Raw genomic sequence first — 72,089 nt, forward strand, 5'->3', positions numbered from 1 at the left:
AGTGAGATGCACCGGTGTGTTCATTTTTTCCCTTTTATACTTTGACTTTTCTCATCACACTATGTATAACTTACTTTCTTTTGGTCCTTTTTTTATTAATTTTATTTTTGTACCTTTTGCTCAGATTAACCCTTGGCAATAGCATTTTTTATATTATGTAGATTTATTGATTTTTGCTATTTTATGTGTTTTTTGTGGGACCTGATGAAGGTCATTCTGACCAAAACATTGGCCTGTTTTCTTTTACAGACTCTTTGCTGCACTAAAGTTCGTGTGTGTTTCACGTGCAGGTTTTCAGTGTCGTGGCATTATATGATATAGATTGAAATAGGACCTGCCTGACAAAGTGAAGTAAACAAAAAGATCCTCAAAAGCTAAACATCATGCTGCGATCCAAAGAAATTCAGGAACAAATGAGAAACAAAATAATTGAGATCCATCAATCTGGAAAAGGTTATAAAGCCATTTCTAAAGCTTTGGGACTTCAGCGAACCACAGTGAGAGCCATTATCCACAAATGGCGAAAACATGGAACAGTGATTAACCTTCCCAGGAGTGGCCGGCCAACCAAAATTACCTCAAGAGTGCAGCAACTACTCCTCCATGAGATCACAAAAGATCCCATGGCAACATCCAAACAACTGCAGGCCTCACTTGCTTTAGTTAAGGTCAGTGTTCATGACTCCACCATACGAAAGAGTCTGGGCAAAAATCGCATGCATGGCAGAGTTCCAAGTAGGGCTGTGAAGTCAGTTGGCCAAACCTTCGACTCCGACTTCTCAATTTCCCTGACTTCTGACTCCGACTCTCCGACTCCACAGCACTGCCTCACTACTGAGCATGTGCATAAAGTGCGGCACAGATTACTCTCCATTAAAAGCCAAGATCCTTAGATCAGGACTAGAACAGACATTTCATAACTCAAATTCTTATGGAAAAGTTTACAGCACATCCTGCATTGAACTACTATACAAATTTATTATATATCTTAGGAGCCGGTCTATTTTATACTGACTCCACCAAAATGGACACCGACTCCACAGCTCTGGTTCAAAGACTAAAACAACTGCTGAGCAATAAAGAACATAAAGGCTCTTCTCAATTTTGCCAGAAAACATCATGATCTCCAAGACTTTAGGGAGAATACTCTGTTGACTGATGAGACAAAAGTTGAACTTTCTGGAAGGTGTATGTCCCATTACATCTGGCGTAGAAGTAACACAGCATTTCAGAAAAGGAACATCATACCAACAGTAAAATATGGTGTTGGTTTGGGGCTGATTTGCTGCTTCAGGACCTGGAAGACTTGCTGTGGTAAATGGAACCATGAATTATACTGTCTACTAAAAAATGCCCGGTCTCATGTTGCACATAACACATCTGCATCTCTGGCTGATATGGGCATAAAAGGGGACAAACTTATGGTGTGACCCCCCCCCATGCTCCCCTGACCTCTACCCCATTCAGAACCTCTGGAGCATCATCAAAAGGAGTGTCTATGATGGCGGGTGGCAGTTCACATCTAAGCAACAGCTCTGGGAGGGTATTCTGTCCTCGTGCAAAACAATTGAAGCAGAAACCATCCAAAACCTGACAAATTCAATGGACGAGAGAGTTCAGAAGCTCCTTTCGAACAAGGGGTCCTATGTGCAAATGTAACATCACCTAGAATAAAGTTTTGAGTTGAAAACTGTTTGATTTCAGTTTGTAATAACCTGCTAATGCTTATAATTTCAAAAATGACCATTTTTTTTGTTCTTTATTAAAATGAAAAGGTTGAAAACTCTGCTGTGCATAATAATTTGGAACATGCATTTTGAGTGTAGTTTGAGTTTTTTATTTTTTTTAAAAATATACTGTTATCATAGGCAGTTTGTACAAAAACCTTTCAATTGTACTCTAATAGTTATTTGACTGGAAAATTACAATGACTGCAATTCATATAGGTAATTTGGGAAAATCTGAGAAAATATTATTTGCATAATAATTTGGAACACAGTGTAGCGGCCTATGGGGAGTGCATTATACTGTATGGAGGCCTATGGGGAGTACATTATATTAACTGACCCCGCTTTACACCACTGCTCCCATAGAAGTGGGCAATGTGTGACCCCACTCTGTACATTATATTACTACTCCCATAGAAGTAGACAGAGCGGGGTCACATATTACACCACTGCTCCCTTAGAAATGTGTAACCTTGCTCTGTCCACTTCTATAGGAGCAGTGGTGTAATAAGATAAATAGAATAGATGTCCTGTAGCTATATGTCAAACGCCCTCTGCATATAATACACTTTGCACCCTTTTCATGTGGCACTTAAAGGTGTTTAGCCTTGTTTACCCTAATAAAAGAAAAAAAAAACCGATGTGGGGTCCTCTCTATTATTGATAATCAGTAGTGTTGAGTGAGTATGTTCTGTTCCGAGTACGCTCGGGCCAAGCTCCGAGTATTGACAGCGTGCTCTGTGATATGTTTAAATTGCTCCCGTGTGCATGATTTGCAACTGTTTGGCAGCTTTATTACATGTGAGGAATGTGTAAGAAATAGACATTCCTCCTATGTAATAAAACTGTCAAACAGTCGCAAATCATGCACACGGGAGTGATTCAAGCATATCACCGAGCAGCTATAAATACTCGGAGCTCGGCCCGAGCATACTCGGCGAAAGGGTTAACAGAACATACTCGCTCAACACTAATAATCAGCCAAGGTAATGCAGACAGCTGGGGGCTCGCACTGGTCAGATGGTCAGCCCCAGTGATGTCCAGCCTTAATGACATGTCGGGCGATAAGACCATTTGTAGCTCAACTAGGTACACTCCCTCACAGAAGTTATGTCGCTTATCCTTGTTATGTAAATAAAAGCTTATAACCTGACGTTAAATTCATCCATTGGTTTTATAAATTACTCTTTTGAAAGCTGAAACCCTCCAAAATTTGGTTTAGGTTAAGAAAATAAATTGGCATCAATGCTGAAATATTGATCATTTAATGAACACAGAATGGTCGGATATTGGCAAGACAAAAGTTTTGTCGCCTGGTCATATAATGCCCCCAATCCTAGTTTACATCCTCAACAGTGCTCAGTAAATGATCAGTTTATTAGTGGGTGTGTATAAAAAGAAACCCAGCACCCCAGACCTTCACTTGAACTGCAACTTGAGCTCTGACAACATGCCAAAAATCCACCATGCGACCAAAGCCTTTTTTATCAAGAGGCTGAAGACCAGTAATTCACACTCTGCTCTGCCCACCGGTTCTTTAGGAGGAACGTGAAGCAACTCGTCAGTCTTTTAGGCGACAGTTGCCGTCTCCTAGTCTGTAGTTAAGTCTCTCTGCACCCGCAGGTACTATTAGTGACTCCGGAGTCAGGTCATCTTGTCTGTACAGGAACCGGCAGGGTCAGTTGCATTTTTTATTGTACATATAACCCATTTCCCCAAGTGAGTTGCTACACAAGCATAGTTATACTAGGAGCTGTTGGGCACATTCAGGGTGAGTCGCCGTTGAGTGGGGGCGTCATTGTGTTATCTTAGGGGGCCAACCTCTGTGGTCAGGTAGTCACAGACCAGGGTCAGAGTAGGGATTTTACCATTCTGAGCAGGGATCTGTCAGGTTTAGGTATTTGTCTCCTTGGTTTGTACTCTACCCTTGTGTATGTGCTTGTGCAGTCATAACAATGTCACTTCATGTGCTGATGGAGTACTGTAGTTCTTAGTCTATACAAGCCTGGATGTCCATGACTTATTTTTATATTGCAAAGCCTGCAGTGTTTGAAAGATTTATGTAAGCCATTAAGTGTTATGGCATCAGTGTCAAATGTTAGTGGTCCTGTTTTTGGTAGCAACTCGCACATTTTTAGCTATGGTTTTGGTATTTTTCTCTCACAATACCACATCCGTTGCCAGTGCAACTTTTCTGTTTACCATATATTTTGGACATACACTTCCAAAACCTGGAAAAATATAGAATTAACAGAAATGCTATGTGTGGCGCATATGTGACTCCAATTGGCAAACTTAAAACAGGTACGCCAAACAGACCTGCACAGTTAAAGGGAATCTTTCAGAAGGATCAGTCCTCCTAAGCCATCTGTAAGGGCATACAGGTCATAGAAAGTTTAATCAAATTAAATAACTACGACCTGATGTCTCATTCCAGAGAAATCCTTGTTTTACTTATTATGTTACTGAGGTATTAATATCTAAGGACAGAACATAGATCTCCCCAAGAGCCTGCCTCTGGGAAAGTGAACCTCTGTCCCAAAAAAAAGCTGACAAAAAAGTGACAAAAAAGCTCTAACAAAAAAGCTACATTGCTAGGTAGGTACAAACCTGGAAGGGACTATGCAGCAGCAGCATGCAGCCTTGTAGTTTGGTGTACTGGTAAAACGTAAACTACTTTTCTTAAATAACATCACTCTTTCCCAAAAAAGGATATAACAAGAAAAGCTAGGTAGGTACAGGTCTCAAAAGCCGGCATCTACAACAGGCCACTTTTAGGCTATGTGCCCATGTTGCGGAAATGAAGCAGAAAATTTCTGCTTAATTTCTGCATGTCCTCTCCCGGAAAAACGCATGCGGAATTCCGCACGTGTTTATCGCGCGATTTCCACATGTGGAATTGCCTTGCGTTTTTATTGCATTGCAAAGGCAATTCCGCTTGCGGAAACGCAAAATTAATGGACATGCTGTGGATTTTTCCGTGCATCAAAAACGCTGCGGAAAAATCTGCACCATGGGCATTGAACTTGCGGAATCCCCCTGGGGACCATGGGGGGCAGATTAACTAGCGTTTCACAAGCATTTACGCTGCGGAAATTCCACAGCATATACGCTTGAAAAACGCTACGTGGGCACATACCCTTAGGCTACATTCATGCATCCTTGTGACTAGTGTTGAGCGAATTTGTTCGGCATTTCAAATTCTGGTTCTTGTTTGGGGTTCCAAAGGCTTGTTTGCGCCTAAAAATCGGCTCCGCCCACGAACATCGCTCAACACTACTTGTGACTAGTCCAAGTACTGTCTCATTGTTTTTTCAGACAGCACTCGGACTCTTTTGCTTCCATTTTGCATCCATATCTCATGGATCTGTTACTTAGTGAAAGAAAATGGAAGAGAAAAAAAACAGAAGCAACTCTGATCAACTAAGATGACACCCAAGAAAAAAAAATAGGTCCATTTCTTTTGGATGTGTAAATCCAGCCTTACAAAAAGAAATGGAAAAAAAATTGCCTATGGCTTGTCAGTCTTACAAATGAGAAAATACACTTTCTCAGACAAGCCTTGGTTTCAGTATTAGTACTGAGGAGACTTAAACTGCCCTTCTTGTTTGTAGTATATTAACCCCTTAACGACCATGGGTCTTTCTGTTTTTGTGTTTTAATTTTTTGCTCCCCTTCTTCCCAGAGCCAGAACTTTTTTATTTTTTGGTCAATATGGCCGTGTGAGGGCTTATTTTTTGCGGGACGAGTTGTACTTTTACACGCCATCACTGGTTTTACTATAACGTGTGCTGGAAAACGGGAAAAAAATTTCCAAATGCGGTGAAATTGCAAAAAAAGTGCAATTCCACAGTTGCTTTTTGGGAACTTTTTTTACGACGTTCACTGATTGCTAAAACTGACCTGCCATCATTATTCTCTAGGTCATTACGAGTTCGTAAACACCAAACATGTACAGGTTCTTTTTTATTTAAGTGGTGAAAAAAAAATCCAAAGTTTGCTAAAAAAAAAAAAAAAAAAAAAATGACGCCATTTTCCAAGACCCATAGTGTCTCCATTTTTCGGTATCTGGGGCCGGGTGAGGGCTTATTTTTTGCGAGCCAAGCAGACGTTTATTTATTTTGGGGTAGATCCGATGTTTTGATCGTCCGTTATTGCATTTTATTGCAATGTTGCAGCGACCAAAAAAAGTAAATCTTGCGTTTAGAATTTTTTTCTCGTTACGCCATTTACGGATCGGATTAAGTCTTCTTTTATATTGATAGATCGGGCGATTCTGAATGCGGCAATACCAAATCTGTGTATGTGTTTTGTTTTTTATTTTATTTTGAATGGGGCGAAAGGGGGGTGATTTAAACTTTTTATATTTTTTTAATATTTCTAAAAACATATTTTTTTTTAACACTTACTGCATGCTTCAATAGTCTCCATAGGAGACTAGAAGCAGCAGTTGTCTGATTGCTTCTACTGCATACAAGCGATGAGCAGATCGCTTGTATGCAGCAGAAATGCTCATGTGCTATGAGCGTCGACCACTAGCAATTGAGACATGACAACCACAGGCGTCTGCAGCAGACCCTGGGTTGTCATGCCCACGCATCGATGACCCACGATCACGTGACGGGGTCATCGATGGGCGGAGCTTAGGACGCGCTTCCTGGAAGCTCGAGTTAAATGCCGCTGTCAATCTCTGACATGTTAACAGCCGCGGGTGGATCGCGATTCCACCCGCGACTGTTGCGGGCACATGTCAGCTGTAATAATCAGCTGACATGTGCCCGGTTCAGTGCGGGCTCAGCGCCGGAGCCCCCGCTGAACCGGCCTTTCCGACCAGGCTCGTACTATTACTGACCTGGTCGGAAAGGGGTTAAGAATGAAAAAAGAAATGGAACTGTTAATGTGCTGTACTGAAGTATATTATGGATTAATCAATTCACTATCACATACAATCTGTAGGTTCTGCACCTCTCTATCACTTGAATCTGTGGATTATTATTCACAGGGCTTGCTCACACGAGCCATGATTCTCCCTTTCGAGAGAATCGGATAAATTATGCTAAAGATACTCAGGTCAATCTCTGATTAGTGTTTGAGCCGAGTGTTAGTGTACTGTGATCCGATTCTCTCGCATAAGAGAATTGTATCACAGGTGCGGAAAAGACAGAGAACTTAACTTCTCCATCTTCTCCATTGTATGTATTTGCCTAAATTGGACTACACTCGGATGACAACAAAGTTCAATCTGATGTTTTACATGCACCCATAGACTTGAAAGTGTGCACATGTTCTGATTTGTAGAGCCACTTGAAGCATGCTGCATTGTTTTGCTCATGCCGAAACTGCATGAAAGAAAAGCAACAGATCTGCACTGCCCCATATTATAACATTAGTCCGAGTGCTAGCCGATAAAACACCGGATAGCACTCAGCTAAGTTATAGTGGGTACGGAAAGTATTCAGACCCCTTTAATTTTTCACTCTTTGTTTCATTGCAGCCATTTGGTAAATTCTAAAAAGTTCATTTTTTTTTTTCTCATTAACCCCTTTACCCCCGAGGGTGGTTTGCACGTTAATGACCAGGCCAATTTTTACAATTCTGACCACTGTCACTTTATAAGGTAACTACCCTGGAACGCTTCAACGGATCCCCCTGATTCTGAGATTGTTTTTTTCGTGACATATTGTACTTCATGATTGTGTTAAAATTTCTTCGATATCACTTGTGTTTATTTGTGAAAAAAACGGAAATATGGCGAAAATTTTGAAAATCTCACAATTTTTAAAATTTGAATTTTCATGCCCTTAAATCAGAGAGATATGTCACACAAAATAGTTAATAAACAACATTTCCCACATGTCTACTTTACATCAGCACAATTTTGGAACCAAATTTTTTTTTTGTTAGGGAGCTATAAGGGTTAAAAGTTGACCAGCGATTTCTCATTTTCACAACGACATTTACAAAACCATTTTGTTTTAGGGACCACATCACACTTGAAGTCACTTCTATGACAGAAAATACCCAAAAGTGACACCATTCTAAAAACTACACCCCTCAAGGTGCTCAAAACCACATTCAAGAAGTTTATTAACCCTTCACGTGCTTCACACCAATTAATTGAACGTGAAAGGAAAAAATGAACATTTTAACTTTTTTTTCACTAAAATTTTATTTTAGACCCCAATTTTTTATTTTCACAAGGGTACCAGGAGAAATTGGATCCCAAAAGTTGTTGTGCAATTTCTCCTGAGTACGCTGATACCTCATATGTAGGAGAAATCCATTGTTTGGGCGCACGACAGGGCTCGGAAGGGAAGGAGCGCTATTTGACGTTTTCAATGCCAAACTCGCTGGAATTCACAGAGGACCCCATGTCGCGTTTGGAGAGCCCCTGATGTGCCTAAACAGTGGAAACCCCCAACAAGTGACCCCATTTTGGAAACTATACCCCTCAGGGAACTTATTTAGATGTGTGGTGAGCACTTTGAACCCCCAAGTGTTTTGCAAAGGTTTATGACGTAGAGCCGTGAAAAAAAAAATTATTTTTTATTTTTTTTACACAAAAGCGATCTTTTATCCGCAATATTTTTATTTTCATGAGGGTACTAGGAGAAATTGGACCCCAAAAGTTGTTGTGCAATTTCTCCTGAGTACCCTGAAACTTCATATGTGGGGGAAAGCCATTGTTTGGGCACACGGCAGGACTCGGAAGGGAAGGAGCGCCATTTGACGTTTTCAATGCAAAACTTGCTGGAATTCACAGTGGACCCCATGTCGCGTTTGGAGAGCTCCTGATGTGCCTAAACAGTGGAAACCCCCAACAAGTGACCCCATTTTGGAGACTAGACCCCTCAGGGAACTTATTTAGATGTGTGGTGAGCACTTTGAACCCCCAAGTGTTTTGCAAAGGTTTATGACTTAGAGCCGTGAAAAAAAACAAAACATTTTTTTCCCACAAAAACGATCTTTTAGCCGCAATATTTTTATTTTCACGAGGGTACTAGGACAAATTGGACCCCAAAAGTTGTTGTGCAATTTCTCCTGAGTACGCTGATACCCCATGTGTTGGAGAAAACTACTGTTTGGGCGCATGTCAGGGCTCGGAAGGGAAGGAGTGACGCTTTGGAATGCAGACTTTAATGGAATGGTCTGTGGGCGTCATGTCACGTTCTCAGAGCCCCTGATGTGCCAAAACAGCGGAAATGCCCAATAAGTGCCCACTTTTTGGAAACTAGACCCCCAATGAATTTATCTAGATTTGTGGTGAGCCCATTGAACCCCCAGGTGCTTCACAGAAAATTATAATGTTGACTTGTGAAAATAAAAACAAACATTTTTTCCACAAAAATGCTAAAATATATATTTTTACAAGGGTACCAGGAGAAATTGTACCCCATAAGTTGTGCAATTTCTCCTGAGTACGCTGATACCCCATATGTTGGAGAAAACTACTGTTTGGGCGCATGTCAGGGCTCGGAAGGGAAGGAGTGACACTTTGGAATGCAGACTTTGATGGAATGGTCCGCGGGTGTCATGTTACCTTCTCAGAGCCCCTGATGTGCCTAAACAGTGGAAATGCCCAACAAGTGCCCCCTTTTTGGAACTGATACCCGATTTGTGAACTTATAATGTAGAGTTATACGTCAGTTGTGTAGGACAACCTGACGAACACTACACAACTGACGTCAGACAACCTGACGAACACTATGTCAATTGTGTAGTGTTCATCAGGTTGTCTTACGTCAGAAATTAATTTAGTAGTTCCCCTTTTATAACACACTCGGCACTTCTTTTGTGACTTACCTTTTTTTCCACTGTGAGGGATCTGCCCCGGGAAATGCTGGCCCGGTACAATTCAAGGTCCTTCAGTTCCAGAAGTACTGGGGCCCGCTCCGTCACCGCTTCCAAATATCAGGGCCTTGATAGTGAAGATATGACGTAGAAGTCTGGCCTGCGCACTGTGACAGAAGGAATTGCATTGCCATCTGTACAATGTGCACGGCCAGCTTCTTATACCATAACTTGGCCTTTTTCAAAGCACTGTAAGGCTGGAGGACTTGATCAGTGAGATCAACTCCCCCCATGTACTTGTTGTACCCCACTACAAAGCCTGGTTTGGCGACCTGTGTAGTGGAACCTCGTACAGTGCTGAGGGTGCTGCCATCACCATGTATGGTGGTCAAAAGAAGGACATCCCGCTTGTTCTTGTTCTTGACCACCTACAGGTGGTTGCTACATTAGGCTCTGCTCTCACCCCTTCCGAGAAGCTGCCCAATTAGCGTCTTTGGGAGGCCTCTCTGATTTTTGCGGACAGTACCGCAGGCAGCGGTACGTCGCGCAGAGAAGGACTTGAAGAGAGGGACACTGGTATAAAAGTTATCTACGTACAAGTGATAACCTTTATCCAGCAGTGGGTGCATCAAGTCCCACACAATTTTTCCACTCACTCCCAGAACAGGGGGGCATTTAGGGGGTTCAATCCGGGAGTCCTTCCCTTCATAAACTCTAAACTTGTGAGTGTACCCTGAGGTACTCACAAAGTTTATACAGCTTGATCCCGTACCTGGCCCTCTTACTGGGCAGGTACTGCCGGAATCCAAGCCGCCCCTTAAAATGAACTAGGAACTCATCCACGCAGATGTCCCTTTGGGGCACATTCACTTCAGCAAATTTGTTGTTGAAGTGCTCGATGACCGGCCGAACTTTGAAAAGACGATCAAAGTTCAGGTCATCGCGTGCAGGACACCTTGCATTATCGTTGTAATGCAAGAACTTGTGGATGGCCTCAAAGCGTCTCTGGATCATGACCATTCGGAACACTGGAGTGTTATACAAAACGTCAACACTCCAGTATTGCCGAACATCTGGCTTCTTCAGGATCCCCATATGAAGGACCAGGCCCCAAAACGTCATCATTTCTTCTGCGTCTACAGGAGACAAGTTAAAAAATGATGAAGAGGGGTTTTGTTCCAAAAATTGATGAGCTTATAAATTAGTTTTGTCCACCATGAGGTTTATAAAATTCTCAGAGAAAAAGACTTTGAAAAAGTCTATTTTTGTGAGGCCGGTGGTGTCAAACTTGATTCCTGATTCCGCCACAAAATCAGGAATCAGTGGCTCATAATTTTTTTGGGGGGGGTGTCGAGGTCAATATGGGTTAAGTAGTGGGGGGCGCTGGATCATCTTCTCTCCTGCGACGACTGCGGGGCGGTCCAGCAGCACCTGAGGAGGAAGAGGAGGAGGAAGAAGAGGAGGATGACGAGGAGTCGGAAAAATAAAGGAATGTGGGATCCTCGCCCTCACTGTCAGTGTCGGAGGCAAGAAAAGCGTATGCCTCCTAAGCTGAATAACGAGTTTGGGATGAGCGGGACATTTTTTTTCTTATGTATGTGGTGCGTGTGTATCAGTACTTTATTTAGAGTGTGTGTGTGTCAGTGTGCTTGGTGTGAACTTTTTTTTTCTGAGAAAAAAAAAAGGAACTACTGTAGGTGGTGCAAACAGCGAGCACGAGTGCGGATCGGTGAACTATGTCACCAAACAACTCTCGGCAGCTACTGGGTGTGCACGCGGATGTGGTGCAAAGGTGGGGGGAATGTAAAACAGCGAGCACGAGTGTGGATCAGTGATCTGTGGTCACTAATCAGTGCTCAGCCGCTGCAGAAAGCACGGAAAAAAAAACGGATAAAAGTCGAGCGATCAAGTACTGATCAAGTAATGATCAGCAGTTGGTGGGAGAAACGGGGATGGGAAGGGGGGGAAAGAGGAGAGGGGGATTGGGGTGGATGAGGACGGATCAAAAAATCCTACTTACAGTTGTTGTCTTTCAGATGTCGTCTTTCAGATATCGTCTTTCAGATATCTTCTGTAAGATGTCTTCTGTACGATGTTTTCTATACGATGTCTTCTGGAGCAGGAGCTGCGATTGTGGTGTCACAGGCTTCTGTGGCACCGCAAGGCCCAGCACGGTGCACAATCGGACAACGTGACAGCCCTCTAGAAAAGAAAAAAGGTTAGTTGAAAGAAAAGGGTAAAGTAGCGAGTCAGAGTGCTGATCGGTTGTGCAAAGTGGGGGGGGGAAGAATTGACGTCCTGAAAAGCAGCAAGCACGGACGTTGATCAGTGACGTAGTCACCGGTCAGCGCTCGGCCGCTGCAGGACGCACAAAAAAAAAACAAAATAAAACTAGGGATAGGGGGATTGGGGGATAAAAGGAGGGAGGGGGATTGGGGGTAAAAGGAGGTGGGGAGGGGGGATAGGGGTGGATGAGGGGAGAACAGAGATGGACTTACCAAAGTCTTCTCTGTTCTTCTTTCACCAGCAGGATCAGCAGCAGGTTCGGGAAGAGGCTCTGGAGCAGAATCCGCAGCAGCAGGACACGGACCTGGAGATCCAGGACACAGGAGGCCGCAGCAAGATGCCGGAGCAGGAGATCCAGGACCCTGGAGACTGCGGCAGGACGCCGAAGCAGCAGCAGCGACTGGAGCAGGTGAGAAGAAGGTCTTGTGGTGTCACAGAAGATTCTGTGGCACTACAAGGCCCAGCACGGTGTAGATCAGTGTGACCGCTCTGTAGAAATCCTCACCAAGTGTGAGGATCTGAAGGCCGGTCACGGGGTGATAGGGTGGTGACAGGCAGGTCACAGGCTGGTCACCACCCGGTCACCTCCCGGTCAGGTACTCTGGTGCGATCGATGATGACATCGATAGCTCCAATCAGAGATGGCTGGGGCCTGGGCACGCATCACAGGGGGTCACAGGGAGGTGACAGGTAGATCACAAGCTGGTCACCGCCCTGTGACCGCCTTGTCACCTGTGTTCAGGTACTCTGATTGGAGCGATCGATGTCATTATCGATCGCTCCAATCACAGCTGGCTGGGGGCTTCTCTGACATCACAGGGGGTCATGGGGCAGTGACAGGCAGGTCACAAGCCAGTCACCGCCCCGTGACCGCCCTGTTACCGCACGGACCCGCTATGATCGGTGCGATCGATGTGATCGGCGATCACACCGATCATAGCAGTTTGGGGCCAGGGCTGGGGTCTCTTAGCAACAGCCTAGGATCGGTGCTCTTAGGAGCACCGATCCTAGGCTGCACATCACTGTTTCCGGCAATCAGATTGAGAAATGCTGTGTTTGGCTGTTCAGAATTGACATCGATCGCGGGTTCGGGGGGGCGGCGACACCCCCCCCTCCCCCCCGAGATGCCGGCGCCATCTACCCTAAGGTAAGATGGCACCGGAAATTTAATGCGATCACCGCGACCGAAGTCGCGGTGCCGCTTTAAAGATAGGGCGTACTAATACGTATCAGGCCCATAAGGCCCAGGGCACAGATACGTATTAGTACGCCCTGGGCCAGAAAGGGGTTAAAGTACACTCTGCACCCCATCTTGACTGAAAAAAACAGAAATGTAGAAATTTTAGCAAATTTATTAAAAAAGAAAAACTTTCTATATTTATACAGGATATCTCTGTACTTGGCCGCATTCATGTTTCCTTCAATTGCAACCAGTCATCCTATCCCTGCAGCTGAAAAACACCCCATAGCATGATGCTGCCACCACCATGTTTCACTGTTGGGATTGTATTGTGCAGGTGTTGAGCAGTGCCTGGTTTTCTCCACACATACCACTTAGAATTATCACCAAAAAGTTCTATCTTTGTCTCATCAGACCAGAGAATCTTATTTCTCATAGTCTGGGAGTCCTTCATGTGGTTTTGAGCAAACTCTATGTGGGTTTTCATATGTCTTGCACTAAGGAGAGGCTTCCGTCGGGCCACTCTGCCATAAAGACCTGACTGATGGAGGGCTGCAGTGAAAGTTGACTTTGTGGAACTTTCTCCCATCTCCCTACTGCATCTCTGGAGCTCAGCCACAGTGATCTTGGTGTTCTTTACCTCTCTCACCAAGGCTCTTCTCCCACAATTGCTCAGCGAGGTCTAGGAAGACTTCTGGTGGTCCCAAACTTCTTCCATTTATGGATTATGGAGGCCACTGTGCTCTTAGGAACCTTGAGTAATGCAGAATTTTTTTTGCAACCTTGGCCAGATCTGTGCCTTGCCACAATTCTGTCTGAGCTCCTTGGGCAGTTCCTTTGAGCTCATGATTCTTATTTGGTCTGACATGCACTGTGAGCTGTGAGGTCTTATATAGACAGGTGTGTGCCTTTCCAAATCAAGTCCTATCAGTTTAATTAAACACAGCTGGACTCCAATGAAGGAGTAGAACCATCTCAATGAGGATCACAAGGAAATGGACAGCATGTGACTTAAACATGAGTGTCTAAGCAAAGGGTCTGAATACTTATGACCATGTGATATTTCAGTTTTTCTTTTTTAATAAATTTGCAAAAATGTCTACATTTCTGGGGTTTTTTTCAGTCAAGATGGGGTGCAGAGAGAATTTAATGAGGAAAAAATGAACTTTTTAGAATTTGTCAAATGGCTGCAATGAAACAAAGAGTGAAAAATTTTAAGGGGTCTGAATACTTTCCGTACCCACTGTATATGCTTGTGAGAGCATGCCCATAGACTGAGACTACTACTCTCATTGAATGTTTTTCAGTGCTGCAGTAGTACACCACACTCTGCAACAATGAGTTTTGCACTCTGACCTCCATTATATCCCTAGGCTGTAAAACCCTAAAATAGCCACTGCTTTCCCTGCATTATCTATTATAGTGACTTTGATAGTCCTCCTGTTTGACTGTGCTAGACCATGTGAGGTGACAGCTGAAAGGTATTACGGAAAAGTCCACACAGTCGCGCCTGTGTCATGTGAGCCTGTTACTTTACACTGTAGTCTGTATTCTGTTAACAGATTTTCCTATAAACTATGGTGAGCTACAATTTCTTTACAACTCTTATGTAGATTGTTAACTAATATTACCATTTTATTAGAGAACTGCCATTTAATCACTGAACTAATATTATCGGTACAGTGTCTACAGAGGTAAAGCTTTTTATTATAAAGGACATTTATCATAATTAAACTAAATCTTAATTATGAGTTTAAAAATGTAATGAAATGTACATTTCCATTGCCTATAGCCATAAAGAACCCTTCCCTATATATTGTGTAATCTAAAAATTAGCATATGTTCTCATGATGACGACTATGAAACTAATGACTTTCTTTTAAGTATTTAATCTGTCTTTCTTCACATAAATAATATGCCTGATGAGGTGACATTCAACCCTTAGGGTTTCTGCTCCAATGTAGAAATACCTCTCTGAGTAAGCATGTCATAAGGTACTATAAATCATTTCCCCTGTAGTTTTTATTTCTACCGGTAGGTTTCCATTTTGTTTTTGTCTTTAAAAATTGTCAATCTTGCAATAATTATTTCGAGACAATATATATTTTTTCATCATGTTATTTTCCTTATATATCCCATAGTGCATTAATTTTACATTGCTTAAAAAATACCACAGTATAGTAAATGAACCCTTTCATGACAATTGATTACACAATTACGGAAATTTATGTCATGGCGATCATGTGGGCACAGGAGCTGTGCACACACAACTGCTGCTGGGAGCTAGGCTTAAACAATAGCCCAGCTCCAGCTGTTTCAATCAGGAGCATTGCCTGTACCACCCTGGGCCTATCAATAGCGATTGCAGCATTTAGAAAGTTAGGAAAGAAAGGGGGCTTGCGGGCTTCCGATCATTGTCATGACAACAAGAGGTCAACTCTGGATCTGCTAGCTAAGGTGACCTGTAAGACCATGCCAGCAGTAAGGTCTAAAAGGCAATCTGTCAGTGTAACACTGACAGGTACAGTGGCTTGTGAAAGTATTCACCCCCTTGGCTTTTTACCTATTTTGTTACATTACAACTAGTGATGAGCGAGACTGCTAGTTTAACCCTTTAAGCGAGCACGCTCGGGTGCTTTCCGAGTATTTTTGGCGTGCTCGTATATTATGTTCAAGTCCCTGCGTCTGCATGATTTATGGCTGTTAGACAGCATCAACACATGCAGGGATTGCCTGTTTGTTAGGGAATCGTCACATGTGGTGACGTTGTCTAACAAACATGCAATCCCTGCGTGTATTGATACAGTCTAACAGCCATAAATCATGCAGACGCAGGGACTCAAACATAATATACGAGCACGCCAAAGATACTCGGAATGCACCCGAGCATGCTCAGTCAAAGGGTTAAATGAGCTCGCTCTTCACTAATTCTAACCTGTGTTTAAATATTTTTGTAATCCAATTTGTGTGTAATGAATCAGCACAGAGACCAAAGGTAACCCCAAAGGAGCTGCAGAGTTCCCAAGCAGAGACTGGAGTATCTGTCCATACGACCACAATAAGTTGTATGCTCCATAGAGGTGGCCTTTATGGAAGAGTGGGCAGAAAAAAGCCTTTACTTACAAACAAAAAATTGTAAGGCTCATTTTGAGTTTGCCAAAAAACATGTAGGAGACTACCAAAATGTATGGAGGAAGGTGCTGTGGTCAGATGAGACCAAAATGGAACTTTTTGGCCACCAAAGTAAACGCTGTTTCTGGCGCCAAACCAACACAGCTCATCACCCCAAGAACACCAACCCCACAGTGAAACATGGTGGTAGCAGCATCATGCTGTGGGGATTTTTTTTGGCAGCAGTGACAGGGAAAAGGGTCCGAGTCAAGGGGAAGATGGACAGTGTGAAATACGGGGATATTCTTGAGCAAATCCTATTTCTGGGATGGGGGTTCGCCTTCCAACAAAACAACTACTCCAAGCACACTGGTAAAGCAACACCTGAGTGGTTTAAGGGGAAACGTGCAAATGTTTTTGGCATGGCCTAGTCAAATCCAAGACCTTAATCCAATTGAGAATCTGTGCTCAGACTTAATGATTGCTGTTCACCAGAGGAAACCATCTAACTTGAAGGAGCTGGAGCAGTTTTGCCTTGAAGAATGGGCAAAAATCCGAGTGACAAGATGTGGAAAGCTCATAGAGACTTATCCAATGCGACTTGCAGCTGTAATTGCCGCAAAAAGAGGCTCTACAAAGCACTGACTTTAGAGGGTGAATGTTAATGCACACTAAAGTTTTCTGTTATTTTGTCGTGTTTGCAGTTTGCTTCACAATAAAAAGAAAACCAAATGTTTAAAGTTGTAGGCATGTTCTTTACATGAACTGATGCAAGCCCTCAAATAAATCGAGTGAAATTACAGGTTATGAGGTAGCAAAACTCGAAAAATGGCAAGGGGGTGAAAACTTTCGCAAGCCACTGTATAATGCAATGCAATGCTGGTGCATTGCAATGCATTATACCAGTGATCAGAGTATTAAAAGTTAAAGGTCCATACAGGGACTTAGTAAAAAAAAAAAAAAGTAAGAAAAAAAAATAAAAAAAAAATCACAAAGTATATCGATAAAAACTAATATTTTTGTTAACCCCTTCAGTGAACATGGTAAAATAAATGAATAGAAACTTGGCAAAAACTATGCTTTTTCATCATACCACTAAAATGTGGAATAAAACTCTATCAAAAAGTTGAATGTAAATAAAAATAGTATCACTGAAAATGTCATCTTGCTTTGCAAAAAACAAGCTCCCACACAGTTTCATCAGTGGTAAAATTAATAAGCTAAAGCTTTCAGAATACAGTGATGCAAAAACAATTCATTTTTCTATCAAATAGTTTTTAGTGTGTAAAAGCACCAAAACATAAAAAAAAAAATTATAGAATTGTGGTATCGCTGTAATCGTACAAATCCGAAGAATAAAGCTGTCTTATCACTTTTACTACACGGTGAATGGCATAAAAAAAAACTAAAAGCAATTTTTGAATTGCTGTTTTTTGTTCATTGTGCCTCTCAAAAAATCGGAATAGAAAGAGATCAAAAAATGTTATGTGCCCAATAATGGTTCCAATAAAAACGTCAACTCGTCCTGCAAAAAACAAGCCATCACATGACTCTGTTGGCAGAAATATAGAAAAATTTTAACTGTCAAAACATGGCGATGCAAAAACTGTGTTTGAAAAAAAGCATTTTTTAGTGTGTGATATTAACCAAACATAGAAAAAAATATAAATCTTGTATCGCTGTAATCGCACTGACCCGAAGAATAAAGTCGTATAATCACTTATACCGCACGGTGAACAGCGTAAAAAAATGAATAAAACCAAATCTTGACCTGCTGTTAATTTGTTCATTCTGCCTCCCAAAGATCACAGTAAGCCTCGGCTCACATTTAAACGAACAAAACCCAAGATAGAAACATAATAAGCAAATTCCCTACAGTAAATGAATAAACAGCAATTGTGCATGAATATAATATAGGGTACTTGGTTAACATAATTTTGATCCAAAAAATGCTAAAGCCATCCCACCATATCACGGTGACACTAATCGGGACTGCCCTAACCTCTTCTATTAAAAAACCTTACCATTTGTCAAGTAGACACGCAGCAATGGGGAACCATATGAATATAATGCCCTCAAAGAAAATGGTTTGTGTCCTTATACGGTTTGCGTCCTGAGGAAGAAGTCTGGAATGACTTTGAAACACATTGACTAAAGAACCTGAAATAAAAAATCCTTTATTATACTTTCATTTGAATCTTCATTGCGTACCAGCTGCATGGATAAACCACATTTGGCTCCTTTTTTTCTCTTTTCTGGTCGGAAGACCCGTGGATCTGCAGCAGCTGTTTTCATGTGTATTCATGGTCGTGGGCCACACAACCTTATCAGGTTAGCATATACTTTATTTTCATAATTGATATTCTCAAATAAGATCCTATTTGCGCTTTTTTGCTCCTAGTTTCTGCTATATCACAGCTCAAAGAAAGGGCAGGCCACACCTTTATATGCACAGGGTTGAAAGAAACTGAAAAAAAACAAAGAAATACTTAAATATAAGTTGGTGTGCATGCAGCATGTTAGTGCATATTCACACTTGCCACTAAACAGACAAAACCCAAGATAGAAACATGGTAAGCAAATACCCATCAGTAAATGAATAAACAGCAATAGTGCATGAAAATAATATAGGGTACTTGATTAACATAATCCTAAACCTCCCCAAAATGTTTCAACAAGATTGGCGTTACCAAGTGATTGAGGCTTTGGGTTTGTCCTTTTACATAACATAGGTCAGTTGTATGGGTATGAAATAAAAATATCACTACAGTATAGTGCAGAACCGCTGTTGCACTAAGCTCCATTCAGACTTGAAAAGTTATGTGGATTAGGGAATACCATAACAATCAGAGTGAATTCTAGGTATGATTGAGATTGGTACTATACCTCAACGTGATTTAGCCATATACTGACCCTTGTAATTTTAAATCTACCATACATACCTATTAAATAGTTTAAATGAAAGTTACATTTTAACAGTCTTGAGTTACGGATTATTTAGCTTTTGGTAATTTGTTAATAATTTCCAAAATGTGGTCACTTGAATGGGGATTCTGATCTCCTGCGGCAAGCCTGACTAGTAAATAATCAATCATCAAGGTCTCCATGAGTGCAGTTGACTGGATGAGTCGGAGCCCTCTGCTCCGGTGTCTTTGCCAGCTCGCAAGCTCTACATTGCTGGAAGACTTCTCTGACGATCTACTCCAGCTGATTACAGTGCACAAATCATTGAATCCATTTGTTTTTTCTGAACCGAAATGGGCACTTTTCTCATGGCCCTCCTTAGCTACACTCCGAGCTAGGCTGCTAAGAATCACGACTAGTGTTGAGCATTCCGATACTGAAATATCGGGTATCGGCCGATATTCACTGTATCGGAATTCCGATACTTAATTCCGATACTTTTATAATATCGAATACCGGAATCGGAAGTTCCCATAATGCCTGCGCTCTGCAGTGTCTCTGAAGGATGACAAGCTGGATGGCAGCGCTCAGCTGCGATCCAGCTTGTCATCAGAATGCCATCCCAGCGTGGGAGAATTCTCCTGATTGTTTAAAAGCCGGCGCGCGGTAAAAAGCCGCCGGCTTTTAAACAATCACGCAGCCCCATACTGCTTCCCCGCAGCCTCCCACCCCGATCCTCCGCTCCCCTCGCCACCTCCCATCCCGATCGTAAATTAGGACCGGGCGGGGAGCGCAGCACCAAGGAGCGAAGGACCCGGGCGGGGAAGCCGGCAGTGAAAAGACTTCACCGCCGGCTTTCCCGTTCTGTGCTGCGCTTTCCCGCCGGTTATTTCAAATGAACAGCTGAGGTATCAGGTGATGCCGATCAGCTGTTCATTTGAAGTAGCCGCGGTGCCCTCAGAGGGTTCATGTGAGTTCATGCTTGACTGCATGAACTCACATCAACTTTCCCACGGCCGCACAGGTCAGCCTCACCTCCCGGACCCGTCATGATTAGTGTGTGCGGGGTGTGTGTGTGTGCGGGGTGTGTGTGCGGGTGTGTGTGCGGGGTGTGTGTGCGGGGTGTGTGTGTGCGGGTGTGTGTGCGGGTGTGTGTGCGGGTGTGTGTGCGGGCAGACATAGGCCGATGTGACACTACTACTCCCATCGGCCTATGTCTGTCCCCCGTCCACTCCTGCCAGCAGGATCAGCTCGATGGGAGCAGTAGTTCCCATCAGCCTGATCCTGCTATTTAAATTGCCCTACTGTGTCCCCAATAAATGTTAAATACATGTCATTGGTGGCCAGTGGTTACCTAAAAGAAATTAGTTCATACATTACCTGTCCCCGCCGATCGCCACCTAAAATAAAGTAAAAAATAAAAAACTACACCTATACTCACCAAGACACCTAATTCCCCGAAGCCATCGATCTCCTGTAATAAAATATAAAATAATAAACCACAACCTTATCCTTACCCCTCCGTAGTAGTCCACGAGTGTCCCACGAAGATCTCCAGTTCAGAGCAGCCACATAGAATGTGACCGCTCTGAACCGCTGCCGCCGCTAGAATGACGGGGCCGTAAGGGTTCACCGGAGTTCAGGCAGCGCTGCTCCGGTTAGCTCCTTTACGGCACTGCTGTATCGTGAGAAATTCCCACGGTACAGCACTGCCGTAAAGGAGGTCTCCGGAGCTGCGCTGCCTGAATGCACTCCGGTGACCTCAGTCAGTGGCTCCCGCTGCCGGGAGCGGACGTGTTCCCGGCAGCGTGAGCTTACAGCAGCCATGCACAGCTGTCACCATCTCCAGATGTGACAGCTGTGCATGGGAGATCAGCGCAGGAACGTGGACAGGTAACTATTTTTTTTTTAGTAAACTAAGAATTAAATAAAATGGTGTTTTATTTCAAATAAATTATTTTTTTCTGGGTGTAGTGTGTTTTTTCTTTTTAACACTTTGTAGGTTAGTAATGGGGGTGTCATATAGACGGCCATCATTACTAACCTGGGCTTCATGGCAGCTGGCGCTGACATGAACCCCACCACTATTACCCCCTGCCACCGCACCAGGGCAGCGTGGAAGAGCGAGGCTAAGTGCCAGAATTGGCGCATCCTATGGATGCGCCATTTCTGGGGCGGCTGACGGCTGGTGTTTCTAGCCTGGGAGGGGGCCAATATTCATGGCACCCTTCCTGAGCTATTAATATCAGCCCCCAGCTGTCTGCCTAGCCTTTGCTAGCTATTAAAATAGAGGGGACCCCACGTCATTTTTTTTTGGGGGGTCCCCCATTTTAATAGCTAGTAAAGGCTAGGTATTCAGCTGGGGGCTGATATTAGTAGCCTGGGAAGCTCCGTGGGTTTTACCCCCTTCCCAGGCTTCAAACATCTGCCCCAGCCGTCTGCTTAACCTCCGCTAGAGACTAAAATTATGGGGGATCCCACGCCATTTTTTTTTTAAATAAATCCTTTATTTTAACACTAAATGACATTTGAGGACTTAATAAAGATGCAGTCCCTAAATTATTATTTATTTTTTAATAAATTTTTCCCAAAACTTTTGACGTGGGCTTCGCCATATTTTTGTATGCCAGCCAGGTACAGCATCCAGCTTCTATGAACGCGCCATTTTCCGGGGCGGCCGCGGACTGCAATTTTCAGCGGGGGGGGGGAGGGCAAAAAGCTTGGGCCTCCCTGCGCTGCAGATTCCATCCCCCAGCTGCCTAGTTGTACCTGGCTGGACACAAAAATAGGGAGAAGCTCCACGTTTTTTTTTTTTTAATTATTTCATGAAATTCATGGAATAATTAAGAAAAAAAGGGCTTCCCTATATTGTTGTGTCCGGCTAGGTACAAATAGGCAGCTGGTGGTTGGGGGCAGCCCGTTCCTGCCTGCTGTACCTGGCTGGACACAAATATAGTGTGAAGCCCCACGTCAATTTTTTTTTAATTATTTCAGGAAATTCATGAAATAATTAAAAAAAAATTATGTGGGGCTTCGCCCTATAATTGTGTCCAGCCAGGTACAGCAGGCAGGAACGGGCTGCCCCCAACCACCAGCTGCCTATTTGTACCTAGCCGGACACAACAATATAGGGAAGCCCTTTTTTTCTTAATTATTCCATGAATTTAATGAAATAATTAAAAAAAAAAATGTGTGGCGCTTCGCCCTATTTTTGTGTCCAGCCAGGTACAACTAGGCAGCTGGGGGCTGGAATCTGCAGCGCAGGGAGACCCAAGCTTTCTGGGTCCCACCCGCTGCAAATTGCAGTCCGCAGCCGCCCCGGAAAATGGCGCGTTCATAGAAGCGCCATCTTCTGGCGCTGTACCCAACTCATCCAGGGCCCTGGTGCGGTGGCTCACTGGGTAATAAAGGGGTTAAGGCCAGCTTGGCATTATCAGCTGGCCCTAAGCCCGAAATTCATGGGGTCACGCCAATATTAGACATGACCGCCATGAATTTCTAGTAAAGTATTTAAAAAAAACACAAACACCCAGAAAAAAGTCCTTTAATTGAAATAAAGACACAATTCTTTATTGTTCTAAATTAAACCATACTTACCGCCACACCCATTCCAGCTGAAGCCAACGATCTCCTGCAATAAAAGTAAAATAATAAAGCAACCTCATCCTTACCTTTCCATGGTTCCCAGGACAGCTTCAGCTCTGCTACATCGAGATGACAGGCTGGACCGCAGCAGAACGCTGCCATCCAGCCTGTCATCCCGCGGACACTGAGAAGCGCAGGCATGCTTGCGCTCCTCAGTGTCTTTCTGTGACGTCATCCAGATGAGCCGAGGTCATGTCCAATGAACTCAGCTCACCTCATGCACGTCACTGACAGCGTGGGAAAATTCTCCTGCACTCAGCGCTTCAGCGTGAGAATTCTCCCACGCTGTCAGTGACGTGCATGAGGTGCGCCGAGTTCATGGGACATGACCTCACCTCATGCACGTCACTGACAGCGTGGGAAAATTCTCACGCTGAAGCGCTGAGTGCAGGAGAATTCTCCCACGCTGTCAGTGACGTACATGAGGTGAGCCGAGTTCATTGTCGGCTCATCTGGATGCCGTCACAGCCAGACACTGAGGAGTGGAAGTATGCCTGCGCTTCTCAGTGTCTGCGGGATGACAGGCTGGATGGCAGCGTTCTGCTGCGGTCCAGCCTGTCATCTCGATGTAGCAGAGCTGGAGCCGTCGTGGGAGCCATGGAAAGGTAAGGATGAGGTTGCTTTATTATTTTTCTTTTATTGCAGGAGATCGTTGGCTTCAGCTGGAATGGGCGTGATGGTAAGTATGGTTTAATTTAGAACAATAAAGAATTGTGTGTTTATTTCAATTAAAGGACTTTTTTCTGGGTGTTTGTGTTTTTTTTAAATACTTTACTAGAAATTCATGGTGGTCATGTCTAATATTGGCGTGACCCCATGAATTTCGGGCTTAGGGCCAGCTGATAATGCCAAGCTGGCCTTAACCCCTTTATTACCCAGTGAGCCACCGCATCAGGGCCCTGGATGAGTTGGGTACAGCGCCAGAAGATGGCGCTTCTATGAACGCGCCATTTTCCGGGGCGGCTGCGGACTGCAATTTGCAGCGGGTGGGGCCCAGAAAGCTTGGGCCTCCCTGCGCTGCAGATTCCAGCCCCCAGCTGCCTAGTTGTACCTGGCTGGACACAAAAATAGGGCGAAGCTCCACGTTTTTTTTTTTTTAAATTCATGAAATTCATGGAATAATTCAGAAAAAAAGGGCTTCCCTATATTGTTGTGTCCGGCTAGGTACAAATAGGCTGCTGGTGGTTGGGGGCAGCCCGTTCCTGCCTGCTGTACCTGACTGGACACAAATATAGGGCGAAGCCCCACATCAATTTTTTTAAATTATTTCATGAATTTCCTGAAATGATTTAAAAAAAATTGACGTGGGGCTTCGCACTATATTTGTGTCCAGCCAGGTACAGCAGGCAGGAACGGGCTGCCCCCAACCACCAGCTGCCTATTTGTACCTGGTTGGACACAACAATATAGGGAAGCCCTTTTTTTCTTAATTATTTCATGAATTTCATGAAATAATTAAAAAAAAAAAATACGTGAAGCTTCTCCCTATTTTTGTGTCCAGCCAGGTACAACTAGGCAGCTGGGGGATGGAATCTGCAGCGCAGGGAGGCCCAAGCTTTCTGCCCCCCCCCCTCCCCCCGCTGAAAATTGCAGTGCGCAGCCACCCCGGAAAATGGCGCGTTCATAGAAGCTGGATGCTGTACCTGGCTGGCATACAAAAATATGGCGAAGCCCACGTCAAAAGTTTTGGGAAAAATTAATTAAAAAATAAATAATAATTTAGGGACTGCATCTTTATTAACTCCTCAAATGTCATTTAGTGTTAAAATAAAGGACTTATTTTAAAAAAAATTGACGTGGGGCTTCGCCCTATATTTGTGTCCAGCCAGGTACAGCAGGCAGGAACAGGCTGCCCCCAACCACCAGCTGCCTATTTGTACCTGGCCGGACACAACAATATAGGGAAGCCCTTTTTTAAAAAAATTATTTCATGAAATAATTAAAAAAAAATTGACGTGGGGCTTCGCACTATATTTGTGTCCAGCCAGGTACAGCAGGCAGGAATGGGCTGCCCCCAACCACCAGCTGCCTATTTGTACCTGGTTGGACACAACAATATAGGGAAGCCCTTTTTTTCTTAATTATTCCATGAATTTCATGAAATAATTTAAAAAAAAAATGCGTGGGGCTTCGCCCTATTTTTGTGCCCAGCCAGATACAACTAGGCAGCTGGGGGCTGGAATCCGCAGCGCAGGGAGACCCAAGCTTTCTGGGCCACCCCCGCTGCAAATTGCAGTCCGCAGCCGCCCCAGAAAATGGCGCGTTCATAGAAGCGCCATCTTCTGGCGCTGTACCCAACTCATCCAGGGCCCTGGTGCGGTGGCTCACTGGGTAATAAAGGGGTTAAGGCCAGCTTGGCATTATCAGCTGGCCCTAAGCCCAAAATTCATGGGGTCACGCCAATATTAGACATGACCACCATGAATTTCTAGTAAAGTATTTAAAAAAACACAACACCCAGAAAAAAGTCCTTTAATTGAAATAAACACACAATTCTTTATTGTTCTAAATTAAACCATACTTACCACCACGCCCATTCCAGCTGAAGCCAACGATCTCCTGCAATAAAAGTAAAATAATAAAGCAACCTCATCCTTACCTTTCCATGGCTCCCACGACAGCTTCAGCTCTGCTACATCGAGATGACAGGCTGGACCGCAGCAGAACGCTGCCATCCATCCTGTCATCCCGCAGACACTGAGAAGCGCAGGCATACTTCCACTCCTCAGTGTCTGGCTGTGACGGCATCCAGATGAGCCGAGGTCATGTCCAATGAACTCCGCTCACTTCATGTACGTCACTGACAGCGTGGGAAAATTCTCCTGCACTCAGCACTTCAGCGTGAGAATTTTCCCACGCTGTCAGTGACGTGCATGAGGTGAGCTGAGTTCATTGGACATGACCTCACCTCATGTATGTCACTGACAGCGTGGGAGAATTCTCACGCTGAAGCGCTGAGTGCAGGAGAATTTTCCCACGCTGTCAGTGACGTGCATGAGGTGAGCTGAGTTCATTGGACATGAACTCGGCTCATCTGGATGACGTCACAGAGAGACACTGAGGAGCGCAAGCATGCCTGCGCTTCTCAGTGTCTGCGGGATGACAGGCTGGATGGCAGCTTTCTGCTGCGGTCCAGCCTGTCATCTCGATGTAGCAGAGCTGGAGCTGTCCTGGGAACCATCGAAAGGTAAGGATGAGGTTGCTTTATTATTTTTCTTTTATTGCAGGAGATCGTTGGCTTCAGCTGGAATGGGCGTGATGGTAAGTATGGTTTAATTTAGAACAATAAAGAATTGTGTCTTTATTTCAATTAAAGGACTTTACTCTGGGTGTTTGTGTTTTCTTTTAACTTTGACTATGGGGTTAGTAATGGGGGTGTCTTATAGACGCCTCTCCATTACTAACCTGGGCTTGATGTCAGCTGGCATTATAAGCTGACATCAACCCCAACCCTATTACCCCCTGCCACCGCACCAGGGCAGCGTGGAAGAGCGAGGCTAAGTGCCAGAATTGGCGCATCCTATGGATGCGCCATTTCTGGGGCGGCTGACGGCTGGTGTTTCTAGCCTGGGAGGGGGCCAATATTCATGGCACCCTTCCTGGGCTATTAATATCAGCCCCCAGCTGTCTGCCTAGCCTGTGCTAGCTATTAAATTAGGGGGGACCCCACGTCATTTTTTTGGGGGGGTCCCCCATTTTAATAGCTAGTAAAGGCTAGGTATTCAGCTGGGGGCTGATATTAGTAGCCTGGGAAGCTCCGTGGGTATTACCCCCTTCCCAGGCTTCAAACATTTGCCCCAGCTGTCTGCTTAACCTCCGCTAGAGCCTAAAATTAAGGGGAACCCCACGCCAATTTTTTTTTAAATAAATCCTTTATTTTAACACTAAATGACAAGTACAGTAATCAACACTGTCACTGTACTTCATATATATGTGACTGACATGTTTCTATCTATCTAATCTATGTGTGATTCTCTATTCCTTCTATTCTAAATTGTCGGGTACAGATGCTGAATTGCCGGCCGGCTTTCTTAAAGAGACGGTGCATGAAAACACTATTATTTTTTTAAATAAATCCTTTACACTAAATGACAAGTTCTGTAAGCAACACTGTCACTGTACTTCTTATATATGTGACTGACATGTTTCTATCTATCTAATCTATGTGTGAAGCTCTATTCTGTCTGTTATAAATTGTCGGGTACAGATGCTGAATTGCCGGCCGGCTTTTTTAAAGAGACGGTGCACGAAAACACTAATATTTTTTTTAATAAATCCTTTACACTAAATGACAAGTACAGTAAGCAACACTGTCACTGTACTTCATATATATGTGACTGACATGTTTCTATCTATCTAATCTATGTGTGAAGCTCTATTCTTTCTGTTGTAAATTGTCGGGTACCGGTGAATGCCGCTGATGAATTGCCGGCTTTTCATGTCATTCTACATTATTCTTAGTTGTTTTACTTCATGTAGAATTAACCTACAAGGAAAGAAAGGGTTTATTTTCATTCCGATATTTGTGTCCCATTGACTTGCATTGGTTTCCGGTATCGGAATCGGCGATATCCGATACTTTTTGGGTATCGGCCCGATCCAATCCGATACGATATTTCCTGATATCGGAAGGTATCGCTCAACACTAATCACGACTTAAAAGAGGAAAGAGCAGTGGCGCTGGTAGGTAGTCTAATAGGCCTGCAGCAAATTGGGACAATAGCCACTACTTGTCCAAATATACCAAGGGTTGATACCATTAAAACATAAATATAAAAATCAAAATAATTTGCAAATTATTTTGAAATTATTTTGACTTTTATATTTAAGAATCACGACTTACCACTTCTTTTCTCTCTCTGACGGAAATACACTCCCCTGTAAATTACACCATCTTTAACACTGAGTCTTTCCTACTGATACAGAATCCTCCAGCCATCTGGGGGTAATTCGGCCCGAGCCATAACTTAAGGCCATTTCCCTTGTAGTAGCCAGCCCTTATTATCTGGATTAAAGGGTCGTCATCTTGGGTCTGTGCCCATTCGGCTGGTGTCCTGCTGAGCAGCACCATCTGGCCTGCTGTTACTCCATTAGACTTGGCTACGGAGGCCATGGGTTTCACTCGACCTAATTCCGGTATCTCTGTCTCTTCTTCTTCATCCACCTCTCCAGAGGAAATGAGAAGGGTGACTCGAGACAAAGCGTCAGCATTAGCATTCTCTTTTCCGGAACGGTACTTGATGGAGTAATTGAACTTCGCCATTCAGGTGACCCACCTCTGTTCCAGGGCACCCAGCTTTGCACTTTGTAGATAAGCCAATGGATTATTGTCAGTCTGGACCAAGACCTGAGCTCCAATGAGGTATTTGGCGAACTACTCTGTCATGGCCCAGAAGAGCTCCAACAGCTTCAGCTTAAAGGAACTGTAGTTATCTGGGCTTCGTTCAGAGTCTCTCAAGGACCGACTGGCGTATTCTATTACACATTTCTGGCCACCCTGCTCCTGGGCCAGCACCGCTCCCAATCCATGAAGACATCAGTCCGAATATAGAATGAATGGACAATCATATTGGGCGCATGCCAGCTCCGGGGCATTGGTCAAGGCTTCTTTCAGTCAGCTGATCCAGGGCTTGTTGTTGCAAAGGTCCCAAGGCAATGGGCAGATTCTTTGGGCCTTTTGCGGTCCTCTTCAGTAACTTGTGAAGAGGCTTGTCTATCTTAGTGAAGTTCGAGATGAGATGTCAATAATATACTGTTAGTTCCAGAAAGGCTTGGAGCGCTCAAAGTGTCCGTGGCGGAAGCCAGTTCCTTACATCTTCCACTTTGCTTCCAGCCGGACAGGCTCCACCAGAAGACACCACGTGTCCTAGATATTAGATTTCTGTCTGAAACAAATGTCATTTTTGGGGCTTCCCCTTCAGACCGTGGGCCTGTAGATGGGTCAGCACTTGTCGTAGTCTTTGTAGATGTTACTAAAGGTGGGTGGATGAACGATGATATCGTCTAGATAGATCAAGAAGGATTCAAAATTCAGCTCACCCAAACAGTGTTCCATTATCCACTGAAACATCCCAGGGGCATTGGTGAGCCCGAAAGGCATTCTATTGAACTCGTACAGGCCCATTCGTAAAATCAAAACTATCTTGGGCTTGTCTCTTTCAGCCACCAGAACGTGCCAGTAGCCACTTGCCAGAAATACTTGGCCTGTCGAAGCGCCGTCAGGGACTTTTCCACTGTAGGCAAAGGGTAAGTGTCTCGTATGGGTGACACTATTCAATTTGCAATAGTAGACACAGAATCTCAAGCTTCCATGCTTCTTTGGGATGAGCACTATTGGTGCAGCCCATTGTGTCTGACTCTCCTGCACTACTCCACTACTCAGCATCTGTGATAGCATGACTTTTACTTCCTGGTACAGGTTAAGTGGAATTTGTCAATATCGCTCATGGATTAGGAGGTGTGTCACCCGTCGGAATCTTGTGTTCAGTGTGGGTTGTACATCCAAAATCATCTTAATTTCTGGAGAAAGCAGCTTGAAACTCCAATAACAGGTCTGCTATCCGCTGAATTTGTTTGGAGGAGAACTGACTGGTGTCCAGTTGTATTATTTCGGGGATCTTCCGGCCAGTTGACCCTGTCCACAGTTCCTGTACCTCAGCAATCAGGGTCGGTTGAACTTCGGGTACTGTCTCTCCTTTATACACGTACAAATCTGCAACTTTTTCGCCTGCATAAAGCACAACAGTAGAATCAAGTACATTGGCACACCGGACGGCCACTTGGCCATCCACCACTGTCGCCATAGTATGTGCAATCATCAGGCCTTGCCCGGCTGCTTTTGGGGCTCAATAGTCACCTCTATTACGTTGAGTCTTCGGTGGCTACTCACATCCATCTGTACGATCGGCTCCTGACAAGGTGAGTTAATATTTTGACACCCTGGTGGGATGGCCGCAATCCCCACAAATTCATCTTCAGAAACACTGTAGCAAATCCTACATACCCAGCTCAGTCTCTGGAACGCCTTCTGTGTAGGCCAATATTTGGTGACTCTCTGCCAGTATCCCGGGCCACTCTGGTGCCGTCCGGTCTCGAGTCTCTCCTGGTGACCTGTAGAAAGGGATGTTTTACTGGATGTCTCAGTTCTTCCCACCCCATCTGTCAGGGCAACAGGTCATATGTCGAACAAGCCTGCTTTCCCCACCCCTCTTGACGTGGCAACGGGGCATGAGACCTTCTTAGCTGATCCACTTGCTGTGTCAGTTCCTGGATTGCGTCCCTCCTCTCCGCCAAAGAGTCAGACTGCTTATTTTCAGCCTGGACTCCCTGCCCGTCAATTCTTTACGCAGCTGCGCTTTTGCGCTGTGTAAAATCACACAGTGTCTGAACGGCAAAGTGAATTTCCCATTCACTTTGCTGGCAGACACAAGGCACATTGTGTATTTTGAAAAAGCGCGCACAAAAAAAGCGCGCAAAAATACGCAATGTGTAAACGCAGCCTTAGAGTCTTCCGGCTATAGCGGTCTGTTCAGAAGTTATCACAATTTAGATGGTAAAAATAAACTTTTCCATTCTTGTCATGCCACTTTCCATTACTTCCTGAAAAGAACCAAAAGGGTTAATGAACTACATGAAAGCAGTTTTGAATATGTTGAGGAGTGCAGTTTTTAAAATGGCATCACTTTTGGGTGGTTTCCAACATATACGACCCCCAAAGTCTCTTCAAAACTGAACAGGTCCCTATAAAAATAAGTTTTGTAAATTTCCTTGAAAAAAAATGAAAAAAATTACTGCTACATTTTTAAACCTTCTAAAATGCTAACAAAATAAAGCAACAGTTTACAAATGGTGCTGATGTAAAGCAGGCATGAGGGAAATGTTATTTATTAATGTTTTGTGTGGTATGATTATTGGGATTAAAGGGATTGTCATTCAAAGTTTGAAAATTGAAATTTTTAAAACATTTTTATAAATAAACGCAAAACATATCAACCTAAATTTATCATTAATATAAAATATCATGTGTCACAAGAAAACAGTCTTAAAATCGATGGAATATGTTGAAACATTCCAGAGTTATTACTACATAAAGTGACACTGGTCAGATTTCAAAAATTTGGTCCGGTCACTAAGGGGTTAAAAAAAATTGGTTTTGTAAGCGTTGTTGGAAAAATGAAAAATTGTTGATAAACTTTTAACTCTTTTAACTTCCTAGCAAAAAAATATTTAAAAAAATGATGCTAATGTGAAGTAGACCTGTGGAAAATGTTATTTATTATCTAAATTGTGTGGTATAACTGGGCATAAAAGGGCATAAAAATTCAAAGTTTGAAAATTGCGAAATGTTCACATTTTTAGCAAATTTCCAATATTTTCATAAATAAACACTAATCATATTGACCAAAATTTACCACTAATATGAAACACAATGTGTCACAAAAATCAATCGGATATGTTGAAGCTTTCCATTTGTTAACTCATAAAGTGACGCTGGTCAGAATTGTAAAATTTGGCCTGGTCAGGAAGGTCAAAAAACAGGCTTGGGGGTGAAAGTTTTAAAGAAATTAAAATTAGAAATAAAAACTTTTTCTTCAATGAAAGTGTCAGCTATATATTTTATACTTATGGAGATCGATAGCGTGGGTCGGAGTGAAGACAAACACGATATATCGTATTAACAGGATATATTGAAGCAGGCAAGCATATATTATAGCAGACAGGTATAGGCAATAAGCGATCAGTAAACAGTCTCTGGAAATGGTTGTGATGTCAGTACAAACCGATAGATGTCCCAGGTCCAGAAACGCACAGTCCACGAGATCCTGAGCCCGGACCAGGCTCCTTGCAGAGAGTAAGCTGAACTGCAGGTGGATGCAGAGCGGGTCTTAGCACACAGATGAAAGTCCGGATAAACGGCAGGCAGGTAACAGGTGGGGAATCCCAATGTAGAGAAGCAACAGGCACGATGCAAGTCCTTCAAGCTTGGCAGCAGGTAAGATACAAGATACACAAGCAAAGTATAATTGGCCAGAGTCTCTTTATATATATATAGCAAACCGGAAACAGGAGATATCAGACAGGAAACAAGATGGCCCCCGAGGCTGTCAACTCCATTTTGGATAAGGGCAGAACCAAACAGAACCGGTACATGCAGCTCCATCTTGGATAAGGGTAGCACAGGTACATGCGGCTCCATTTTGGATAAGGGCAAAAACCAGACAGAACAGATACATGATTCAGATCCTTACATTACTCCCCCCTTAAAGGGTGTCCTCCGGACAACCTTGGAGCCGGTTTGTTGGGGTATCTGCTGTGGAACAGTTCAATCAAACGAGTAGCGTGGATGTTCTCCCGAGGTTCCCAAGAATTCTCCTCCGATGGATAGCCTTGCCATTTCACCAGGTACTGGAGCCGTCCTCTATGAATCTGAGAATCGATGATCCCCTCCACGATGAATTCCTCTTGCCCGTCAATAAGAACTGGATCGGGTGGAGCAGATATGCGTCCAGGAAAAGGATTTGGTACTACCGGTTTGAGCAGAGAGACATGAAAAACAGGGTGTACTTTCAAGGATTTTGGCAACTTGAGTTGGCAGGCTACAGGGCTTACCAATTTGCCGATTTTGTATGGCCCAACATACTTCTGCCCCAATTTAGACGTTGGAGTTCTTAGTTTTAAGTTCTTTGTTGAAAGCCAAACCATGTCTCCTACCTTGTATGTTGGTGCTGGCTTGCGGAACCTATCTGCCGCATTCTTATATCTTTCTTGAGCTGTGGCCAGCGTTTCTTTTAAGACCCCTAGATTCTGTTGAAGAAGCGTAATCTGATCGGCTACTGCGGTTACGGATGTATCTATTGGAAACCGTGGAAGAATGCTGGGATGATACCCCTTGTTAGCAAAGAACGGAGACTGTTTGGTGGACGCACTCTGTGAATTATTATATGTGAATTCGGCCAACGGAAGTAAGTTTACCCAATCATCCTGCAAATGACACACGTAACAACACAGATACTGCTCCAAAGTCTGGTTTGTCCGTTCCATTTGGCCGTTAGACTGCGGATGAAAAGCAGATGACAGATTTACCTTAATGTCCAGAGCAGCACAAAAGCTTCGCCAAAATCTTGAAGTAAATTGGACCCCTCGATCTGATATCACTTCGTCCATGTAGGCTAAAAACCTCTTGTACAATAAGATCCGTTGTCTGTTTCGTGGTAAGCCGATACAGGGAATGAAATGAGCAGCCTTGGTTAAGCGGTCAACTACTACTAGGATAGTGTTCTTTCCTTTTGACATAGGCAACTCTACAATAAAATCCATTGAAATAGACCCCCAGGGACGGGATGGAATAGAAAGATGTTGCAACAGTCCGGTAGGTGAGGAGCGAGGAACCTTTGATCTTGCACATACCTCACAAGATGAGACGTAATGCTGAACGTCTTTCCGATAAGTTGGCCACCAGAAGAAGCGAGACAAGAATTCCTGAGTCTTCTGAACTCCTCTATGACCAGCGATCTTAGAGTCATGCATTAATTTTAGCACCCTTAATGTAACCGTTTCCGGAATATACAGGCGTTGTCCCTGGAACCAAAGTCTATTTTTCAAGGTTAGATTTACCTGGCTGGACGGTTGAATCAGGAACGGGTCTGCCGCGTACGCCTCCCTGATAGCCGTTAATAGATCTTGATTGTGTAACAGACCTATAAAGTTGTTTTTCGAGAGTATTGTTCTTGGAGGTGCAGCCGGGTTTATATCAACTGAATGAATTCTGGATAATGCATCTGCTTTCCCATTACGAGAATCCGGCCTATAGGAGATAACAAAATCAAACTGATTAAGAAAAAGATTCCACCGAGCCTGTCTGGGTTTTAGACACCTTGCAGACCTCATGAATTCAAGGTTACGATGGTCCGTAAGTACGACAATTTGTTGGGATGCCCCCTGTAGCAAGTGTCTCCATTCTTTGAATGCCGTTTTAATGGCCAACAATTTTTTGCTTCCAACGTCGTAGTTCCTTTCTACAGGTGATAACTTCTGTGAAAAAAAGCACAGGGATGCAAAAGATCTTTCTCACCTGTTCTTTGCGAAAGTATAGCCCCTATAGCACAGTCCGAGGCATCCACTTCCACTATGAAGGCCCGATCCGGGTCCAGATGTATGAGAATGGGAGCTGACGTGAATTTAGACTTCAACCTGTCAAATGCTGTCTGCGCTTGTGGTGACCAGACCAACGGGGTCTTTTTCCGTGTCAGTTGGGTAATGGGTGAGACAATCTCCGAGAAATTTTTAATGAACCGTCTGTGGAAATTGGCGAATCCAATAAATCGTTGCACCTCCTTTAGTGTGTTGGGAATTGGCCACTCCTGAATGGCTTGAGTCTTGCTTGTATCCATGCTGAGACCCTGGGGAGAAATAACATACCCCAAAAATTGAATTTCCGACTTGTGAAACTCGCATTTCTCCAACTTGATGTACAACTGATTTTGCCGTAGACGATCCAACACCATTCTCACATGCCGCTGATGATCCTCGAAGTTGCTGGAAAATATTAAAATGTCATCCAAATAAACCACAACAAAAATATCGAGTATGTCTCTAAATATATCGTTTGCCAAGTGTTGAAAAGTAACCGGTGCGTTACAAAGTCCGAAAGGCATAACAAGATACTCAAAATGTCCGTAACGTGACCGGAAAGCTGTTTTCCATTCGTCACCAGGGCGAATCTGTACTAAATTGTATGCTCCACGAAGGTCTAATTTTGTGAAGATTTTGGCATGTCGTATTCTCTCAAGTAATTCAGGAATTAATGGAAGTGGATAAGAATTTCTGACCGTAATTTTGTTGAGCTCACGATAATCAATACATGGTCGAAGGGAGCCGTCCTTCTTTTTCATGAAGAAGATTGGGGCACCGGCTGGAGAGGAAGAAGGTCGTATAAACCCCTTAGTTAAATTCTTATCGATATACTCTTTGAGAGCTTTTAGTTCAGGTCCGGCCAAAGGATAAATGCTACCGAACGGAATCGCGGCGCCAGGTAAGAGTTCTAAGGGACAATCATACTGCCGGTGTGGTGGCAGCTTGTCTGCGTTCTTTTTATCACATACATCTGCAAAATCTTGATATTCCATTGGTAGTTTTAGACCACTTACACATGCTGACCCGATTAAAGCTGATTCCCTGGAAGACATCTGCCGTTCTGGAAACTGCAATTCCTTTGTTGCCCAGTTGATAGTAAGGTTTTGTAATTGTAACCACGGTAAGCCTAAGATTACAGGAAAGTGGGGAGAAGAGATCAGCAAAAACGACAGTCTTTCTGCATGGTCCGCCACCATACGAACCTTCAATGCTGCTGTTTCAAGGTCAACAGGCCCGGATGCTAACGGGGACCCATCCACGGTCTCCATTAATACCGGTGCGATTCTCCTCTGTGGACGTATACCGTGTTTTTTAGCGAATGCGATGTCCATGAAATTACCACTGGCTCCAGAGTCAACCATAGCAGAACTAGTAACCCAGCCGGACTGAATCTTTATCTTGAGAGGAATGTAGTAGTGTGAATTTTTCTTTGAGCTCTCCGAGGCCGAAGTAGTGGAGCCTACTGAAAGAATGGCTGCATTCACGGGTGAAGATGTTTCTGAAGCACAGTCAGAGAAATCGTATTACTGGTCGGTTTCTTTATTCCGAGGAGGACTTTGATGAGAAATTACTGAGACTTCGTCTGAGACGTCGTATTCGGTCACTGCAGCTGTAGTCCTGCGAATTTTACTGGGACAATTTGAAATATAGTGACCAGATTTTCCGCAATAGAAGCATAAATTCTCTGAAACGATGTTCCTTGCATGCGTCAGGGCGAGTTCTTTGAATTGCATCCACCTGCATAGGTTCTGACTCCACCTGAAGAGAGGACTTATTCTGAGTTTCTCTGGAGGGAGGAGAAAAAGATAGCAAGTTGTTACTATTAGCATCTGCCCATCTCTCTTGCCGGCGTTCTGTGAGGCGAACATCTATCCGAACACAATGGTTGATAAAGTCTCCCAGGGCAACAGGTGACTCCCCTCGTGCCAGCTCATCCTTAATTGCAGCGGATAAACCCCTCCTAAACACTGCATATCTTGCCGAATCGCACCACGTAGTATCCAGCCCCCACCTCCGAAACTCCATTGCATATTCTACGACAGAGCGCTTTCCCTGTTGGAGTGTCAATAGTGTGGCTTCTGCTGTGGCACTCCGATTGGGGTCACCAAACATTTGACCCATTGCAGAAATAAAGTCTTTCAGCGAATTTAAACACACATCATCGGTTTCAATCAGAGGATTTGCCCAGGCAAGAGCTTTGTTAGTTAACAGCATTATCATGGTTAATACTTTCGCTCGTTCAGTTGGGAAGTGAGCTGCCTGTGTAGAAAAATACAGTTGACACTGATTTAAAAACCCACAGAATTTTTCTCTTTCTCCACCAAACCTGAATGGCGGGAGTGTAGGAAAAGTCAGAGCCGAAGTTGGCATTGATACTGGAACCGGAGCTGCGGCTGTAGTCTCTTGAGTTGACAGGCGATTTGCTAATGCGTGAATGGACCAGTCGGCCACATTAGCATTATGATGAATTTGAGTCTCTAATGCCGCTAGTTTTGTTTTAGTAGCCTGCAGGTCCCCATGAAATCCTGTGATATATGTGCATATTTTCTTTAGACGCACCTCCACAGTATCTGACCCAGCGAACTCCATTCTTTTGAGGCTTGTGTATTCTGTCAGCTATATACTTTATACTTATGGAGATCGATAGCGTGGGTCGGAGTAAAGACAAACACGATATATCGTATTAACAGGATATATTGAAGCAGGCAAGCATATATTATAGCAGACAGGTATAGGCAATATGCGATCAGTAAACAGTCTCTGGAAACGGTTGTGATGTCAGTACAAACCGATAGATGTCCCAGGTCCAGAAACGCACAGTCCACGAGATCCTGAGCCCGGACCAGGCTCCTTGCAGAGAGCAAGCTGAACTGCAGGTGGATGCAGAGCGGGTCTTAGCACACAGATGAAAGTCCGGATAAACGGCAGGCAGGTAACAGGTGGGGAATCCCAATGTAGAGAAGCAACAGGCACGATGCAAGTCCTTGAAGCTTGGCAGCAGGTAAGATACAAGATACACAAGCAAAGTATAGTTGGCGAGAGTCTCTTTATATATATAGCAAACAGGAAACAGGAGATATCAGACAGGAAACAAGATGGCCCCCGAGGCTGTCAACTCCATTTTGGATAAGGGCAAAAACCGGACAGAACAGATACATGATTCAGATCCTTACAGAAAGGTACACTGATTGCGCAAAACTAATAAACATAAACAATACATCTTTGGTATTTTTTCATAAGTCTCATGTGGCTCACAAGCCATAGGTTGGGGATGCTTGCTCTAAACCATGTATGTCAGAAACAAAACACAACATATTAGTGCAAACACCTCATAGCAACTGTCCATGACGATGGTGGAGAGGTGATGATTTGGGCTTGTTTTGCAGGCACAGGACCTAGGCACTTTGCAGTCAATTAGCTGATTATGAACTCCTTTGAATATTAAAGTATTCTAGAGTCAAATGTGAGAACATCTATCCAAGTGCTAAAGCTTGGCAGAAACTGAGTACCGTATTTTTCGGACCATAAGACGCACTGGACCATAAGACGCACCAAGGTTTTAGAGGAGGAAAATAGAAAAAAAAATGTAAGCAAAAAATGTTGTCACGATGCACTGTTAAGGGGGAGCGGGTCTGCTGCTGACACTGGAATAGGGGTAATGTCCCCCAATTCTGATAATATCCCCATCCTGGTAGATATGCCCCCCCTTCCTATTATACGTGGCTCCCATCCCCATCCTGAGATGCATGGAACCCCTCCATCCTGATATGCATGGCACCCCGCATCCTTATCCTGGTATGCATGGCACCACTCATCCTTATCCTGGTATGCATGGCACCCCTCATCCCTATCCTGGTATGCATGGCACCCCTCATCCCTATCCTGGTATGCATAGCACCCCTCATCCCTATCCTGGTATGCATGGCTCCCCTCATCACTATCATGGTATGCATGGCACCCCTCATCCCTATCCTTGTATGCATGGCACCCCTCATCCTTATCCTGGTATGCATGGCACCCCTCATCCTTATCCTGGTATGCATGGCACCCCTCATCCTTATCCTGGTATGCATGGCACCCTCATCCTTATCCTGGTATGCATGGCACCCCTCATCCCTATCCTGGTATGCATGGCACCCCTCATCCCTATCCTGGTATGCATGGCACCCCTCATCCCTATCCTGATATGCATGGCACCCTTCATCCTTGTCCTGGTATGCATGGCCCCCTCATGTTTATCCTGGTATGCATGGCACCCCTCACCCTTACCCTGGTATGTATGGCCCCCTCATCCTTATCCTAGTATGCATGGTCCCCCTAATCCCCATCAGGCTGCATATAAAAAAATAAACACTCCTACTCACCTTTCTTCTCTCCTCCCACGCTGCATCCAGTCTGCCCGCACTGATCTCTACATGTGAGCAGCGCATGACGTCACTGCCATGCGCGGCTCACAAGGAGAGATCAGCTGCCGGAAGTCACTGCTCCCCACGCTGGGACTGTGTGCGCGGGGAGCAGTGACTTCATGCTCCTTAATAGCCGGCACACAGCGTAGCCGCAGTGAGGCTCCTGTTGCTGCTGAGCGATCGCGTGTGCCCGCTGTTAAAGGGCATGAATATTCACCCCCTCTCCACGCCCATGCATTTCCGCAAGAGAAATAGACATGCTGCGGATCTGAAAAACGCACCTCATGTCAGTTTCTGCAGGTGATCCGCAGGTGCACAAAAACGCATAGTGGGCACGGGATTTGTAGAAATCCCATCCACTATGCTGTAACATCTGGCCGCTGTGGTTTTGACGCTGCATAAAAACACAGCATCAAAACCGCAGCAAGTCCGCACCATGTGCACATACCCATTGACTTGCATTAGATGAGGAAAATCCGCATGGGTAAAAACCGCATGTGTGTTTTGTGTGGTCCGCATGTGTGTTTTGTGTGCGTTTCCGCAGCGGAAACGCACACAAAAATGCTACATGATTATCAATAAAGTTTGTTTAAAAAAAAAACTATTCTCTAATTTCAACATGAAGACATGAAAAACGCATCAAAAAACGCATGCGCAAAACCGCATGTAAAAACCGCACCAAATACCGTAAGTAACCTAATTTGCATATTAGGTGCGGAAATGGTGCAGAAATTCTGCAGCGTCAAAACTGCAAATCCGCACCATGTGCACATACCTTTAGGCTAAGTTCCCACTAACAACCATGTTCACACCGGCAACCCTGCTTGGACAGTATGCGTGTGTCTAGGGAATTTCACCTCCCACAGCCAGTAGCTCCCAATTTTCAGTGAATACATATATTTCTTAGGGGTATAACTAAGGAATGGCACAAGTAGAGCTCTTCAAGGCTCTAGATTTGTTATATAAATGGCAGTGCAATTATTTAATAACACAGACTTGTCAGGAGAGCATTTCTGCTATTGACTCTTACCAAGTTTAGTAGCTATAAATGCATTGCTATTTCAACATGTGAAAAAGTTTACCCATTAACAGATGATAAAATCCAATCTCCTCTCAATTAATTTATCTGTATAAAATCCAATTGTTTCTTCCACATTGCACACAATGATAATGCAAAAGCTGTTGCAACATTTAATAGGTTACCATCTCCATGCACGGATCTTTCCGTACAGAACAGGTGCTCTGACCGGTCCTTGTTTCTGGTTTCTCTCTCTGTTCTTTGTTATACTGTTGCTTGTTTGAGCTGCCAACAGCTGAAGAAACAAGATAATGAAAAGTGTCCCACAAAATCTCAATAGCTCCTTTACCAGAGGAACCGCGGCTGCTGTTCATTGAGGGATAGCAGAGCGAGGAGAAGGAGGTCTATGTCTAGGTTTATCTGTGTATTTATATTGCTGTAGCAAGAAATACTTTACAAAGTGTTATAGTGAATATATACTGATCAGACATACAGTAATGTTTAAAACAGAGATCTCAAACACACGGCCTGCGGGCCTCATGCAGCCCCTGAGGCTCTGTTGTGTGGCCCTCAGGCCCCTGAGACAACTGCGTCCGGTAAGACAGGGGCTGCCAACATCGGTGCTTCTTTTCAACTGAATCTGCGTCCTCGGATGCGCATTCAATTGAAATGTATTGCTCTCTGCACCACAATACCAATACTAGCCACCGGCCAATCAAAGGCCAGCAGCACATGGTGTCATTGCTAAGCACCCTGGCTGTGGAGGAGTAAGAGGATGCTGTTCGCCGGGGGAGCGAGGTCAGGTGAGAAGGATTTTTTTATGTGTATGTAAAGAGCTGCAGAATGCTGGACATTGTTACAAGAAAGGTACAAGGATGGAGATATTTCTATAAGATGGGACCAGGAAGGGGCTCTGACAGTGCTCCTTCTGTTCCTCCTTGCACAAAGGCGGAGGTAGCGGTCCTGCTGCTGGGTTGTTGCCCTCCTACGGCCCCCTCCACATCTCCTGGTGTACTGGCCTGTCTCCTGGTAGCGCCTCCAGCCTCTGGACACTACGCTGACAGACACAGCAAACCTTCTTGCTACAACTTCTGTGGGTTGTAGAGTCCGTCTCATGCTACCACGAGTGTGAAAGCACAACCAACATTCAAAAGTGACCAAAACATCAGCCAGAAAGCATTGGTACTGAGATGTGGTCTGTGGTCCCCACCTGCAGAACCACTCCTTTATTGAGTGTGTCTTGATAATTGCCAATAATTTCCATCTATTGTCTATTCCATTTCCACAACAGCATGTGAAATTGATTGTCAATCAGTGTTGCTTCCTAAGTGGACAGTTTGATTTCACAGAAGTTTGATTTACTTGGAGTTATATTCTGTTGTTTAAGTGTTCCCTTTATTTTTTTGAGCAGTGTATATATATTTTACCTATAAATAAATATTTTTACGGAAAAAAAAAAAAAACATTTGGTATCGCCTACTACCCACCATATAAAAATGTTCCATTAGTTAACCCCTCCAGTGAACACTGTAAAAAAAAAGAAATCAAAAAACGATGCTTTATCATCATACCGCTGTGCAAAAAGTGGAATAAAATGCGATCAAGAAACTAATGTAAATAAAATTGGTATAGCTGAAAATGTCATCTTGTCCTGCAAAAAATAAGCTGCCATAATGCTCTATCATCAGAAAAATAAAAAAGTTATAGCTCTCATAATAAAGCGATGCAAAAATAGTTATTTTTTCTATACAATAGTTTTTATCGTGTAAAAGCGGCAAAACATAAAACAGCAATATAAATGTGGTATCGCTATATTCATACTGACCCAAAGAATAAAGCTGCCTTATCAATTTTACCACATGCAGAACATAAAACAAAAAAAAATTCCTCAATTGCTGGTTTTTGTTCATTCTGCCTCCCAAAAGTCAGAATAGAAAGCGATCAAAAAATGTCATGTGTCCGAAAAAGGTACCAATAAAAATGTCAACTAGTTCCGCAAAAAACAAGCCCTCACATGATGTTATTGGCCGAAATATAGGAAAATTATAGCTCTCAAAATATGGCAATGCAAAAACGTCTTTCAGTGTGTGACAGTTGCCAAACATAAAAAAACTATATAAATCTGGTATCGCTGTAATCGCACGACCCAAAGAATAAAGTCGTCTAATCACTTATCCCGTGTGAGGAATGGTGTAAAAAATAAATAAAACCAATTCATCACCTTCTGTTGATTTGTTCAGTCTGCTTCCCAAAGATTACAGTAAGGCTCAGCGCCCATTTATCCTGCCCTCTTTGCTGAGCGCTTATACCGGGGTTTCCGTGTAAATCTCTGAAATACATGATTCAGACGGAACCCCTGGTGAATGATTCCCTATAATGAGGCAGATGGAGGCACTGTGGACTCTGTCTGGCCTATGATCCGGCGGTGTCTGTCTTTTTGTTAGTGGTACATAAAGTACAGTTCACCACAGTTTTGTGCACTACTGAAAAGAAGGACAAAGCTGAACATAGGCCAGATGGAGTCTAGAGTGACTCTGCTGCCTCATTTTAGTGAATGGATCCCTCGGGGGTTTCATCTGAATCACGTCACTCGGAGATTTAGATGTAAACTCTAATATAAGTGATCAGCGTAGAGCACTAGATAAATATGATCCACGAGGTTATATAAAATGTTCCCAATAAAAACTTCACCTCAATCCACAAAAAAAGCAAGTCCCCACCCAGGTCCGTCACCTGTTAATGGAAATATAAGGGGCTTCCACATTACTGGTAGTACAAAGGCTCAAGAAAAGCAAAATGGCTCTTCGCCTCCCAAGAGAAATTCTGCAAATTCTGCGCTCCCAAATCCAAATCCCCCCCTTCCTCCTGAGCCCCAGTGTGCCTAAACCGCAGTTAGCGTCCACATGTTTGACATTTCTGTAGCGATGAGAGCCCCCCTAATTTACGGATGCATGTCTCCAGAAGCATGAGCTGGGAACAACGTTCTGGTCACTACAATGTACTGGTCACAACAACATACTGGTCACTACATTGTACTATTTACTACAATGGCAGTTTGTAATTTTCACTCAGCAACATTCACTGCTGCTTGTTTCTGGAAAACACCCATGGAGTGGGTAGAATTTTCAAAATGGGGTAACTTGAGTGGGGATTCTGCGTTCCTAGCACTTAAGGGCTCTGTATATGGAGTCCGCAAACTATTCTAGGAAAATCTGCACTCCATAGGCAAATAGCGCTCTGTCTCTGCCGAGTCTCGCCATATGGCTAAGCAGTACTGTACAGCCAAATAATGGGGTTTTTCTACATTCAGCAGAAATTGTGGGGTACATTTTGGTGTCATTTTTACCCATTTCCAAGTGTGAAAATGTAAAATCTGGGACAAAAAACAAAATTTTGGTGGTAAAAATGTCATTATTTTTAATTCACTGCCCAATGGTATAAAATACTGTGACCCGGTGTCAATATGATCACTGCACTGCACATTTAGATGAATTCATTGAAAACTGTAGTTTGTAAAATGGGGTCACTTATGGGGGGTTCTGTTGTTCTGGCACCTCAGGGGCTCTGCCAGTGTGACATGGCACCCTCAAACCAGTCCAGCAAAATCTGAACTACAATATGGCACTTCTTCCCTTCTGAGCTTTGCACTTTGCCTCAAAAGTAGTTTTCGCCCACATGTGGGGTATCAGCATACTCAGGAGAAATTGCACAACAAATTATGAGGTCCAGTTTCTCTTGCTATCCTTGTGAAAATGAAAAAAATTGGGACTAAAACATTTTTGTGGGAAAAATATTTTTTTTTCATTTTCACAGATCAACATTATAAACTTCTGTGAAGCACCTGGGGGTTCAATGTGTACATCACACATCTAGATAAGTTCCCTGAGGGGTCTAGTTTCCAGAACAGTGTCACTTGTGGGGGGTTTCCACTGTTTAGGCACATTAGGGGCTGTCCTAACACGACATGGCATCAGCTAATTATTCCAGCAAATTTTGCATTCAAAAAGTCTACAAGACTCCACAAGACATCTGAAGATGTGATGTGGTATCTAGCACGACGACAATATCAGCAAATCATTTTTGTGCTGTAAATTATGAGGTGCGGCTTTTTTTCAGTGTAGCACAGTACATTATCCTGTTAAAAGGGGTCACCGCTATTTGGGAATATCATTGACATAAACTGGTGTACTTGATGTGAACCTATTTTTCTGTATGCATACCTCCCAATTTCTGAAGAACAACAAGAGGGACAAATTATGCAATATGCATAGTGCGCTGCACCAAATTTTGTCCACGCCCCTAGCCAGACACCAATCCACCCCCATTTACTATTTCTTTCAACCTTGGCAGAAAGAGATGTCATAGGGTTGGTGGTAGTGAGGGAAATTCAGGATACACCTGAGACTGCAGGGTGTAAACTCCAATCCAGGACTGTCTGCTGTACAGTGGGTACGGAAAGTATTCAGACCCTTTTAAATTTTTCACTCTTTGTTTCATTGCAGCCATTTGGTAAATTCTAAAAAGTTATTTTTTTTCTCATTAAAGTACACTCTGCACCCCATCTTGACTGAAAAAAACAGAAATGTAAACATTTTTGCAAATTTATTAAAAGAGGAAAACTGAAATATCACATGGTAAATTTGCAAAAATTTCTACATTTCTGTTTTTTTTTCAGTCAAGATGTGGTGCATAGTGTACTTTAATGAGAAAAAAATGAACTTTTTAGAATTTACCAAATGACTGCAATAAACAAAGAGTGAAAAATTTAAAGGGGTCTGAATACCTTCCATATCCACTGTATGCAGGACAAATGGGACTAGAGATGAGCAGATCAATTCATGGAATTCCGGTCTAGCATGCAGGTCAGTGGCACCTGGCAGCTGGACAAGATGCCCTGAATCTATTACCGTTCAGCATCCTTGCCGCAGTTCTTGATTAGCCAGGGCCGGTGCGACATCATCTTTGCATTATACATATCTCTAGTTGGGACCTATGGATTTAATTTTTGTTCATTTAGGCTGTGTGCCCACTAAGCGTTTTTAAGCGTTTCCGCAGCGGCAATTCCGCTGCAGAAACTCTTAAAAAACGCTTGGTAGAAGGTCTGCCATGTTCCCCAATGATAATCCGCATGTGCTGTCCACATACTGAGGAAATTTCCGTTGCGGATTATCATTGCAGAAAAATCCGCATCACTACCAATTATTTTGCGGAAGCGCGGCGTTTTTGCCGCCATTGACTTGCATTGGACCACATGTCATCCGCATCACTGGATCTGTATATGCGGATAACATGCATTTCAATGTGCGGATGGTACCCGTGTCTGGAGGAGAGGAGACTCTCCTCCGAACCCGGGTACCATAGTACCTGTAAAAAAAAGAATAAAATAAAAATAAATATTATACTTACCTTCTGATGGCCCCCGGTGTCCTTGTCTCGGCTTGCCGGCATCTCACGGTAGACTAAAAGGACCTGCGGTGATGTCATTTAGTCATGTGGCGGGTCACATGACCGCTCACGTCAGCAGGTCCTTTTAGTCTACCGCAAGCTGCCGGCAAGCGGAGACAAGGACACCGGGGGCAATCAGAAGGTAAGTATAATATTTTTTTTATTTTTTACCATTCTTTCTTTCACACTATATAAATCCATGCCAGTTGCATGGATTTATATAGTGTGACCAAGTTGTCAAGCACTTTCCAAGTGATGCTAAAATGGCTCGGAAAGCGCTTGTCAACCTGCATGCGGAAATGCATGTGAAAAACGCTTCACTTCCGCTTGTCCCTGGCAGGAATAACGCATGTACAATCCGCATGTGTTTTTTCTGCCAGGGAGATGCAGAAACGGAGGAAAAATCCGGAGCATTTCTGCATCGTGGGCACATAGCCTAAATCACAGTTGTGGCAGCCAGAACTTTCTCATCTTTATGTAGCTTCACTATACGACATCTGGCTTTTTGATGTCTGTAAGGCCACACATAGCTTGTCTTATTTTCTGCACTAAACTAAACAATAACAATCTTGTCTGATTATTGCATTGCTCTGCATTTTTATGCCTTTTTCTCGCTTATTTGATGCTTTTTTTTGGTGCAGATGTGTTTTTTATAATATATAGAAAAGTTTTGATTCGGCACTTAAAAAAGTACAGTTTTTTACATGCGTTTTTTTTAGGCTCCAGATAAAAGCCTCTAGAGAAAAAACGCACAGGGGGCGCAGTTTTCATTAAATCATATCCACTTTGCTTGGACAGTTAAAAAAAATCTGACTTTTTCTTCACCTCTAGAGTACAATGACATAGAAATACACTGCCATGTACAATGTATCTCTATGCACCAGTATAATCTGCTTCTGGGTTCACTGCCTGCAATACAGCTCAAGATTCCAAAATTCTCCTATGTTTATAATTGTGGGTTGTGGCTCATAGCTAGCGCTGCTGCCTGCAAACATGAGATTACGAATTTGAGCCTTGGGGAGACCAGATAAGAAAATAGTGTATTTCAATCATGTCGCTGAGATGTGAGTATTAGAAGTTGGGACAGTCCTGTTGAATCCAGAACGGTTGGGGGAACTATGTGTATATAATAATGATACTTATCAAAGTAACATCTACATGAAGGCTAGAACCCAAGGGTTTTGTCCAGCTCATTGCCTTCTTCCTGAAGTCTTTTCTGGAGCCATCTCTTCCCTCATACATGTGTACGGCCCAACACATGATATAAAAGAAAATGTGATGTGTTAGACCAGATCACTTTCTCCCATTTATCCATGTCCAGTTCTGATTGTCACTTATGCATATTGTAGGCACCATTGACAGTGATTTGGAGTCAGCATGGTTACTTTGATTTGTCTGCTGCACCATAGTCCCATACGCAGCAGGCTACAGAGCCCTCTGTGTTCTGACACTATTCTGTCATTTCCAGCAGTAACTTTTTCTGCAATTTACGCTTAAAGAGGTTGTTCTGGATGACATTTTTTTGTCCATAGAATTATAGCTGTGGAGAATAACAATCACAGCAATACTCACTCTTCCTGGTCCATGGATGCTCCACTGATTAGATGTAACTGCCATTTGTGCTATAGTGGTGATGTGGCTGCTGCAGCCTGTCAAGAAAGACTGGAGCAGTGGGAGAGAGGCATGGCTGGACTGGGGGTAGCTCTTCTGTGCAATTGAACCAGATGGTCTAACGTTCACTCACCTTACGCTTCACTGTGTCTTAGGTGCACTGGGAGCACCCAGCAAGACCTTTTGTTATGGATATGCTATGTTCCAGTTATCTAGTCACAATGAAGCCCTTTTCAAAGTCTCTCAGTTCCTAGTTTCCAACAGATCAACTTCACATCAGTTGGTTATTTGATGCTTAATATATCCCACCTCTTGGCATATTCCAATGTTGCTAAATGCTATTGACGTCATCTGTCAGTAGTTTAATGTTATGTTGAGGACAAAAACTATTGATTAATTTGAAAGGTGGATTTTGTAAGACAGGAAAATATAGTAAACTCCAGAGCATAGGGGCAGCCTGAGAGGAATCCTGTTGATTCCTATTACCACTGGTAAAAAGCAAAAACAAAAAAAAAAGATCAGATGAGAACAAGTTGAAGATACAAGAAGCGAGGAACGCTTGGGATTTGTCAAGAGGGTGAAGTGATAAAAAGTGGAACGCAGTTTTCATTTGTAGCTTATATTTGTAGATATAAAATGAATGCAATAAGCATGCTTGTTAAATACAGTGTGAAAACTTGAATGGTATACAAGTGGCTAAAATCTGTTCCTTGAGATATGATTTTAGAACTATAAAAAAAAGATACACATCTACTTTTCAGTTGAAAACTGCCCAGGCCAAGTGATTCATTAGATCTACACGTTACATAATGCCTACTGTCTGTGTGCCTCCTTCATACATTCACAGACTGCTGTCTAAAAGTGTCAAATAGTAATGACATTTCTTTCCTTCTCTATGAGCTAGCTCCTTTTGGTTTACACTTGATGAATCTTTCACTGCTGACCAAGGGTGAAAGAACATGTGGTGAACGTATCTCATTCATTTTTGCAGTTGTTTCATTTCATCTTAGTTGATAATTGTTTATATGCAGCTGTTGCTTCTTTTCTCGGCAGCAAATTCTAAAATGAACTTTTACAGGCCCATCATCTATCCACGTTCACAATATAACAAGTGCCACATTGTTACTTATGTTCTTGAAATCAGTTAGGTATCAGCTGTCAACGAGTAAATATGAGTTAGTGACCCGTGGGCATCATCTTCAACAGTTATTTGGGAAGGTAGATTTGTTGCTGTCAGTAATCTAAATTGAATCTGTGAGTTTATTGTCAGTAGTGTTATGACACATCGAACAACCAATAAGTCAAGATTTATGCAGGTTCTTTTTTTATATCATACCACTTAGCATCTAAATCCACACTGACCCAATGTTTCAGTGAGAAAAATAATAATGGGACCTCCAAAGGGCAACATTGTGTTACGCACACGCCCGGGCAGACTGGCGTGAGCGTGATTAGTGATCCCACTCTACCATGAACCGAGGAGTGCCTGGAGGGGCGTAACTAAGTATCAACCCGATCCGACCAAGGTCACACGGCGGCTCAGTCGACTCCGTGAACCAGGGAGGAACCGAGCAGAGGGACCAGGTGCTACTCCAGGTCAGACCCCGGTCACAGCTGTTGACCCACTCCGGGAATGCAGGAACAGGCAGGTTAAACTGGCATATTGACTGGTGGGTACTGGCAGGCACGGCTGGTATGCAGACAGGTGGATATTGACAGGCACAGCTGGTATGCAGACAGGTGGGCACTGGCAGGCACGGCTGGCATGCAGACAGGTGGGCACAGGGAGGCACGGCTGACATGCAGACAGGCGGGTACTGGCAAGTAGAAACGTAGGCAGGATAGGGACCAGTACAGACTGGGATACAGAAACAGAGCCGCAGGTGCGGTAGACAAGCAGAGCGGAGCAAAACCCGCAGATGCGGTGAACAAGCAAAGCAGAGCAAAACCGCAGATGCGGTGAACAAGCAAAGCAGAGCAAAACCGCAGATGCGGTGAACAAGCAAAGCAGAGCAAAACCCGCAGATGCGGTGAGCAAGCAAAGCAGAGCAAAACCGCAGATGCGGTAAACAAGTAGAGCGGAGCAAAACCCGCAGATGCGGTGAACAAGCAAAGCAGAGCAAAACCGCAGATGCGGTGAGCAAGCAAAGCAGAGCAAAACCGCAGATGCGGTGAACAAGCAAAGCAGAGCAAAACCCGCAGATGCGGTGAACAAGCAAAGCAGAGCAAAACCGCAGATGCGGTAAACAAGCAAAGCAGAGCAAAACCCGCAGATGCGGTGAACAAGCAAAGCAGAGCAAAACCGCAGGTGCGGTGAGCAAGCAGAGCAAAGCAAAACCCGCAGATGCGGTAGACAGGACAGGGCTCTGTTCACATGGAACAGACTGGAAAACACAAGAAAATTGCTGGAACACAGGAGTTAGATACAGAGGGAGGGAAAGAGAACAAGCAGAACCAGATACACACAAGGTACTTACAATGAAGTAGCGAGTGGACACAAGACTCACAAACAGAAGTACAGAGACAACGAGTTGGAGTTAGGTGCAGGTTCAGACACTGCAGGAAAGAGGGAAGATACAGACATAGAGACAAACAAGTAACGGACTAGGACACTGTTCAGACAGGATCTGAACCAGGAACAAGATACAGGAACGAGCCTGGGAACTCAGCCCCCAAGGTGGCAGAAACTGACTAGAAGTCACAGGTACAGGTAGAGGCCCTGGGTACTCAGCCCCCAGGGTGGCGGACAGACTAGAGTCAGGACAGGACCTGGCAACTCACAGTTGCACAGAACAGACTGTAAGAAAGTGTTGCTCAGGCACCTGCTACTGGGTGGAGGGGGTTTAAGTATCCAGTGACTCACAGCAATAGGCTGGGGACACATTAGGACCGCGCACACTGTAGCTTTAAGAATCAGAAAGCAACAGCGCTGACGCCCTAAGCCAGCAGACAAGAGACATACAAACAGCAGGTACTGGAGCAAAAGTGTGCAGCCTGGCCTGAAAGGTAAGATTGCGGTCTTGCATGGTGGAAGATGGTAAGCCATGTAAGCACGCCACCAGGGATGTTACACATTGCATGTTGTGATAGTACAGGGTGTCATGCCGGTGACTAGAAGGGGTGGTAAGCGCTGCCCTACTCACTGCGGTCCTCGCTCTAGTGCGCTGTCTTGCTGAGCTGCCTTTTGTAGCATTTCCAACACTTCTGCATCCTGTGGTGTATCATCTCTGGGCCTACCAAGATAACATCTCCCATTGGTATCGCTACATAGATGATATTTTTTTCATATGGACAGGCGCAAAGATTGATTGTGTCAACTTTATTTCTCTTCTAAATCAAAATAATTATATCTTTTTAACCCACAGTTTGTGTCCTTCCTCCATCACCTTTCTGGACCTAGAGCTCTTCGTACGAAAGGACCAAATATGCACAAAATTGTACTGAAAACCCACAGTGACTAATGGGTTGCTACAATATTCCAGCTTCCAGCCATTTCATACTCGGAAGGAAGTGTCAACTGGCCAATTCCTGCATAGGAGACGGAATTATAACGGAATTATACTAGAGAGGAGGATTTCCGGACTCAAGCTATACAATTGCCTGAGCAATTGAAACAGCAAGGTTACCCCAGGAAACTTCTTTCTACTGCATTTCAGCAAGCTGAGGGAAACTTACAGAACTCGCTGTTGACATCAAGGGATCGGAGCCATGATACACATCTTCGCTTCATCACAGATTACAACAATCAGTGGAATGAGGTAAGGGGCATTCTTGGGAAACATTGGGATATTTTGAAGATAGATTCCCACATAAAGGCTTTTGTGGGAGATTGTCCCTTACGCACGGCCAAAAGGGCATCCAATCTAGGAGACCGATTGACAAGATGTCACTTCTTTGGACCTACCAACAGCTACAACGGGTTTCATATTAAAGGCTCCTTTCCCTGAGGTGATTGCAACATCTGCCAACATATGCCCCCTATCAGAGATTATTTTGTCAACCCACTGGATTCTCAACGATACACGCTACGGTCATACATGAACTGTAAGACGAAAAATGTGTATGCCATTGTTTGTACGTGTAACAAGGTATATGTTGGTCAGACTTCACAGAAGCTGAGGAGGCGAATGCAAAAGCATATCTCTACTACTCAATTGGCAAGTATGGATGAATCAAATGGAAGGAGTCCAACCTCAGTGGCGTTGCACTTTCTGTTTCATCACCAGGGTAAGTCCGACAATCTTAAAATCTTAAAATCTACGCCTTACAATGTATACGGACCGATATTAGGGGGGAAGTCTCCGGAGGCAGCTATTACGGACCGAGTCAAGATGGATATTCACTCTCAGGTCTACTTCACCTGAGGGACAAAAAAAGGGGATGGGGTGGAAAAGCGCAGTGCTTGTGTGAACCTGTATGGAAATAGAATATACGTGCAGATACAGTGGTCTGCTCACCTGAGTGGGTTGTGCAGACCGCACAACCCAGGTTAAACAGCTACTGGCGCTGATAGCGCTGCCACGATGCCTTCAGTGTCTAACTCCACCTGATGAAGGCAGCAGACCGCTGCAGAAACGCGTTGTGGGCATTAATACTTCAATAAAGAGGTTTGTTTTATCCTTTTCCAGCACCTTATCCAGTTTCTAGCGCCCCACTGACCACTTCAATTTGCACACTACTTCACCTGAGGGACTCAATGAGGAGCTACTCTACACAGGCTTCCTTGGTTGAGTTTCATATTGATACATGTCACGCACATCTGTGTTCCCTCACAAGATTATGATTTTTACTTCTGGGTACATATACAGTATGTTTTATGTGTATGTATCCTTTTTTCAGAGGTTGAATGTTATCTTCCACTTCGATTGCTCATCCACTATCATCACTTTCTGACCTGCAAGCACACATCAGGACAACTATCCAATGATTCTTAATCTGGAGAGATGGCTGAGACATCTTTAAGGTGTGACCCCACCTCTTTACAGTGAGAAGTTTATTTAATCCTTCTATCTTATGGACTGGCATATGAAAGTACCATCATCTAGACTGATGCTTTACCAGATAAATGATTAACTTTGGTAACACACATGCTACAAGTGTGGCACCCCAGGGGTCTGGTTTCCACAGTAACAGCAATGTTATGCCTGAGAGCAGGTGGGAGGTCTCTTGGTCAGGAATCCTATGCATGCCACACCTCCTGCCCAGTCCTGGGAGGGGAAGAACTTCCCCTATATAAACCTGGGGCTGAGGCAGGGTTAGAAAGTTCAGAGGGAGAGTTCAGCCAGGAGGGCTGACAGGGAGCTGTGGCTCCGGCTGGGCCCAGCTCCTGGGCCATGCCAGAAGTAGAGCCAGAGAAGAGAAGCAGCTATGGGAAGAAACAACAGGAGCTCTGTGGGAGCAGTGTTACAAGGAGTCAGGGGCTGGCAGCTGCAGAGCTCGCCCTGACTGAGAAGATTTCTTACCGGACCCGGAGTCCGAGGCTGTGGGGACTAACTCCTACCCAGCAGCAGAATCCGTCAGGCAGGGTATTCCAGGTCCTCTGGCCAAGAAACCCGAAGGCACGGTCACACGCATGGGACCAGCACCGCCGTCGTGGAGCGGAAGCTACTAGAAGGCCCCAAGTCACCGGCCATACGGGTGAGCACCACACGGTACACTCAGGGACGTGGGCTACTTATACCCGCCTCTAGCAAGGTAGCCAGAAGAGTACAGTTAGTTTGGGAGGCCTACAACTCCGCCTGGCCAGGGGAGATCCCATCTGCTCAAGGACTGACCAGGCCCCAATCGCTAGCCAGTACTCCGGGAGGGTCTATCGTTGTCACCAGTAAAGACCCTGAACTACACCGTACCGTCTCTGAGTGGTTCCTGCTACCCCCATCATCCACGTCGGCTGCCCTGAGGCCATACCCCTCCCGTTGGGGGTTATACTATCACGCTGCACAATTCTACCACCGGCCTCAGCGGTCTGCCCTGCAGCTGCAGCTCCTTAGCTGTACTCAACGGGTGGCGTAGTCGTCCAACATCTACCGCTGATACAGCGCCACTTAGTCTGACTCCCTGTGCACGGACCGGATCACCGCCACGAGACTACAACCCTCAAAAGATCCGGCTCCGGGTAAGCTCCCGCGTGCGCAACGCAGCGCGACACAGGCCCAGGGGCGCGTCAACTTTTGGCGTAGTCGGCAGGATCTCGTGCCCGCAACCACCGGGTACTGCGTGCCTGAAAAAGACTGTTCAAACTTACCAGTGGTGAAGATTCCTGCCATCCGGCGCCATCTTCAGCCTTCTTCCCGCCATCGGTGAAGATTCCCGCCATCCGGCGCCATTTTCAGCCTTCTTCCCGCCTTCCGTGGAGTTTTCCCGCCGTTGGACGCCATCTTGAAGACGCCGCGCGGGAAGAAGAGGGGCGTGGACTCCGAAAGCGCGCGAGAACTGAAGCCCCGCCTCACGTCCGGACGTTGCGTAAGGTCCTGGAAGGAGCCCAGCAGACGCCGACGTCACAGGAGCGCGACGGAAGGTCCTCGACCCTGACGATCCACTGCGGAGCCGCGGCCTACGGAAGAGGATCATCGCAAGGTAGGCCACGGTCCACTAGGGGGGAGGAAGATGTCGGATACGGAGGAGAGCTTCACTGCCTCAACCCCCGCCAGCGCCAGCGCTGCTGCAGTCATGCCTTTTACCATGCCCTATATCCCGGGAGCAGCCTGGCTACCCCAATACTCAGGGGAGTCACATACCCTGAATGACTTTAGTGAAAAGCTGGATAGCCTCTTCCAGGTGTACCCCCTCACAGAAGAGCAAAAAGTGAGCATCCTGGTGGCCCAATTAACCGGGGCAGCCCAAAGGGAGGTAAAGTCCTGGCCACCTGGGAGGAGGACTGTCGCAGAGATACTAACCCAGCTAACCGAGGAGGAGCTGCAGTACTACCAATACGAGGAAAGCCAAGAGGACCCGGACGGGTCTGAGGACTACCCTCAGGAGGGAGCACAAAGAGGACATAGCTACTGAAGGGAAGTAGCGTGAATAAAGAGCTGTAAATAGTTACCAGTAAGGGTACAAGGACTGCTGCTAATTAAAATATGGTCCCCGTTGGGATTAGTGAATTGTTCCCCATGTGCCCCTATCTTAAACCAGGCTGAAGACTGTGAGCAGCCATTCCTTATCCCCACTGGCCGAGGACTGAGAGCGGCCATATCCTGTAAATAATTATGTGTTTCTAGTAATTTATGGGAGTCTTTGGTGGATTTACCGGGAATCCTTTGTACATGGTTGGAGCGTAACCCAGGAATGGACTAAAGACTGTTAAGGACTCGGGGCAGGACAGACCCCTACCTGGTTACGTCTCCCTGTTTTGGTGAAATGGACACCTTGCTTTTCTTCAAAACTGCACCCGGTTGCGGACACGCCGTAACCATCTTTATGTGTTTTTCTTATTGTATTATTATTGTTTATACCTTGTTATGTTTTTCTAAAAATATGTTTAGTCCCGGAGTACTAAATTTCACTAGGGGGGAATGTGGCACCCCAGGGGTCTGGTTTCCACAGTAACAGCAATGTTATGTCTGAGAGCAGGTGGGAGGTCTCTTGGTCAGGAATCCTATGCATGCCACACCTCCTGCCCAGTCCTGGGAGGGGAAGAACTTCCCCTATATAAACCTGGGGCTGAGGCAGGGTTAGAAAGTTCAGAGGGAGAGTTCAGCCAGGAGGGCTGACAGGGAGCTGTGGCTCCGGCTGGGCCCAGCTCCTGGGCCATGCCAGAAGTAGAGACAGAGAAGAGAAGCAGCTATGGGAAGAAACAACAGGAGCTCTGTGGGAGCAGTGTTACAAGGAGTCAGGGGCTGGCAGCTGCAGAGCTCGCCCTGACTGAGAAGATTTCTTACCGGACCCGGAGTCCGAGGCTGTGGGGACTAACTCCTACCCAGCAGCAGAATCCGTCAGGCAGGGGATTCCAGGTCCTCTGGCCAAGAAACCCGAAGGCACAGTCACACGCATGGGACCAGCACCGCCGTCGTGGAGCGGAAGCTACTAGAAGGCCCCGAGTCACCGGCCATACGGGTGAGCACCACACGGTACACTCAGGGACGTGGGCTACTTATACCCGCCTCTAGCAAGGTAGCCAGAAGAGTACAGTTAGTTTGGGAGGCCTACAACTCCGCCTGGCCAGGGGAGATCCCATCTGCTCAAGGACTGACCAGGCCCCAATCGCTAGCCAGTACTCCGGGAGGATCTATCGTTGTCACCAGTAAAGACCCTGAACTACACCGTACCGTCTCTGAGTGGTTCCTGCTACCCCCATCATCCACGTCGGCTGCCCTGAGGCCATACCCCTCCCGTTGGGGGTTATACTATCACGCTGCACAATTCTACCACCGGCCTCAGCGGTCTGCCCTGCAGCTGCAGCTCCTTAGCTGTACTCAACGGGTGGCGTAGTCGTCCAACATCTACCGCTGATACAGCGCCACTTAGTCTGACTCCCTGTGCACGGACCGGATCACCGCCACGAGACTACAACCCTCAAAAGATCCGGCTCCGGGTAAGCTCCCGCGTGCGCAACGCAGCGCGACACAGGCCCAGGGGCGCGTCACAAGGACTCATGGATTATTGTGCAGGCCAACACATAGTTGTGGCCATCTTTCTGAAGTAATATGGATTATTCCAGTTAGGTGTAGGTGGTTAGTATCATCCTTGTCGCCACATACATACATTATGGGCCATTCCTTTGAATTGACGGGTGTACTAATTTTAGGAGACTCATAAGCCTGCATTCCATAACTGACAGGTTTCAATCAATGTTTTCTTATTGGTCATATCTCTGGCTGGCCGCCTTTTCTATAGTCAATATTTATCTCTTTTTTTCAGTCTTGCTTCATATGATCATGCTATGGAGCAGATGTGGGTTCACATTCACACTGCTCATTTATATTGCAACATAAATATAGTAGGTTTATTTTAACTATTCCATTATATATCTGTGACTGAACTAAAATCGGAGCAAAATCCATTGGATTACCACCCGTTACGGGTATAGATGTGTAAATCTGCAGGTTAGGTGCTATGTTAAGCCTTCTTTTACAGTGGGTTTCCTCAGTGTAGAATATTAATATTGTATGCTCTCCCAGCTGTATTGTTCATTCATGTTCCTGGGTCATAAACTTGATCTTATCAGGTGTCTCTTAAACAGTCTTTATGATCAGACTGTTCTATTTAATGGCTATCACTACCTTATAACTAGGCAGATCCGGGCTGTGCTCACCATTAATGGTAGGCCTATGATGATGCTCGCTGAGGGGATAGGTTTTTATGTATGGTCTTATACACTGTGCTTATTCTAAATATTGCACATAACCGTGATAAGTGGAGAAATAAAAGAAAAAAGTCAGCTCACCCATTACTGAAGGTAATTGAAGATCCACGCACGGAAACCGGCAGTGCCGCGGGGTAAATATTCAGAAGAAAAAAAAATGCCAGCATAGCGAAACTTCATAAAAATTATGTATTTAATGGTAATTCTTTAAAACTAGAAACCTGAACATTTAGTGACAAAAAATGTGAGTAAGAACTTATCAGGGGGTGCTATAGAAGACGCGTTTCGGAAATAGGTTCCTTATTCATTGCTTGCTTGCAATGTTATAACAGAGCTCTATAGAGTTTGTTAGTGCCTATATTATGTTCTATTGGTCTAATATATTTTTATCTTATTGAGCACTTGTGTATATATACTTTGGCTAAAGTATTATAAGAATTTTTTTTAGAGCAATATATCTCAGATGTGCACATCACTATTGTATTTCTTTGTTTCTTGTACTTTCAAAATACATGTAACACAATAAGCCATTTTTTGATGATCGCCTCCCTTTAAAGTCAACAAATGTGGTGGAGATGTTTGCCCCATGGGAAAGCTGAAGACACCGACAAGATCAGGTTTTGTGCGCTGGACACAGTCTTAACAATTGTTTTACAGTCGAGTCATAATTGCCTCTGAAAAAAGACTTGGCTATTGTACAAATTATGTTTTTAAGCAGAAGATTTAATAATTAGTTTAAGGAATGTGTCAGACATTTTAGCACATGATAGCATGAATCCTCATGGATAAAAACTGGCAAGACTAAAAGATGTGCTAATCAAAACCTGCAGAAAATTAGAGAGAAAACATTGCTCATCCAGTATATAAAATAGGACAAGTTTTGATGATTCTGCTTAAGGCCTCTTTCACATGTCAGTGTCTCCGGTACATGTACTGGAATCACATACACACATAGATTCAGGGTCGGACTGGGGTGTCTGGGGCCCACAGGGAGAACTGACTCTAGGGGCCCACCTACAGCCATATGCAAATATCTGTTATCCGCTATCCCTGTTATAGTGGAGCATTGACTGGCGGCTCCTGCACATCTACTGTGCACCACTATAACTGGGATGTACAATTACGGTAGTTTGCATTAAAGGGCTTCTTTGGTTAAAACAAGTTATCACCGATCCATGGGATCCACAGGATCGGTGATCACTTATTGATCGTTTGGGTCTGAACATTGGAAAAGGCGCCTATCAGAAGAATGGGGAAGTTTCATCCCTGACAGGACACTTATCCCCATTTTAAAATGCAGCTTCCAAAAAAGAGCAGCGCTCACAGTCACTGAGGGAATGACTGGATGAGTGGTCGCATCTCACATGCCGCTCCAGTCTAATGGGGAGAAAAGCTCCACATTCTGCCGATTGTGTCCCAGCAGTCAGACCCCCACCAATCAATATCATCACTGATCCTGTGGAGAGGTGATTACTTGTTTTCACCAGAGAACCCCTGTAAGTGCATCTCTGCCGCTCTGGTCCAAGTATTTAATCTCTAAGGCTGCGGCCCCACTATCAGTATTTGGTCAGTAATTTTTCTCAGGAGTGGGAGCCAAAACCAGGTGAGGAACAATCAGAGAAAAGGTATAATAGAAACAAGTCACCAATTCTGTATTTATCACCCACTCCTGGTTTTGGCAGCTACTCCTGAGAAAAAATACTGACCGAATACTAATGGTGGGGCTGTGGCCTAATGGAAAAAAATCTTTTCCTAGTTAATATCAGCAAGAACAAAATGACTGCCATACACAACACAGTCCACTATATCAACACCAATAATACCACATACAAAAGAGACAAATATCGCCACACCATGACTAGATCACATATTACCACCACATAGTGACCGAATAATACTACATACAAGGAACAAATACGGCCACACCATGACCAGACCACATATTACCACCCCAAAGTGACCAAATACTACAATACTGATCATGAATACAAACCACAATACTAACAACACTGTTATTACCACCAGTGACATTATACACAGGAGCTCTGTATATAGTGTCAGTGTACAGGTAATACAGGGATCACCAGTGACATTATACACAGGAGCTCTGTATATAGTGTCAGTGTACAGGTAATACAGGGATCACCAGTGACATTATACACAGGAGCTCTGTATATAGTGTACAGGTAATACAGTGACCACCAGTGACATTATACACTGGAGCTCAGTATATAGTGTCAGTGTACAGGTAATACAGGGTTCACCAGTGACATTATACACAGGAGCTCTGTATAGAGTGTCAGTGTACAGGTAATACAGTGATCACCAGTGACATTATACACTGGAGCTCTGTATTTAGTGTACAGGTATTACAGTGGTCACCAGTGACATTATACACAGGAGCTCTGTATATAGTGTACAGGTAATACAGTGGTCACCAGTGACATTATACACAGGAGCTCTGTACATAGTGTATAGTGCACAGGTAATACAGTGGTCACCAGTGACATTATACACAGGAGCTCTGTATATAGTGTACAGATAATACAGTGGTCACCAGTGACATTATACACAGGAGCTCTGTATATAGTGTACAGGTAATACAGTGGTCACCAGTGACATTATACACAGGAGCTCTGTATATATTGCACAGGTAATACAGTGGTCACAAGTGACATTATACACAGAAGCTCTGTATATAGTGTATACATAATATAGTGATCACCAGTGACATACACAGGAGTTCTGTATATACTATATACACACGTGGTCAGAATTGTTGGTACCCCTCGTTTAATGAAAGAAAAACCCACAATGGTCACAGAAATAACTTGAATCTGACAAAAGTAATAATAAATTAAAAATCTATGAAAATGAACAAATGAAAGTCAGACATTGCTTTTCTGCTTCCACTGAATTTAAAAAAAAAATTAAACTCATGAAATCGGCCTGGACAGAAATGATGGTACCCCTGAAAATAATGTGACAAAAGGGACATGTTAAATAAAGTTGTGTCCACTAATTAGCATCACAGGTGTCTACAATCTTGTAATCAGTCAGTGGGCCTGTATATAGGGCTACAGATACTCACTGTGCTATATATAGGGCTGCAGATACTCACTGTGCCTGTATATAGGGCTACAGATACTCACTGTGCCTGTATATAGGGTTACAGATACTCACTGTGCCTGTATATAGGGTTACAGATACTCACTGTGCCTGTATATAGGGTTACAGATATTCACTGTGCCTGTATATAGGGTTACAGATACTCACTGTGCTTGTATATAGGGCTACAGATACTCACTGTGCTTGTATATAGGGCTACAGATACTCACTGTGTTGTTTGGTGACATGGTGTGTACCACACTCAACATGGACCAGAAGAAGCAAAGGAAAGAGCTGTCTCAGGAGATTAGAAAGAAAATTATAGAAAAGCATGTTAAAAGGTAAAGGTTATAAGACCATCTCCAAGCAGCTTGATGTTTCTGTGACTACAGGTGCACATATTATTCAGAAATTTAAGATCCATGGGACTGTAGCCAACCTCCCTGGACGTGGGTGCAGGAGGAAAATTGATGACAAATCAAAGAGACGGATAATATGAATGGTAACAAAAGAGCCCAGAATAACTTCTAAAGAGATTAAAGGTGAACTTCAAGCTCAAGGAACATCAGTGTCAGATCGTACTATCCACCGTTGTTTGATCCAAAGTGAACTTCATGTAAGACGACCAAGGAGAACACCATTGTTGAAAAAAAAAATAGTAAAAAAGCCAGACTGGAATTTGCCAAACTACATGTTGACAAGCCACAAAGCTTCTGGGAGAATGTACTATGGACAGATGAGACAAAAATTGAAGTTTTTGGCAAGGCACATCAGCTCTATGTTCACAGATGGAAAAATGAAGCATATCAAGAAAAGAACACTGTCCCTACTGTGAAACATGGTGGAGGCTCTGTTATGTTCTGGGGCTGCTTTGCTGCACCTGGCACAGGGTGTCTTGAATCTGTGCAGGGTACAATGAAATCTCAAGACTATCAAGGGATTCTAGAGAGAAATGTGCTGCCCAGTGTCAGAAAGCTTGGTCTCAGTTGCAGGTCTAGCAACAGGATAATGACCCAAAACACACACAGCTAAAAACACCCAAGAATGGCTAAGAGGAAAACATTAGACTATTCTGAAGTGGCTTCTATGAGCCCTGACCTAAATCCTATGGAGCATCTTTGGAAAGAGCTGAAACATTCTGGAAAAGGCAACCTTCGAACACGAGACAACTGGAGCAGTTTGCTCATGAGGAGTCGGCCAAAATACCTGTCGAGAGGTGCAGAAGTCTCATTGACAGTTACAGGAATCGTTTGATTGCAGTGATTGCCTCAAAAGGTTCAACAAAATATTAAGTTAAGAAGAAGAACCATCATTTCTGTCCAGGCCGATTTCATGAGGTTAATTTTTTTTTAAATTCTGTGGAAGCAGAAAATCAATGTCTGACCTTCATCTCTTCATTTTCAAAAATTTGTAATTTATCAGATTGAAGTTATTTCTGTGACCATTGTGGGTTTTTCTTTCATTAAACGAGGAGTACCAACAATTTTGACCACGTGTGTAGTGTAAGTGTACATGTAATACACTGACTCACCAGTGATGTCTCTAGGTGAAGTCCTTCATCTTCGCTTTTCTTCTTCATCTGGCACAGGCAGCCATCACTTCTTCCAGCCAGGAATCATCTCTGCAGAAAATAACACACAGTTATTAATAACTGATCTCTTCTAGAGAATATTCCCACTTCCCCCCCCCGACCTCTACACTACACCAGTTGAAGAAAAAAAGCAACATAGTGCCGTCCTGCATAGTAACAGGACCTCTCTTTTGTCCCATCCCATGGAAAACAATTTCCTAAAAAGTAAATTATATTACAGAAGTAATAATGTAATAATAATTGGAATCTAAAGTAATAATGTTCCCCACTGGTCACCATAAACTAATAAAGTATGTTCCTCAATCTGGCTCCCAAACAGTAATTAAGTCCCTTGTCTAGCCAGGCACCCCCATATGTCCCTTCTGGCCACCATTTGTCTAGTGTGACTCCTCCATATATTTATCCTAGCACATGTGTATCGAGCCTGCCCCCTCCCATATACCCATCCTAGCCCCCCCATGTGCCAGTCTGCCCCCCCACATATCCATCCTTGCCTCCATGTTTCCAGCCTGCGCCCCCATATGTCCCCCCCATATATCCTCCATGTGTCCAGCCTGCCCTCTACATATTCATCCTGGCCTCCATGTGTCCAGCCTCTCCCCTCATATATCCATACTGCCCTTACCCCCTGCATATATCCATCCTGACACCCCCCATATATCCAGCGTGCCCCTCCATATATTTATGCTAGCCCATGTGTATCGAGCCCGCCCACCCCACATATTCATCCTAGCCCCCCATGTGTCCAGCTTGTCCCCCCCCATATATCCATCCTGGCCTCCATGTGTTCAGCCTGCCCCCCCTCCCCCATATATCCATCCTGGCCTCCATAAGTCCAGCTTGCCCCCCCCCATATATCCATCCTGGCCTCCATATATCCATCTTGCCCCCCCATATATCCATCCTGCCCCCTCCATATATCCATCCTGCCCCCCATATATCCATCCTGGCCTCCATGTGTCCAGCCTGCCCCCCATATACCCATCCTCCCACCCCCCTTTGCCTGGGTCCACCTTGGTCCCCCCTTGTGTGTCCTGCCAGGGCTCCCCCTTGTGTGTCCAGCCAGGGCTCCCCTCCCTTGCGTGTCCAGCCAGGGCTCCCCCCTTGCGTGTCCAGCCAAGGCTCCCCCCCTTGCGTGTCCAGCCAGGGCCCCCCCCTTGCGTGTCCAGCCAGGGTTCCCCCCTCGTGTGTCCAGCTTGGCCCCCCCTCGTGTGTCCAGCTGGGCCCCCCCTCGTGTGTCCGTCCAGCTGGGCCCCCCCTCGTGTGTCCGTCCAGCTGGGCCCCCCCTCGTGTGTCCGTCCAGCTGGGCCCCCCCTCGTGTGTCGGTCCAGCTGGGCCCCCCCTCGTGTGTCCAGCTGGGCCCCCCCTCGTGTGTCCGTCCAGCTGGGCCCCCCCTCGTGTGTCCGTCCAGCTGGGCCCCCCCTCGTGTGTCCGTCCAGCTGGGCCCCCCTTGTGTGTCCATCCAGCTGGGCCCCCCTTGTGTGTCCATCCAGCTGGGCCCCCCCTTGTGTGTCTGTCCAGCTGGGCCCCCCTTGTGTGTCTGTCCAGCTGGGCCCCCCTTGTGTGTCTGTCCAGCTGGGCCCCCCCTTGTGTGTCTGTCCAGCTGGGCCCCCCCTTGTGTGTCTGTCCAGCTGGGCCCCCCCTTGTGTGTCTGTCCAGCTGGGCCCCCCCTTGTGTGTCTGTCCAGCTGGGCCCCCCCTTGTGTGTCTGTCCAGCTGGGCCCCCCCTTGTGTGTCTGTCCAGCTGGGCCCCCCCTTTTGTGTCTGTCCAGCTGGGCCCCCCCTTGTGTGTCTGTCCAGCTGGGCCCCCCTTGTGTGTCTGTCCAGCTGGGCCCCCCCTTGTGTGTCTGTCCAGCTGGGCCCCCCCTTGTGTGTCTGTCCAGCTGGGCCCCCCCTTGTGTGTCTGTCCAGCTGGGCCCCCCCCTTGTGTGTCTGTCCAACTTGGCCCCCCCTTGTGTGTCTGTCCAGCTGGGCCCCCCTTGTGTGTCTGTCCAGCTGGGCCCCCCTTGTGTGTCTGTCCAGCTGGGCCCCCCCTTGTGTGTCTGTCCAGCTGGGCCCCCCCTTGTGTGTCCAGACCATTACACACACACACACACACACACACACACACCTCTTACCTTCCTGCGATCCCGTGCGGTGTCCTCCTTCTCCTGAGTTGCGCGCCTCCTTCACAGCAGGCGCATGACGATGACGTCATAAGCCGGCCGGCGAAGGGAGACACGCAGCTTCAGCTGCTTCACTGGGACGTGCGCCGCGGTGGTTCAGGTAATGAACGCTGCGTGCGCGCGTCCCTGCATACACTGTGCCTGCGCTTTTAAAGGGCCCGTGCCCCTTAAAACCGCAGGATTTTTTTTTGTTCTCTTCTCCCCCCTCTACTCTGCAGCAGGGGGCGGGGCCCACCGGTATCCCGCCAGCCCAGACCGACCCTGCATAGATTCATTCAAATGAATGGGTCTGCGCACATGTCACTGTGTTTCCACGGACCGTTTCTCCAAGCACGCTGACTTGTCTGTTTTTTGCAAGCTGCACTGGCCGCAAAACGTCCCGCACACGTGCACACTGATGACACACAGATGACATCCGTATGTCATCAGTATCACACATATAGGCACCTGGGAATCAGCCGTACAGTTTTCGCTGTTCCCCGGCACCAGGTGCTGATATCAGTGCGAGCAAGTGACAATGTTGAGAGTAGTTTTCTGCCCCCGCTGTCTCAAGCAAGTGTAAAAATAAGAATAAAATAAAAAACACATTATACACACCTTTACACCTAATTCCCTGAAGCCATTGTACCCTGTAAGCAAACCTAAAATAAAAAAGAACAATATCCTTCATCTGTCCGATGTTTAAATAATCCAGTGTCCCACGCCGTAATCCATCTGACTGACATTTCTTCATCAGCATGTGCGGTGGCGGTGGCATCATATTCCCCATGCACACAGTTCCTCTCTGTCATATTTTCCCCCACACACAGCTCCTTTCCATCATATTCCCCACACACAGCTCCTCTCTCTCATATTCTCCACACACACAGCTCCTCTCCGTCATATTCCCCCACACGAAAAGTTCCTCTCCATCATTTTCCCCCCACACTCAGCTCCCCTCTGTCTTATTCCCCCCACACACAGCTCCTCTCTGTCATATTCCCCACACACACACAGGTCCTTTCCATCATATTCCCCACACACACAGCTCCTCTCTGTCAATTTCCCCCCACACACATCTTTTGTCCCTTCATATTCCCCCCACACACACAGCACCTCTCCGTCATAATCACCACACACACACACAGCTCCTCTCCGTCATATTCCCCCCCACACAGCTCCTCTCCTTTATATTCCCCCATGTACAGCTCCTCTCCGTCATTTTCCCATTACACACACAGCTCCTCTCCATCATATTCCCCCCACACACAGCTCCTATCTGTCTTATTCCCCTCACACACAGCTCCTGTTCCGTCATATTTGCCCCACACACACAGCTTCTCTCCGTCATGACCACCACACACATAGCTCCTCTCCATCATATTCCCCACATACACAGCTCCTCTCCGTCATGACCACCACACACATAGCTCCTCTCCATCATATTCCCCACACACACAGCTTCTCTCCGTCATGACCACCACACACATAGCTCCTCTCCATCATATTCCCCACACACACAGCTCCTCTCCGTCATAACCACCAGACACCCAGCTCCTCTCCATAATATTCCCCACACACAGCTCCTCTCCGTCATGACCACCACACACACAGCTCCTCTCCGTCATGACCGCCACACACACAGCTCCTCTTCATCATATTCCCCCCACACACAGCTCCTCTCCGTCATGACCGCCACACACACAGCTCCTCTTCATCATATTCCCCCCACACACAGCTCCTCTCCGTCATGACCACCACACACACAGCTCCTCTCCGTCATGACCACCACACACACAGCTCCTCTCCGTCATGACCGCCACACACACAGCTCCTCTTCATCATATTCCCCCCACACACAGCTCCTCTCCGTCATGACCGCCACACACACAGCTCCTCTTCATCATATTCCCCCCACACACAGCTCCTCTCCGTCATGACCACCACACACACTGCTCCTCTCCGTCATGACCACCACACACACAGCTCCTCTCCGTCATGACCGCCACACACACAGCTCCTCTTCATCATATTCCCCCCACACACAGCTCCTCTCTGTCATATTCCCCACACACTCAGCTTCTCTCCGTCATAACCACCACACACACAGCTCCTCTCTGTCAATTTCCCCCCACACACATCTTTTGTCCCTTCATATTCCCCCCACACACACAGCACCTCTCCGTCATAATCACCACACACACACACAGCTCCTCTCCGTCATATTCCCCACACACACACAGCTTCTCTCCGTCATAACCACCGCACACACAGCTCCTCTCCGTCATAACCACCACACACACAGCTCCTCTCCATCATATTCCCCACACGCACAGCTCCTCTCTGTCATATTCCCCACACACACACAGCTTCTCTCCGTCATAACCACTGCACACACAGCTCCTCTCCGTCATAACCACCACACACACAGCTCCTCTCCATCATATTCCCCACACGCACAGCTCCTCTCTGTTATATTCCCCCCACACATAGCTCCTCTCCATCATATTCCCCCCACACACAGCTCCTCTCTGTCATATTCCCCCCACACACAGCTCCTCTCTGTCATATTCCCCCCACACATAGCTCCTCTCCATCATATTCCCCCCACACACAGATCCTCTCCGTCATATTCCCCCCACACACAGCTCCTCTCCGTCATATTCCCCCGACACACAACTCTTCTCCATCATATCCCCCCCCCCACAGCTCCTCTATGTCATATACCCCCTCCACACAAAATTAATCCCCCACCCTGCTCTATTATGTATAGCCCTATGTTATGTATAGTGATGTACATAAGGGAAAAATTTGCTCTGTCATTTTCCATCTACAGATGTGCACCAGAGCACCTGTGTGTTACTCACATGACCTATCACATGATCTATCAAAGGTGATACCTGGGAGGGATACGCCTTCTAAACTGCTCAGGGCCCTGGCTACTCTTGATCCGCCCCTGCCTAGCCTAAATGTAGCATTTCCATGTTTTGAGTGCTGCACTATGGAGAATGGCTGCACAGTATAGAAAAAAAGCTATGTTGCTGTGAAATTGTACTTGAAAACATTGCATACTTTTTTCCATTTGGCTTTACTTCTTGGTACACAGTGTATTTAGCCTTGGGTATTTGTTGTGTTGTTACACTTTGCTATGGCATCACTAAAACTAATATTATTGCTGAATCATTCCTCTTTTGTTTTCATTGCCTCCAGTATGTAAGATAACATCAGCTCAATTGTGATCATATCAGAAGTGAACTATTAGTAAACGGCTGTAAGAAAATTTTATTAACCAGTAGAGTGGTCTGTTTTATTTAGGTGATTAGTAATTATAAGATAGAGAATAATATAATAATATTATAGATAATAGAGAATACTACACTGCTCAAAAAAATAGCGGGAACACTCAAATAACACATCCTAGATCTGAATGAATGAAATATTCTCATTGAATACTTTGTTCTGTACAAAGTTGAATGTGCTGACAACAAAATCACACAAAAATCATCAATGGAAATCAAATTTATTAACCAATGGAGGCCTGGATTTGGAGTCACCCCCAAAATTAAAGTGGAAAAACACACTACAGGCTGATCCAACTTTGATGTAATGTCCTTAAAACAAGTCAAAATGAGGCTCAGTATTGTGTGTGGCCTCCACGTACCTGTATGACCTCCCTACAACGCCTGGGCATGCTCCTGATGAGGTTGCGGATGGTCTCCTGTGGGATCTCCTCCCATACCTGGACTAAAACATCCGCCAACTCCTGGACAGTCTGTGGTGCAACGTGACGTTGGTGGATGGAGCGAGACATGATATCCCAGATGTGCTCAATCGGATTCAGGTCTGGGGAACGGGCGGCCAGTCCATAGCATCAATGCCTTCATCTTGCAGGAACTGCTGACACACTCCAGCCACATGAGGTCTGGCATTATCCTGCATTAGGATCAACCCAGGGCCAACCGCTCCAGCATATGGTCTCACAAGGGGTCTGAGGATCTCATCTCGGTACCTAGTGGCAGTCAGGCTACCTCTTGTCAGCACATTCAACTTTGTACAGAACAAAGTATTCAATGAGAATATTTCATTAATTCAGATCTAGAATGTGTTATTTGAGGGTTCCCTTTATTTTTTTGAGCAGTGTATTTCTTATATCACTATTGCATAGACAATGTCTTTTGGACATCTATGTGGCAGGCAGAGGGATAAGAGGAGTGCTCATGGTCCATGAGCACTCCTCTTATCCCTCTGTCTTCCGCATAGATGTCCAAAAGACTGATCACAGTTACACAGATTACTACGCTGATCACAGAAATTATTCAGGCTAGCGAAGGAGAGTACTTCAATTTGAGACGTCCAGTGAATGGAAATCATGCATACACCGATGTGTATCTCTCTGCAGGAACACAGATCATAATTTGCTTTGACCTTTTATCAGCATCTAAGTTACACCCATGTGGGCTGGGTTGTGGTATGCTCTCAGCCCTTCAGAATTTTATGAAATTCCCAAAATTAACAATATCTTTACTCCTGACACTTGCAGCAGTTCAAGATCGCCACCAAATTTATCTCGATTTTACCTTTCCATAGATTGTAAACATGGCATGGCTATTGTCAGTTATCAGGACACTATTGATTTGGGGATATATAGGCAGGTGTCTCAGTTTTGAAAAAATATGCATATTCTTCCCCGATTAGTCCTGAAGTTGTCGATGTACAGTACAGACCAAAAGTTTGGACACACCTTCTCATTTAAAGATTTTTCTGTATTTTCATGACTTTGAAAATTGTACATTCACACTGAAGGCATCAAAACTATGAATTAACACATGTGGAATTATATACTTAACAAAAAAGTGTGAAACAACTGAGGGACTTGGGGACACATTCAAAATTTGCCTAATTTTTCAGACTGACTGACCTTCATTTCTTAAAGTAATGATGGCCACTCATTTTTCTTTACTTAGCTGCTTTTTTCTTGCCATAATACGAATTCTAACAGTCTATTCAGTAGGACTATCAGCTGTGTATCCACCTGACTTCTGCACAACACAACTGATGGTCCCAACCCCATTTATAAGGCAAGAAATCCCACTTACTAAACCTGACAGGGCACACCTGTGAAGTGAAAACCATTTCCGGTGACTACCTCTTGAAGCTCATCAAGAGAATGCCAGGAGTGTGCAAAGCAGTCATCAAAGCAAAAGGTGGCTACTTTGAAGAACCTAGAATATAAGACATATTTTCAGTTGTTTCACACTTTTTTGTTAAGTATATAATTCCACATGTGTTAATTCATAGTTTTGATGCCTTCGGTGTAAATGTACAATTTTCAAAGTCATGAAAATACAGAAAAATCTTTAAATGAGAAGGTGCGTCCAAACTTTTGGTCTGTACTGTATGTCCCATCAATATCAGATCTATACTACCCCAATATTCATAACTTTCCACTGGAACCCCAGTGGCTACCAAAAATGTTTTGATGAAAGGAAGCTCATCCTTGAGAGCACAATAGGTATCCAAAGGTGTTAGATATTAGCTTTCCTTCCTTTCAAAACTTAGGCTCTATGGCTATCTCCACACAATAGATATTGTAACGGGTCTGGGAGGTGGAACCTCTGAACAACTATACAAAGGGGCAGTCCTTGTAAGGAAGCAGGTGGCTCCCAGGGAAGACAGGCAGGTAGTCACGGCAAGTGACAGGGACAGTCTCTGGGTAGAAAGGCAGGAAGTCACGGCAAGTGACGGGGACAGTCTCTTGACAGGCGGATGGTCACGGCAAGTGACAGCAGGGAAAGAGTCTCTAGACGGGCAGGTGGTCACGGCAAGTGACAGCAGGGAAGAGTCTCTAGATAGGCTATCAGGCAGGTAGCAGGTGAGCGCTCCCAGGTGAGCGGGCAAGAGTCTCTGGACAGGCAGGTGGTCACGGCAAGTGACGGCAGAGCCTCCAGGTAGGCTAGCAGGCAGGTAGCAGGTGAGCGCTCCAAGGTGAGCGGGCAAGAGTCTCTGGACAGGCAGGTGGTCACGGCAAGTGACGGCAGAGCCTCCAGGTAGGCTAGCAGGTAGGTAGCAGGTGAGCGCTCCCAGGTGAGTGGGCAAGAGTCTCTGGACAGGCAGGTGGTCACAGCAAGTGACTGCTAAGCCTCCAGGTAGGCTAGCAGGTAGGTAGCAGGTACGCGCTCCCAGGTGAGCGAGTAAGAGTCTCTGGACAGGCAGGTGGTCACAGCAAGTGACGGCTAAGCCTCCAGGTAGGCTAGCAGGCAGGTAGCAGGTGAGCGCTCCCAGGTGAGCGAGTAAGAATCTCTGGACAGGCTGGCAGGTATCAGGCAGGTATCTGGCAGGTACTTCCTGGTCCGCAGGCGGACTGATCCATAGACAGACTGGCAGGTGCTGGTAGGCAGACTGTCGGACCACAGGATAGCAAGCAGGTAAGCAGATATCAGGCAGGTATCAGGCAGGTATCTGGCAGGTGACTGGCAGGTAACTGGTAACGGGACCTGAGGGCTGAAGCAGAGTTGAAAGGCTTTGCAACAACATTGCTCGGGCACCTCCATTTTGGAGGAGGTGCCTTATATATGGTGAGGTCCTCCGGCCATTGGCCGGGGACTCCTTAGGACGGCGCGCGCAGCCGCTTTAAGAGAGGGGGAGCGCGCGCGCACGCGTCCTAAGCACAGAGGCCGGGAAGCAGCGCGCGCTGCCAGCAGAGCGGGAGGAAGCCGCCGGGCACGGAGCGGAGAGGTGAGGGGAATGGCGTCCCTGTCTGGCAGGAGGCAGGGACGCCGACGCTACAGTACCCCCCCTTTAGGCCCCCCCTTTTTTAGGCCAGAGAGAAATTTATCAAGGATGAGCGAGGCATGGATATTCTCCCGGGGCTCCCATGTTCTCTCCTCAGGACCAAACCCCTTCCAATCCACTAGAAAAAAGGACTTTCCTCTTACCCTTTTGGTGGCCAGAATGTTCTCTACCTCAAACTCGTTTTCAGCGGAAACCGGAGCAGGAGGCGTACCTGTAGACTTGGAAAAAGAGTTAAGTACCACGGGTTTGAGTAGAGATACATGGAAGGAGTTAGGAATCCGCAAATTGGCCGGGAGTTTCAATTTATAGGCCACCGGGTTGATTTGTTTGATAACTTCCAGTGGGCCGATGAACCGAGGCCCTAACTTGTAGGAAGGAATCTTGAGCCGGACATACTTGGACGAGAGCCAGACCTTATCTCCAGGACGGAATTGTGGTGGATCCAGACGTCTTTTGTCAGCCTGCTTTTTCATCCGCTCGGATGACTGAAGAAGTGCGGATCTGGTACTCTCCCAAATGGAGGAAAATTCACTAACGAGAGATTCCGCAGCCGGATTGTCCACCGAGGTGGAGACGGGAAACGGGATCCGAGGATGCTGACCGAAGACTACAAAAAACGGGGATTTGGAGGAAGATTCGCTCTCGTGATTATTGTAAGAAAATTCGGCCCATGGTAAAAGATCCACCCAGTCGGAATGGTGAGCATTAACAAAGTGCCGGAGGTAACTGGTTAAAATTTGGTTGATCCGTTCTACTTGGCCATTGGACTGTGGGTGATATGCAGAAGAAAAGTCCAAGGTGACCCCCAGCAGTTTACACATGGCTCGCCAAAAACGAGAGGTGAACTGAACCCCTCGGTCGGATACGATGTGGAGAGGAAGACCGTGTAGACGGAAGACATGATGGATAAAGTCTTTAGCTAACTCTGATGCAGACGAGAGACCCGGCAGGGGAATAAAGTGAGCCATTTTGGAAAAGCGGTCAGCGACCACCCATATGACCGTACAACCGGCAGAGACAGGGAGGTCCGTTATAAAGTCCATAGCTATATGTTGCCACGGGGCAGCAGGTACAGGAAGAGGAAGGAGACGGCCGGCTGGCAGATGTCTCGGAACCTTGTTGCGGGCACAGGACACACAGGCTGAAACAAAGTCTATTACGTCCTTGTGCAGGGTAGGCCACCAGTAATGCCGGGAAATAAGCTGGAGGGTGTTTTTCTGACCAGCGTGGCCAGCTAGCTTGGACGAGTGTCCCCAGTGTAGAATCTTCTCACGATCAGAAACAGATACGAACGTCTTACCGGGTGGAAGACGATTTAGATGCACGAGGGCCACCTGCATTACTCTGGCGGGGTCAATGATGTGTTTAGGCTCCTCCTCAAGATCAGAGACCAAAAAGGATCGGGATAAGGCATCAGCTTTGATGTTTTTGTCAGCCGGGCGAAAATGAAGAATGAAATTAAAGCGGGCGAAGAACAAGGACCACCGGGCTTGGCGCGGGTTAAGTCTCTGGGCACTCTGGAGGTAAGCCAAGTTCTTGTGGTCCGTGTAAATTATTACCGGGTGAAGAGCCCCCTCGAGCAGGTAACGCCACTCCTCCAGTGCCAGCTTAATGGCCAACAATTCTCGGTCTCCTATAGAATAATTGCGCTCCGATGAGGAGAAGAGTTTGGAGAAGAAGCCGCAGGTTACCATTCTTCCGGAAGACGACTTTTGGGTAAGTACTGCTCCGGCTCCGGAGGAGGAAGCGTCGACTTCTAGAAAGAATTGTTTGTTGCCGTCCGGACGATGCAGCACAGGGGCGGAGGAAAAAGCTCGTTTTAAGGAAAGGAAGGCCTCTTCTGCTTCGGGCGGCCATTCTCTGGGATTAGCGCCCTTACGGGTGAGCGCCGAGATAGGGGCAGTCCGGAAAGAGAAGTGCAGAATGAAGAGGCGGTAGTAGTTGGCGAAGCCCAGGAACCGCTGAATAGCCTTCAACCCCTCTGGTCGGGGTCACTTCTGGATGGCAGACAGTTTCTCAGGGTCCATTTGTAGGCCGGTCTGAGAGATTATGTAGCCCAAAAACGGAAGCGAGGTCTGCTCAAAGAGGCACTTCTCATATTTAGCGTAGAGGTGGTTCTGCCTGAGCCTAAGCAGGACCTGACGAACATCCCTCTGGTGAGTTAGAAGATCCGGAGAGAAGACCAAGATGTCGTTCAGGTACACCAGCACGCAGGAGTAGAGAAGGTCACGGAAGATGTCATTGACCAACTCTTGAAAGACGGCGGGAGCGTTACAGAGACCGAAGGGCATTACAAGGTATTCATAGTGACCGTCCCGGGTGTTGAATGCCATCTTCCATTCATCCCCCTGACAGATACGGACCAGATTATACGCCCCACGGAGGTCCAACTTGGTGAAGATTCTAGCCCCCCTCAGACGGTCAAATAATTCAGGAATGAGTGGAAGGGGGTATTTATTCTTCACTGTGATCTGGTTAAGGCCTCTATAGTCTATACAGGGACGGAGTGAGCCGTCCTTCTTTTTGACGAAGAAGAAGCCTGCTCCCGCCGGGGAGGTAGATTTCCGGATAAATCCCCGTGCCAGATTCTCCTCAATATATTCAGACATGGACCGGGTCTCAGCAGCGGACAAAGGGTAAATACGCCCACGGGGAGGAGTAGCGCCGAGCATCAGGTCAATTGGGCAGTCGTATGGTCTATGAGGGGGTAATGTCTCTGCCTCTCTTTTATTAAAAACGTCCGCAAAAGACCAATAGGGAACCGGTAGGCCGGGTAGATTGGCTGGGGTAGGAGAAGGACGGGCAGGATGAACGGGAACTAAACAAGTCTTATGGCAGTCCTGACCCCAGCGAAGAACTTCTCCAGTCTGCCAATCAAGCACGGGTGCGTGTTT

This window comes from Phyllobates terribilis, unplaced genomic scaffold (assembly GCF_046119375.1).
Source record: "Phyllobates terribilis strain yellow unplaced genomic scaffold, ASM4611937v1 Scaffold_1__5_contigs__length_1240528914, whole genome shotgun sequence".
In the NCBI taxonomy this organism is placed as follows: Eukaryota; Metazoa; Chordata; class Amphibia; order Anura; family Dendrobatidae; genus Phyllobates; species Phyllobates terribilis.